A 71,647-nucleotide genomic window follows, 5' to 3' on the forward strand; every position below is an offset into this window, starting at 1 on the left:
CTTAGTCCAAAATACTTCTGTAGTATTTAGGGATATGAGACTATTTGAAAAGCTCCAAATAGTTTTTTATTCTTTTTTCCTTTGTGTAGTTGTTTAGTAACGTTGCAACAACCACTGCAGTTCTCAAGAATCTCTGCTCTTTGGCTCAAAGACCAGACACCTAAAGAGAAGTAAGGGAAAATTTAACTGTCAGCTGAGCAGGTGCAAAGCAGCCCTGGAGTAGATATTTGACAGATTAAAGAGCATAAACATGTCTTCCACTGAACCTGGGTGAAGTGAACCTAATATTTATTACTATGACAGGCTGCATTTGACTAACACTTGCAAGATCAGCAATGAAACATGTTCAATGGATTGGGGTTTTTTTGGTGGGTTTTATTTATTTATTTTGAGCAACTTAACACAAAAGCAACTACCAAAGTCAGCAACATTTTTGGAGAGATGTATTGACAGGTGGTGGTTTGTTTTCATTCTTTTTATGAAGATACTTCATGCATAGCAAGGTTGAAGGTTATGTTGAAAGGGAGAATTTGCATCTCTACTGTAGAAATGAAGCGTGGTTCCACAAACTACAACTTTCTCATGTAATTATTTACACAAATGAAAGATGCCTGCTGCTCTGACTTGTGTTTCCATTCATAATTTGCATAGAATTGGAGCTCCTGTTGTCCACAAATTGAGTAGAAAGGGCACAGTCACCAGGCACAGTGGGTGGCAGCATACACCTTCCTGTGCTTGGAAAAAGGAATTGGCTGAACAGCATAACAGCAGCTGAAACAAATGTGTTGCTTTGAATCCATGTTATTTAAAGTAACTAAGACAGTTGTCAGAGGAACAGCACCTGCAATATGCAATACGTATCTTTGTCTTTCTGCCTCTTCTTCACCAGATGCTCCCATTAATTCCAGGTCTCGACACTCAAATCTTCAGTAGTTCCAGGAACACATCTGTTTCTTCCCATTTCCTGATTAATCTTTTTTGGAGAGTTGAACAGAATGGCCTACAGGAACATCCAGCTGAAGTGTGGTAAATAACCAGACAGCCCTTCTCACCCATTTTTCAGTTTGCAGATATCAAAAGGGGCTTTCTCCAAGCCTATACAAAACCATACAGCGCAGTATCTACAGCTGCTCTAACTCTGGGCGTAAGAGCAAGGGTAAGAAGGTAGAGCTCAGATAAGGGTCCCAGATAAGATCAGTAAAAACTGCTGAATTTTCTTCTGTCAGAGATCACTGCAGTATTATGTATGTGGTCTTGAAGGCCAAGAGGAAACACCTGCTCAGCGAGGCTCAGGATTGCTCAGTTGTGTTGAAGATCCTCTTCATGGTGAATTGAAAGCTCATTGCACATTGTCTTGTTAAAAGTGGGAGAAATTCATGCTTTTTTTTCCAAAAAGTCACAAATTATTCAACCACTTGGCTGAATTTTTTTTTTTTTTTCTTGCAAAGCTGTGCCAGGCAACAGATGGATGAATAAACACAGACACTTACATGAACTTCCCAGCAAAACTAACAGCTTCAGCTGTGGAAGGAAGACTGCTCCCTGCAAGCCTGCCTTGGGAACCGCACTAGGCCAGACCAAGAGTCTTCAAACAATAATTTGCGATGGCTTTTAGAAATTAAACAGTTTGAAATCTCAGCAGCTGGCTTATTTTCTACTGATTTTTTTTTTTACATTGTTTTGCTTGACTTTTCAATGATTTTACACTTTTTTCCCATTTGTGAATGTACTGCATTAAAATGTTTCACTTCTACAGATTGCATTTGCATTCTTGCTGTATGTTTGTATCTCAAAGACTCCTGCTAACTATGTATTTGGAAATGGTGCTTTAGCTGTTTAATAATGCTTTTTGGGTGGAATGCCTACATACCTAGTTGCTCCTGGCTGAAATCAGTAGTATTTTGAGAAGAGGTAAGGGAGAATCGTGTTCACTTTCCATCAACTCATTGCTTTTTCCTCAAAGGTTGTACACAGGTGCTGTACTTTTCTCCTCAGAGATCTGTGTTGTAGGATGTCTCCAAAGTGCCTGCCTTTGGGTGGTAACCGTCAGGCTGGCTCTACGCTCCCTGAAACACTAAGATCTGAAAATAGTACAGTGTAAGGGATTTACCTTGTAAGTTCCTCCCTTTGCCTGGCCTTACCATAATCGTACAAACTCATGCATCTTCTGTGCGGCATTAGCATAAACATCCATGCTCCTGCAGGAACGTTTGCTATGCTAGCACCTCTCCCTTCCCACACACTGCTATGGAAAACAGAACTGCGTTCCTGAACCAAGGACATGTTTGAAATACATCATAGGTTCAAAACACGTACAAACAAACTCCATTTCCTCTAGCTTTGCTCTGAGATAAGATGACTTGAACAGCATGTTTAGCTGAATGCATCCAAGCAAGCCAGATAGAGGACAGCTCCAGCTGGGAAGCCACACGGTATGTTTAGCATAACACTACGTATGAGTTAAATTCAGTTTATCCAGCAGAACTATCTGCTGTAACACAGCTGAGGGATTATAGCTGCCTTGCATCTTTCTGTCCTTGTCAAAGAAAATCCTTCAGAAAAACACTTTTGCACCACAGTGGGAATTTTAAGGGGGGAAGGATATAGCCTCATCGCTGTGACCTCAAAGGAGCAGTTTAAAACCAAAACAAAGTACACATAACCGTGGCATTTCAGAACTGCTAGTGAAGGACTGTTTCTACAAGCACAGATAAGGTATCGTCTGTAAGGAGATTCTCCCAGTGGAAGCATGCCAACACAAGACAGATGTCACTTGGAAGAAATTTAAACCTGGCTGGTGAAGTTCAGAGTTCATTTTGGCTTTATTACAAACTGAGCACAGATTTATGCAAAGCAGATTTAGTTAAAATAGGTAAAATTAATAGAAGGCCATCAAATACAAACTGGGGGTGGAGTCCCAGACTTCAGCTTTGCTTACCTCAGTTGTAAGCTCTTATGTCAAATAGCCTTGGATAAACAAGTGAATGGACCGACTGCATTCCAGTTTCAACTGCTCTGTTTAGACTGGTGAGGTTACTGTTACTAATTAGAAGACCTTATGATAGTTCTACATCCAGTGGCAGCACTGCATAAAATGACCTTGGCAGGCCTCAAACTTCATCTGCTCAGTTTCACTCCTTTCCTCATGCTACCAGAGAGAACCTGCATTAGGGAATACATCTGCCCAAAACTTAACCGCCACAGTATGCTGGGTTTGAGTGACGAGGTTTTTGGTAGCAGGGGAGGGGGCTACAGTGGTGGCCCGCTGCGAGAAGCTTCTCAAAAGCTCCTATCTCCAAGTCGGACCTGCCTCTGGCCAAGGCCCAATTAGCAACGGTGGCCGTGCCTCTGTGATAACTTATTTAAGAAGAGGAACCTGAGAGGGGAAGGGGGGACCTTGAGGATGAGTTACAACTGAGGTCAGTGGAAGGAAGGTGGAGGAAAGGGGGAAGGCGTGCCGGTGCAGATCACTGGAGGAGCAGAGATCTGCCTGTGGCCTGTGGAGGACCCCACACCAGAGCAGGCAGCTGCACCCTAAGGCCAGGATTCTGTGGGAAGAAGCAGCCCCTGCTGCTGTAGTTTAGCACTGGGAGGACTGCAACACGTGGGGGTGACCCACACCGACGCATCTCGAGAAGAATGAACCCCATGGGGAGTGTGGAGGACTGTCTGCTGTGAGAGGGACGCCATGTGGAGCAGGAACACAGAAGAGGACTTCCTCCCCACCTTGGAGGACTGACTGCACCCCCCATCCCCTGCCCTGCTGGGGAGAGAGGTAGAGATATTGGGAACAAAACTGAGCCAGGAAGAAGGGAGGGCTGGGGGGAGGTGTTTTAAGATATGTTAACGCTTCTCACTGTCCCATTCTGTCTGTTAAGTGTCCGTTTTGTTAGTGTTTGAATTAAAGTGATCTTCTTGGGGTTTTTTTCTTCCCCTACCCATCTTGGTTTTGCCTGTGACTGTGTAAATGGTGAGGCACCTCTCCCTGTCCTTATCTCAATTCCTGAGCCTTGTTATTTCATTTTTCTCCTTCCCAACACTGGGGAGGGGGGTAGGGGGGGAAGGAGCGAGTGAATGGCTGCGTGGTGCTCAGTTGCCCTCTGGTCCTAAACTACAACACACAAGCAGACTGGTTATTCTGTTTCTAGTCTAAGTATCTTCAACTGAGAAAAAAAAGATCTTTTAAGGACTGCTGAATTACAAATCCTATGGATTTGCATCCATAAATCCACTGCAGGCCCTGTCCATCACAGGTAAAAGCTTAAGGGCTGCGACAGCTGAGCTTAAGTGTTTCATGACAGCCTACACCTAACAGCTCCATCCTCTCCAGGAGGACACCTTTCCACCTTTCTCATGGCAGAGTGGGTGCTGGGCCTTCAGCTGTCCCCTTCCACTAGGTTACAACACACTAAATACAAGCTCATGACAAGATGTCAGAATACAAACTGAGGGGTTGGACACAACCCAAGTTGTAAACTCCCTTCAAGAGTTTGATTTTATCTGTGAAGAGTCCTCCTTCCCCCTTTTAGCAAGGGTTAGAAAACCCCCAAAATATACAAAACAGCCTAAAACAAAGGACTACCAAACCCACATATTCCTTTTATAATGAGACTCTGACAACATAACAGCAAAATCAGACTAACAGGGATTTTTGAAGTCTTCAATTCTTCTGCATAAAGACAAAGTGCCAGGAATGTAACCCATTCCCTTATTTACAGTCATCATAAATAACATGAAAGCATGCACACTGGAACAAGAAGGTTCTAAACATTACTTCTTAAAAAAGTGCTGTACAGATGTGTTCCTTGAATACACACACTCCGTGCTCTGTGGTGTGTGACTGAGCCACCCTTGTGCTAGGACACTATTGAACCCCATGCCTGAGCGTGCCTGGAGATAATGTTTTGAAAGGGACTGGGAGTAGTTTCTGGGGAAGCAGCTTACTTCCACACCAGTAGCACAGTGGGCTTTTGGCCCTTGGGTACACTGTCAGCCCCACAGCAAGGCTGCTGTGTGTCATCCCTAGCACCGCCCACAGTTCTGCAGTGGCCTCGTGAAATGCCAAGTTGAACTCCTGCAAAGAGACAATTCCCAGCTCCAACAGACATTTGTATATCGGTACATGCTACATAAAATTCCACAAGGACTGTAAAAAATTCTGGTAACTGGCACATGAATCTGGGCTAAACACCATAGCCACAGCCCGCACTTTGAGCTGAGCATGGTGCTAGAAGAGTAGAACAAAGCAGAGCCTTTCCAACACCGTCACAACTCCTAGTCTGGACATGGCCAAGAGCAGCTCCAAACCTGCAAATACTGCTGCTCACCTCCAATTCCTGTAGGAACAGCAGGCACTGAACCCATCCTCTTATACTCTTAGCAGACTGGCTCTTTTGAGTCAAGCTGTAACACACATAAAAGCAAAATCCAGGTATTTGGGCTGTGTTGCTGTTCAGTCACTCATCCCCTTAAGGGGAGTGATCTGATTTTGATAAACCATCTACCTTTTCCTTCTCTTCTCTCACCAGGTTCAGGCCAATGCTAGCTTAATATATCTTATCTCAGAGAATGGTAAATAAGCCATGTGGATGATCACCCAATCCAAAAGTTAAGAACAGTTTGTCTTTAACAACTGGAGAAAGGTCGAAATTATCTACATTCTTTTGAAGCAGTTCTTCAGGTTGGATACACAATTCCGGTCCAGGAGAGGACACTGGGTTTAACTCCTTGGTTTAAGGGGTGGCACTCTTCAGTTTGCCTCAATATTGGACCAGTTCACCAGCATAACATTAACATACTCTACATAGCATGATCTCCAAATGGCAAAAGCAGGATCCATCAACTGAAGTAGCCTTTACCACGATGCACATGTTATCTGCCAACGCAGGTACAGCAGAAACAGTCTCACAAAAGCTTTAAGGAACATCCATCATCACTGTAGCACAGGCTTAATGAAATCTGAAGTTTTACACCTGAGGCAGAGCTTGTGGAAAACAATCTATCCTTAAAGATCTGGAGAAACCTAAACAAAAAGGTACATAACAGCTTTATAAATATGATATATCTAGTCATTAACAGCAAAACATTTATCTCTTAAGGTGTAGTGTTACGATAGCAGTAAACGGAATAGCACTGCACATGGTGAGCTTAAAGCACAGTATAAAAGACAAAGCCATACTACTGTCCATACTAAAGAAAGTGTTACAGACAGTATGAACACTTTGAGAACATAAGATACTGGAAAAACAAAGAGTACTACATACCCTATACTCCTAAAGTATTTGTCAAAGAAAATGAAGCAGTTGAGCCTCTTTTCTGTCACATCATTTTCACCTAAATGTCATTATTAATTCATAAAATACATTCTTCTCTCAATTGTCATTAAGTTATGGCAGGAATGTGTTAATTGCCCTACTGACTAAGGTTTTTTTCTTTAAAAACCAACCAGATACATTCAAACTTATGGACATTTAACTGGGTTCCAAAACAGCCACATTTTTCCTGTTCAAGACAGGAATTTTCTTTCAGGAAAAAGGCAGATGGTGTGGAATCCTGCCATGGAACCCACTACCTGGTTTTCAAGCAACATTCACCTTCCACAGATGAAGTCCCTACCCTTTGAGAGTTAGAGCTCATCACATCTAAAAGCCATTGTTAAAGGCAGTGCCTCTCTAATTATTGATCTTTGCATCCCAAGAAACCAATGCGTTGCTCCACAGAGAAGCTATTTAATTAACTTTCTGTATTTTATGTGTCACAAAGATATTTTTTCAGTTAGAACTCACTGAATATATACATTCCTTAATAGAGCCTTATTTACAACAAAGACAACTGCAAAGGAGCTAAACATCAACTAACTAGAAGATCAGAAAGGCTCTCTTAACTGTGATGTACAGAGGCACGCTTCTTTTACCTGCACATTTCACCTTAGGTTGACTGCACATACGCTGACTGTAAATCTCTTCCTCTTTCAGTGCAGATCTTACGCGACTGCACCAGTTTTCCAAGACTTGATCTGCTGATCTCAGACTACATCCCTATTCTTCAAATTGTTTTGTCACAGGAGAAAGTCCTTCTTCTTCGATACCTCTATATACAAAGAGAGACTAGATATTTTCAAATATTGAATTAGCACTTTGAAAAGTGAATTCATATTAAGTCTTTTTCATGCTCAAAGAATTAAGCAATAGAAAAATGCCATTAACAGTTTTTAGAAAGCTGCCTTTTCCTCATATTGCTAGAATTGAAAAATCTAAGTAGTGTAAAACTAATTGCGTGCCATATTCTTAATGAGTTTTATTACGCAAAATATTCCAAGATCACTGTTAAGCAGATGTTAATATCCCAGTCCATAAGGTTTCAGAGCCTGCATTAAATGTAGATCAAAGACAATCAAATTACACATAAGACTATCTGCTAATAAAAGCTGTTTGACTCAAGATAACTACCTATCCTACTAATGCTTCACAGGAATCTACAGTCCAAGAGAAAATTTCCATTGAAGTCTACTGCTGCAAATGCAAAGTTGTGACTTCATCATAAAAATATTAAGAGGCAGAAAAGCTGCTACTGAAGTAATTAGAAAACCTGGCACTTTTCATTTGGGTGATAAGATAAAACATGTTTTCTGGCTGAACAGGTAAATACTTCAGTTTACTAAGCATGAACTATTAGATCTTTTAATTAAGGTGCTGCATTAAATACAAGAGGATGGGATAAACTACTAATATAATAAAGGAGTAAAAAGAGAAACTGTTCTGCTTGAGCTGAACAGTTGGACTCTGTAGAATGATACTATATATGGGCTACGGAAACAGAATAGGTAAAATAAGTAGTCAGCATGAACTCACCTTGGTATTTAAATTTTTTTCCTCATTATTCTATCTTCAGTACTTGCACTTCCCCATCCCCTTTCAGCGTATTCTGACCGATGTCCTTCCAATAAACTGCTACAAAGTTTAAGCCTACAAATAAAAAAAAAACCACCAAAGACTAAGTGGCTTTATTATGGTAACCTTTTTATACTAAATACAGCTACAACCTGCTATTTACTGTAATACAAATGATAACAGAAGAACACAAGGACAGAATTTTATCACACAACATATAAATATTGACCAATGCATCCCTAAGAATAGTAAAAAAATAAAATAAAAATCTATGTTTATAATGAAAGCTTGGATTGAAATACAGCAATAAACCAATCATGCTTCTAACTTAACACGGAAAAAAAAAGCCCCTGATTGATGAGCTGCATTTTATACCTCTCCAGCCTGAAGTCTGTATCTTTGCAAGTTTTGCTGTCAGGCAGAAAGAAGTTGGGTTTTTTCTGTTTCTGATTGTTCCATCCTGAAGAACAACTGGCTGAAATTGGGTCACTGCATAAAAACAAGTAACTATCATTGTTGTCAGCTACAAAACAAATTAATCTCTAAGGAGACAGAGAGGAAGCTTTCAGCTCCTAGGCTGAGGAAGTGAGAGGCTAGTAACAACCACAGGGAACAATGTGGTAACATGCTATTGCTTTTCCCATAAGACAAAGACAGTGAAAGGGGCTCAATCATCTTCCAGCATCACGTAATGGCAGAAGCAGTAGAAAACAACAGATGGAGAGTCAGACTGGAAAAAGCCAAGGAAATTCAAAGAACAAAAATAACAACCACATGTTGGAGGAAATGTAAGGAGGGAAAAAAAAATAAAAATCAAACCAGTAGTATTAAACAGTGAAAGAAAAGAAAGATAAAAAAAGCAACAGACACATTCATGGCACAAGCAAAACAAAGAACATCATAATCATTATGGTATTTACCTTGTTATTTCTATACCATGTTGTACTGTCATTACTTCATCATTTTCACCAAAGGCTTCCCACGCTGAGCACTTTGAAAAAGCCTCCTGATGTCCTGATTCAGTAAGACTAGAAAGAAAGTGAAAAGGCCTGAAACCACAGACCTGTGTAACACAGTTCCTCTTAAGTCTTCTGAAGATAAGGGGGCTAAGTAGACAGAAAAAACCACACCTGTATAAATATTTTTACCTTGTTAGTGTGAAAAGTCTACTAAACACTGAAAAATTTAAATCAATGTTCCACTTTTGTTGTGGTTCTAACAAAACTTTGTACACAGTTAAACCATGCTCTTCACACAGCCTATCATTTCTCATTTATAGGAGAATTTCTTATGCGGCAGCTAGGAAAGGGGAAAAAGGGAAATATCATTAAGACCAATTGGTAGAGGTTTAATTCCTGAACAACTTAGAATAAAGTTGTTGGCCTGAAAAACTCTACCCTTCTGTTATCCATTTCTGAACATTAACCTCACTCTGTCCCAGTCCCAAGCCGGGTGACCAATTCCTTGTTGTTCCAACAAGCATCTTCTTCCATATCATCTTTCATAAGGCAGAAAAAAGCTTAATCAAAATACACAAAGCTTCTTTCTCATCCCTACGTGAATACATATTCTCTGTAATACCTGTAGCAAATCTAACATGGTCATAATTAAATCGGCAGCAAGTTTCAGTATTTGCTGGCAGACTTAATGAGTGCACGCTGGGCTCCATTCCCTTGCCACAACATTCATCAACTTGTACACACTCTGTACGCCAAAAAGCAGAATGCAATGCATGTAAGAGGTATGAGAAATAACCATGGCAGATGCCTAACAATTTCAGAATTACAACTTCTGAAGCAGAAACCAGGTTCCATGAGAAATCAAAACCACATTAGTGTTGCCTAAATCTACATACAAAAAAATAACCTCTGTTGTGTCTTCTGACACTGAAGTTTCTTCACCTTTGTAATGGACTACTGTAAATATCTGCTATCATACAACACAATTATTCTGACATGATCTCCCTTCGTCATTAAATTGCACAAGCATTTAGATAAAATTAAACCTATTAACAAATGGAGGGATAAATATCAGTCACATTCCAAAAGTCAATTTATAGCATCAATGAATCTCTGTAGGGAGAATCACTTCATACCTTTCCAGTGTATGGTACATATGCACATAATGGTTTTTGCTCTTTGAAACCACAGAGGAGTCAGAATTGTTTCTTTTTCTGCGTTTCCATACTGGAGAAGAATCAGGAGAACAGGGACTACAAAAATAAGACACAGATTTTACACGGACATTTCACTTGTGTTTAAATGCTTATCAGAGTTCTGCAAAATACTGGCACACGCTACACAGGAAGACTTCTTTTGAGGTATGATTCTTCAGTCACAACATAGGAACATAGAGAAAACGGCTCAAATTTTGGTATTGTGTTTTGGAGAGCAAACCCATAGTAGCAGAAGAAACTTGGAAGCAGAACCATTTTAAGCTCCACACGCATGTCCCCAGATCAAGATATCTCAGTAAACAAGGAGAGCATGAGGTGCTTCACTGTTAGTCTCCCTGCTGTTCTGCAGACAAGTGTAACACTGTTTATTAAAGATAGTCACTCTTGCTTCTGAAGAAGGTATCCTACTTTCAGCACCTGCCTACAGTGGTTAAAGAAACCTCTGTGCTCCACTGTATAAACACAGAAGCTGAAAAAACACTTTCTGCTGTTAATCATGCAATTCTGTAATGCTGGTAATTTTTCCACATTCAATGCTCTGTACAGTAATCCAGTGATGGATTACATTTAACAGCAAAAGTGCCAAACTCCAAAGCTGAGCATTAACTGCTCTCCCTCACTAAACATTTCCTACAAAATACTGACAGCATCAACATGTATTGAATTATTTCAGTAAGGTAACCACAGAAGTTTTATCTCATACCTCTCTGGTGTGTAGTCAGTCTGTCTGCAACAGTCTTCACACTCATTTATCTTCTGCTTTTCATCAAATACAAAGGAGCCAGAAACATCCTGATCTTTGCAGAACCATTCCTGGGAACTGCCTGACGGCTCTGTACTACTAAAAACAGAAGAGGAAAAAAAAAAAAAGAAAGGATTTAAAATACTACCATCTGGCTTACTGCTCCAAGCAGAAGACAGTTAAGCTGCAGTAACAATTAACAGTTAAATTCGTATGACATCCAAATGGTGCAAACAACTGCATCTTCCACTGTAGGTCATTTACAACACAGCTAAAACTATTTACACAATAAGGTTAGAGAGCTCATAGAATTCCCTTCACTCTTTTCCTCCCAGTTTACTAGTCCGAATCTTGTAAAGTATTAGGTGGAGTCCATTAGTAGAGCTAGCCTTGTTAAAATTCTGAAAGATAAAAAAAATTCTGTCTTGAGCACAGTTGCCACTCTCCTGCAGAGAGCACAAAAAAATCTCTCTCTAATGCTCGAACACTTCTCAAATCTTCGACAAGGATCCTATTGCACGAGAATGGTGGTTCCACTGACATCAGAAAAAGAAAAGATGGAAAGGTTATCAAGGTCAAGGAATAGTGATCACTGAATTTTTGCTTATGCTTACCCCTTTCTAGAAAAATAATTTTTACCTTGTGCTCACCAGTGTAAACACACAGTACTACTACTGTCTACAGTAGTACACTCCAAATGCCTTCCTACCCAAAGTGCCATGCTGGAAATGAATTTAGACTAAATAATGGAAATATCTTGAAGACTAGCAGAATTCAAAAGGAAAACAAGGCATTGGAGGAGATTCTCATTTCTGAGCCTGATCTACTCTCTTGCTGCATTAGGAATGCTCTAAAGAAATAGAGTCCTCCTGAGAAGCAAGAGACTTTGCTGACTTAATTCACCCACACACACACTGGCTGCAGATCCCAGGTTTCTTCAGTAGGAGGATCCCAGGCATGCAGTGCTATCTTCCACAGCCTGATCTGCTGGTCCCACGACCTACGGCTATACTTCTTAAATTTGTTGGGAGTTCTAGGATGGACTCCTGGTATTCGCTGATTCCTGTAAACAAACAGTAACATTTATTACTTCAGAACATGATTTACATTCATAAAAAAAATTCCTTAGTTCATCAGATCACACAGGCACCAGTGGCCTAATAAATAAAATTTTCGTATTTTTAAACACTTAACTGAAATGTGTATATTCTAAAACACTGTCAAAAACAGACCACACAAGCAACAACAATAACATGCCAAGTCAGACCAAAAGTTCATCCAGTCCAGCACTCTGACAGCTGCCAAAAGCAGATCCCTACTGACCGTGGACAAATATGAAACAGAAGAAGCGTAACTCATATCCCTTCAACACCATCCCAGCCTCCAGCTACTTTATTTCAGTTTTCCTGAGTCAGGTGCAGTTTCTTTGTGTTTAGTATTGTACTGAGTCTGGCTGGAATGGAGTTAACTTCCTTCATAGCAGTCCCTGTAGTGCTGTGTTTTTGCTTTATGGCTGAAATAGTGCTGATAAGACACTAATTTTTGGCTATTGCTGAACAGTGCTTACACAGCTTCAAGGCCTTCTCTTTGTCCCAGTCCACCCTGTCCCCTCCCACAGCCACTAAGTTGAGGCTGAACAAGAAGTTGAGAGGGGAAACCGCTGGGACAGGTGACTCGAATTACCCAAAGAGGTATTCCACCCCATATAATGTGATGGTCAGCAATAAAAACTGGGGCAGAGGAAGAAGGGGAGGTGTCTTCCAAAGTGACCACTGTTCAGAGACTGTCACAGCACCAGTCTACTTGGAAGAAGCAGCGTGTGATTGCATTTGCATCACGTGCTCTTTTCTCCCTTTCTTTCCTTCACCTATTAAAATACCCCTTACCTCAATCCATCACTTTCCTCTATTTTGCTCTTATTCTTTCCCCATACCATTGGAGAGGGAGGAAGCACATAGCTGTGTGGGTACTTGGGTGCTGGCAGGGGTGAACCCACAAGTTATCTTCAGCGAACATTTATTCCACCATTATCCATGCATTATTACAATGGGGATTGCTATAATTCTAAACAGCATTTGTCGTTTGGGAGTATAAAAAACAAAGTACCCCCACCCTCTGGGTAAAATGTAAGTGATATGCCTTTACACTGAATCTACACTGGGCAGACACTGTAACAACAGTGTCTAGGATCACCCCATGGCTGGAAGTGCTGTTTCTCAGATGGTAGACCACATCCAGATCCTGCCCACCACACATTACTGGAGAGGTCACTCAAACTGTATCTTCAGTACAAAATAACCCTGTTTATAGTCCTTCCATACTGGTGTCAGCTTTATGCCTGGGGGGAAGCATATTACAATAATGTTTTAAATCATACCAAGTACCCTGGTCTCAAGTGGTTCCCCCTACCAGCTTCACAGATCAATGTACATGGCCATAACACTTTTTGTAAGATAAAGAGATCCCTGCTAAGGAACAGTATTATAAACTATCCTGTTAAAATGCCACCCAGAACACTTCTTTTTTAAAAAAGTTTATCCCATGCTTTCTCTGAATGTTATTCCTATTCTCCACCTATGATTTAACTGATCACAGCACAGCTATGTAAGTGCCAGGCATCATCATAAGACTGGCCACAGTCCTACCACTGATGACAAAGCGACAGCAAAATTACAATTCACAAAGCAATCCAAGGCTCTTTGAAGAAAAAAAAGTATTACTGAAGATGCGACGATGATATTGTGTGATACCTGTGATCATTTACAGTATCTGTTGTTGATTTTCAGTCATCTAGTCTAATCTTTCAAGTTTTGCTCAACAAGCTTGCAGTGTCCACTGCACTTGGCTGGCAATTTTCACAACAGACTCTTACAGCTAGAATCCATAGAAAGCTGGCAACTGTAAGTGGCAAGCCATTTAGAAAAACATCTCTAAAAAATAACCCCCAAAACAAAAAACCAAGAACACAAATGCATATCCACACTTTAGTACAGACTAGCTTCTGAATCTTGACAGCTCTGCAGTAAGCAGATGGGGCTGACTAAGAAACCTTCATTTAAGTGTCACAATTCACAGACTCTGCAACCCAAAGTGGAATGACAGAGAAAGCAAGAAATACAGGTTTTGATTTGTTAGTTACTGATGAATCACTGAAGACTGGTTTCCCTTACCAACACTTAAATGCAAGGCTTTATTCAGTCCTCAATTCAAAGCTGCCATTTCCTAGTATCAATTAACTTCACACTGGGCTAGCAACACAGTCACCAGAAGCATCACAGGGAGATGATTAATACAGTATTTAAAGTTGCTACTAGCAACAGCAATACATAAAGGGAACATTCAGTTTTAAATTTTTCCTATCTACATTTGCTCGTATGCAGAAAATAGCTGGCTTCGCTTTAATAAAAATCAATTTAAGTTTTCTTCACTTACTGTTCATATAATTTTAAGAGAACGAAAGCTGTGTGCTGATCTACCCACACATCAGGAACAAATATGAATTTATTTGGAAATGTGCAACATAGTGCAACTTACTTCGGAACTTCTTTAATGTATCTGTCATACGCAAGGGTATTCTTTCCAAAATTGATCTGTTTTTGTCTTCTCCTCAGAACCACTTCGTCTGTCTCCCTTTCAGCTGGATTAGCAGAATCACTTGAAACAGAACTTAAAAATAAAAATTAGAATTAAGTTGAAAAGAACCTTAATAGCTTTACAACAAGTTATATAGACACATACTCTAGAACTGCATGTATTCTTACTCTGATAGGCAGCAAGCACAATTCTTACTTCACTAGTTTAAAGAAGTGAAAGTTGTGCTAATCAAATGAATCACTACAAGAGTAGGTTTTGCAAGTTCATGCAATCGCTCAGGTTTGTTAACAAGTAAATATACACCTGAGGGTAATGGCACTAGAGCTGCCTTACCAGAAGCTTACCTAGTTCTACAACAAGCAAATAAAATGCTACATGATTATTGCACATATGTGTAACAACCTCCTAAAATAAATATGAAAACAGCTTAAATTCAATAAAACAAAGATGGGTAATATAAAGGAGTCTAGCATGAATGATCTAATAGTCATTTCCCTCTCCAAGCCTGAAGGCTGATTTTCATTTTTCCTTTCACTATTGCAGTATTTTCTCTTACAGAAAGTTGTAATGAATATGCAATTTAAGCTGAAGAAGAGAATCTGAAATGATCATACAAGTAGCTTTTGAGATAAGACTTCTCAGTGCTACTCTCCCCTTAAGACTTCCTTCAGACTTGATTTGAAACAGCCTGGCCGCATTTCAAATCTTCATTAATGCATGTGAAGTAGTCGGAGATCAGATGGCTATTGCTAAAACCAACACAACAATAGTTAATAATTGTTCAATACCTACTTTGTCATTTTTTTATTTGATGTCCTCACTGCCTTGCCTTCTTCAATTCTACCTTCCCAGTCGGGGCAACTAGAAAGAGGCCTAGAATATTCTTGTGGTGTAGAGCTGGAAAATAATGAGATCTCAATATGAACATTTTTTGCTCATAACATATTTAATGAACAGAAACTTCAGTAGTGGACAAAAACAGCTCTGCCAACTGTAATACCATGGCCATGCCCCTACTCTCAAACAAACAAAAACACATCAGCTTAAGTCACCTTCAGCAGTGATGCAAGATCATGAGTTTTACTTTGCAGGGAAAGAAAAGAGTCGTGAAATGAATGTCATGTCAGAACACAGACCTGGCAACCTCTTAGAATACTCCCAGTTCAGCCACTGTGAACCGTTCCCACAGTCTACCTGAGGACCTTCTCAATACTGCAGTTCCATCAAAAAGCACAATTCATTAAATTACTTGAGGTCAAACTCAGTCTAACCACTACTCTCTGTCATCAGCTAAGGACTTTGCAAAGGACCAGGGAGATGCTTAAGAAATAGAAAAGTGCCCATCACATGAGCAAAACTAACATTTTGTCCGACACCATCATACCCCAACATAATCAACAATGTAAACTCTCCTGTGTAAAGCCTAAAAGGGTGTTGGGAAGCTTTTACTTAAATAATCAGTTGGATCACTGATGTTCTCTGAGTGGAGAAACACTTACCAGGCTCCTCATTAACTTAAAAAATATAATGAATGAAAACTGTATAATGTTGTAATATTCTGAAGTGCTGGAAACTTCTCCTTTCAGTCCATCTGCTTCTTTCAATGTTAATGCCTCAACATTTAACATAAGTAATTCAGAAGTAGATTTAGCTTATAGTCTTACTTCCCTAAATGGTTTCACATCAACAGATGAAATTACCATCCATGCCACCAATGTAATTTTAACACATAAAGATTCCACACTAAGAAGGAACATATCTGCTCAGCAAAAACCACAAAATGCTGCTAGCATATCCCGTTTGACTCAATCATAACATACTGTTCATATTTATGATAGCATCAGACATAGAAAACACTCATGAATACAAGGGCTTTCCTAAGCTCTTCAAAAGATTCATTTGTTAACTGAAGGATTATTAAACACACCATCAGAAATGACAATCACCTTCATACAATGTAATACTCAGAGAATGTATAAATTATATAAAAAGAAGTTTTCATGTGCCCTCAGTAAAATATTTCATCTCTTCTAACTTACATTCTACTCTGTTTTCTGCAATATCCAAGCACTCACCACTTTTCATACTTCCTGTCAGACATTAAGGTACCAATCTCAACCACTTCCTCCACCTTAAGTCTTTAGTCTAGAATATGCAAAAGCAAAGCAAAATACTCCCAGGACTACCTACCCATAAAATTTGATCTCATCCCAAATTGTCCTCAGTACTGGACTACCAAAAAAAAAAAAAGGTATTTACTAAAAACTGTAGTACAGCTGAATATACTGAGTGCCCTCTCAAGCGAAGAGAAAAACATCATGGTTTGCCCACACTTACACATAAAGATGCGTAAGCAAAGCATAAAAAGTAACAGCACATTGCTTCAATGGGAATTTTATACTTACATTGAAGACTTCAGCAACAGGGCTTAAAGCACTGCCTCAGTATAGACCACTTCTCTCTCATATGGAATACTTGCTAATATTGCGGCATGTATTTCAATTAGACAAACTGAATGGTCTGTTCCTGCATAATGTAGATATCATTTGCTAACTCTGTGCTACTGTATTACTAGAAAACATTTAATTTAATCACATCCAAGGTTTTGTTGTATTCCTAAAGAAAAGGGTGCAGCAAAGTGAAGATTTAAACAAACTTCACGTTTATTCCTTACCTCTCCAGCCCCTGGTCGAAATGTCCACACTGATACTCATCGAACACTAAAGAATCTGAATCATTCCAGCTTCTACATTCCTGTTGATGCCAGCAGTGTGGATGTTGCACAGAACTAGAAAACAAGAATCTTCATCAGCAATCAAGTCACTGAACATTGCATATATAAACCAAATATGGACATAATTTATAGTTACAAAAGGCTGATTTGGCATAGATAGGTGATTTGCATCAACTTATTCAGGCAACACTAATTTAACAAAAGTGTTAGACAACGCAATTGTTGAGAAAAGGTCTTTGACTAATGCAATTAAGACACGAGAATATTAAAATAAACCGTTAATATTTAGATGACCAAAAGTATACCCCTTCTCTATTTGCAAACAAAAAGGGGGAAAAAACCAACAACGGAGGACTATCATCAGCTTACGGAGCTGCTGACATGCCAACGTTCATAGACTTCCTGTCAGCAATACATTATTTGACATTTATATACCATTCTATCCAGTACTAAACTTGTGGAAGAGGCAAATACAGAAACATCACTTCAACACAACAAAACAGCACGTCTAAGGACAAGGAGGTCAAACATTTATGTAGAAACACTTTTACACAGGAAATTCTTTACCAGAGACTGCTGCAGAGCCCTCACAAGTAAGCATGGGGCGATGAGCTAGAGTGAGGTGTTTGCAACATGCTGGAAGGACAGCCAGAGATTGCTTAAGGATTAAGAATTATCTACATTTTCTGTCGGCTTTCACATCTTAAATGATAGGTTACTAAACAAAATACCATCACACCGTCTACTAACATCAGGCTTGGCTTCTGGGCTAAGGACCACACCCACAGATTCGCCACCACCTGCCTGAGAGAGTGATCCTATATTGCAGACTCCAGACAATAAATATACTGTTGTTCTGTATGTGATAGTAAACGTACTGTTCTGTATATGCTAGGTCTCTGCACATTTTAAGTCAACAAGTGAGAGGGAAGGTTTTTGTTAATTTAAACCTGGATTAGCAACCTGCGTTTCCTTTCCCTTCCTCCTCCACCCTGACTGCCTTTAGGAGCTTCCTGCTCCCAGAGGGCTCAAAGTTAGTAACACTCAACACAAATAGCTTACTCTGAATCACGGATCTAGGCAAAAGGACGCTTTCAACACATATAGTTTTTGCAAAGGCAGTGAACGAGTAAAACCTTTCTCTAACCACCCTCAACAACAATTACTCAATTTAAAGACTTGAAAGAAAAAAAAGGCACAACACCTAGCATGCCTTAGGTACAACACTATTTGAAAGTCTAGAGAAAAATGCTAACAGAAAATGATGCTTTTCAGAAATATTCCAGTATTTCTTAATCTCCAGTGATTTGCACTCCCCGCCCACTTCAGCGTCAACCTTAGGGCAAGCCCTCGTTATCCCCAGCCGGACTTCAGCCATTTCACCCGAGCCCACACGCTGTTGCCTGGGCTGTGGCGCATTTTTCACTCCCAGCCCAACTCTCTCCCCACATCCATAGGAGACCAAAGGAATTTCGGCAAGGAGACTCCCTCAGCCTGGGCACCAGACTGCGGGGCGCAGGAGACGTTTGGTGGAGGGCGGCAAGCGGGCGGCAAGCTACCAGCAGCTGCCTACCCCGCCATCGCTGGCGGGTACCGAGGAAGGCGAGGCTGAAGGGGGGGGAGGGTGGACGCAGCCCACCCTGCGACCTCCCCACCGCCAACCCCGCAACAGGCGTCCTGAGCCAGGCAGCGCCACACCCCCGCCCGCCCCCACACGCCCCGGGGGCTCTAAAGACGCCCTGAGGGAGCAATCCTGCCCCAGCCACCCCGGCCCTCCGCGGCAGCTCCCACCTGCGCAGCCCGCCCGTCTCCCCGCCGCCGGCCTGGCGCGGCAGGCCCCGCTGCCCGCGGAACATGGCTGAGGCGAGCGGCGCCGCCTCGGCCGGACGGAACATGGCTGCGGCCCCGGCGCGGCGAGAGGCGGCGCGCAGGCGCGGCCCTTCCCCCTGAGGGGAGGCCGCCGTGGGCAGCGCGCATGCGCAGCATTCCTGCCGGGCGGGAGCCGCCGCTGCGCATGCGCACAAGCGGCCGCTGGGTGGCCTTGCGATGAAGAGGGCCAGGGGGAGACGGCGGCACGTCTGTGCTGCTGAAAGGCTGAGCACGTTGTACGGAGGGAAGGCGTGAGGAAGGCGTCGCGTCCTGCAGCCCCCGCTCCTGTGAGGCGGCAGGGCGCAGCTTCCCTCACGCCAGGGGCACCACTCCCCTCAGCGCGGGGGCAGCTGGACCCTCCGGCCGGCTCTGCTCGCTAATCCGGCAGAAACCCAGACCCGACATCCGTGTGTTACCTCACTCGTTAGACACGGACTCGGTTTTGGCCGAGTTAGTTTTACACTAGATATCAGCTAAATCCGCTCAGCAGAAGGGTTGGTGGGTACCACAATGTACACTCCAGAGAAACATGTCCCGCATTTTACTGCTAAGGGATAGAATGCGCTGCCCCTTCTATTGCCTGTGCTTGTTAACATGTCTAAGCAATGCCACAATAAAACGGTTTTATACGGGACACATCATTGCGATATGGCAGTGCTCCCCTGGAAAGACAAATTTACAGTCATTACCCTGGCTTATTTTGTGACATCCAGTGTCACTCCTTCCCCCCCCTCCCCTCCTAATTATGGAAAGTATTTGGTTTTGTTCCCTGCGATACATACATAGATCTTACATACCTTCTTTCATTTATGGAACTCAGCATTCAGGTTATAGTAGGAAAATTCAAAAAAGTAATTACCATGTGCACCTTCAGGAGAATTTAAGCCCTCTTTGTATTCACATGTTCTCAGCTAAAACATTGTATACAGGTAAGTCACACTGACTTCCACTCATATAAAGTTTTAACTGATAAACATAACTTGAAAATGAAAACCAGAAGTCTTACATAAAATCAACTCTATTTTTATTCAGCTCTTCAGAGATTTTTAAGATTAACTACATGTATTCATTAAGCCTTTTCCTTAAAAGCTATCCAATACTGTCCATTTTAAAATAGGTAAACTATCCAGGTTAAAAAAAAACCCACACAAATAACAAACTGCAGTATATCTTTGGAAGAAGATGTCTTGTAATGCATGTAAGAGCTTGAATATTTAGATCTCCTTAAATATCTCAAAAGTCAAAATTCCTTAAGAAATGGCACTCAGAACTTTAGTCAGTTATATCTTACTGAGGTTTAGCTTGACTGGAATGATACATAGCTGCAGCCTACCGAGTTTCAACACAATGAAAATATGCATACTGAAGAGATCACATAATAACCTGGTATTTTGGTTTTGAGTTATGGCAAGCCTTATGGCAAACAACTGCACTCATATCATGAATTCAAAATATATCCTGCTTCGACAAAATGCCTTTTTTGGATTAGCAAACTATGTTAACCTAAAAAATGAACAGATAAGATATTTTGCCAGTATTTTCTGGAATGTTACAATAACAGAAATAACACAAATGTGGAAATAAATAATATAGCCACAGCCCATGTTTTCAAAACACCTGTTCAGCTGTTAGCTCATAGGGAAATTTGGGCTATACATGTATACACACATATGGGGTATTTATACTGACACTGTGCACCCACATATAGATTGTCATACTGACATTACATTTATATTAGGTACTTCAGACTACTAACATTGCCTAACCACAAGTCAGTGATGTGGAAGAACATACACAGAGCTAAAAAAGCAACACCTAATAATTCAAGAAAACTCTTTAAGTAAATATTTTAGCCCATCGCATTACTTGGTTCATTTTTTTCTTAGAAAAGTGCTGTAAAAAGACCGAATCTAAACCCTATCCTTATGTTTAAGAAACATATCAAGATTGGGTGGGAGGCAATGTATTTCGTTTTACCGCAAACAGAGAGAGATCTTCTCTAGAAACAGCCCTATATGCACACATGGTTCTTTGGATAATGACCTGAAGCTATCATGAAGACAAATGCCTATTTTTGTATTCTATTATTTTCATGTTCAGTGATTTATTCAAGACAAATAAGATATCACATGACTGTGCAATGAGAGGTCATGGTTTCTCCTTCTACTGTCTCTACAAAGAATACGTCTCACGGATTTTTAACAAGTTGGTTCTCTAACACAGCCTTTAAGATTACAAACTTTCGAGGCATGCCAGGTGACTTTGAGAATTTAAACTTGGAAAAAAATGCTTGTTTTAATGAATTTAAGCCAGGCACTATTATTAACAGAAATCGTAATTTTATTTTGGTAATTATTACTAAGTTTTCTAAGAGGCACTTCTGTGGATAGAGCACTACCATTAATAGATGCAAGATTATTACACATTTATGACTGTTATACTGACAAAAGAAGATGCATAAAAGCAAAGTTCCACTGAAATGAAAACTTCCTATCAATTCAAAGCAGATTTCTGTAAACTTCACTGCACAAGCAATTGGGAGACTAAAGCTCTTACTACATGAGATACTATTGTAACTGACCTGTTTTTCTCGTATAAAACCTTCTGCAACTACACGTATCTGTTTCTTAAGGCCTTTACAATTTTAACTTCACACATCTTTACAATAAATATTTTTATTCCAAACAGGAAAAGAGCTGTAGGAAATGAATGACTGTCAGTGGCAAAACCACAACTTCAGAATCCTACCCTCTCTTCTGCAACTATTTCAAGGACCACATACATCCCTTATATCTGTGCCACATCATGTAAACTTTACAGAAGCAAACGGTAGAAAAGCTTATTTGTAAAAGCTGCTGTGTTGTGAGGAGGTGAATGTCAGATGACACCACCTGGCTCCGTAACAATTAAAATAACCTGCAGAGACTATTTCAGACTTCCAAATAACTTTCCCACAGAAGTGGTGGAAAATATTTTAAATTCAATCACTGATCAGCTTGTCAACAAATCTGAATCTCAGGAACTCAATCCTATTCAGATGAAGAAGGACATGCCACTTAACACCTCTTTGGGAAAGACAGACAAATCCATACTACCAGTCTCAGTGTCAAATTTTCACTCTTTACAATCCAAAACACCAGGTAATGAAAAACAGAAAAATCACCATTATTAATAGGTAGTATAGATAATTGCATAGTAGATGTTGTGTATGTAACAACAGAGATATACTCAAGCATTAGTGTCCTTAAACCCAAACAGTTGGGACTTTTATAAGTGCATATTATTAAAACCCAAACAAAAACCCCAACAATATAACATATATGTTAGTTCTCAAATGATGCTGTCAAATCTGTTCTCAATTCCTTATCCTTCTCCAAAATACAGCTTGCAGCCACATTTGTAACCATTTCCTGGGTGGCTGGCTCCAAGTGCAGTTCGGTGCATTCACCACACAACCTGCAACTAGGCTGAGACTAATGAAATCTTTCGTGGTTGTGCTTTCAGTACTTGTATCGTTTTAAACATCCTGCCACCAATTCCTGCTCAAAGCAGTTGCTGGTCATGGTAATCAAGATGTTTTCCTGTAATCACTGGCATGTCATCTATGCGAGTCATTTACTGATAAGATCCTTCTGATTATACAGGTGGGAGGTATTAGGGCTTTTTTTCTGCTAGATCAAAGCATTAAAATATTCCTTTTTCTAACTATTTGACTCACCTGTCTGCCTGAGGTTACTACCCCTCTAAGATGGACAACCCGAGCAAGCAAATACCTGCATCTCAGCCCCTGCAGTGCACAGGTCAGTGTAAGAACTCACACATTCTCCAGCAGCTTGAGGCTCTCCACCAAGCAGTATGCCAAATAATTGTTCATTGAAGGGTGTGATGGACAGCTACAACACTATGCACTGCATTTAGGTCAAGGTGCAGCGCTCTTATGGAAAATGCTTTGATTTTAATTTACAAATTATTCTGATGCATATCAGATCAAGAAGCCTGCATCAGTATCCTATGAATATTAAAACAGTGACTACTGCTCATGATCAGTCGTCAAATTGCAAGCCTGAAAAACATTTGTTAATGATCGTCATTCTTTGGGCATCTAGCATGGAGACTTAAACCTCTGTGATCCTGGCATCTCTCTAAGGGGAAAGGTTACCCCTCAGAAAAAGCTTACATGCTCTGAAATAGCCGAGTATTCTTTCCGAGTATTTAGACAGATGTTCGCTGCACTCCCTTCAAATGTATAAAAAAGGTCCATTACCTCTTTAAAGAGCATTGAAACCCTAAGCAATGTAGCTCCTGGACACAAACAGATTTAACGAAGCATTAGCAGTGTAGGTAAATGGGTATGTTTCTGAATCCTTCTGTTGTTTGAAATAAATACATCCATCAAAAAATAAGGTAGAGGCAGATTAGTGGAATAAAAGGTCCCTATGGGAGCTGTACATCTTCAGGGATTAAATTCCTTAGCCTACAGAAACCAATCCCCTTCCTAAGTGGAGGAGACCAGCAGAAGGAACACAACTGGTATAACTGTTTGGTGAACACCTGCAAAGATCGATAAGAACTTTACAAATGGATTAAAGAAGAATAAAAGTATCAATGAAGTCTAACCAAAGTCATTTTCTCAGTTAGCCCTTTACTAAAGAATCAAAACCCAAGTTAAATTTAAAAAATGTAACCTACGTTAAAACTTGAAAAGAAAACAGTACCGCAAATATAGAGGGATACCCTTATTCCATCCAAGACATAAGAAAGCAAAATACAGGTTAAAAAAGGTAAATTCCGGAAACTGACATCCAGTGAATAAAAACCAAAGGTACAGGTAGAAGTGGAGAGAAACTGAAAAGATTTACATCTGTTTTCAACACTGTAAAAGAAAGCTTTGGAGTCTGCACCCGTGTAGAACATGAAGTCTCAGAAACAAACTGAACAGGCCTTTTAGCCAAACCCACTATGAAATACACTCAAATTAAAAAGTTAAAACATACCCAAGTATTACTCATCGTATTATGCAAACATCTAAAATGCAAAATTTGGCTCGGCAAGTCGGACAAGGCACTTGGCTTGACAGCCAGGTCTCGGGGTGCTGCTGATCCTGTCGGCTGGCAAACCATTTGCCCATGCAGGTGAGGCACCACATGGGACGACAGTAGCATTGCTGGCATTCCCCTTCGTTTGGATCCTGGCAGTTCTTGATGAGCTTGATGTTAGCAATGGTCTGCATACACCCTATGCATGGCTCCAGCTCCTAAAGGAGGAGAAAAACGTCAACTATGAACTGCACAGAATGGTTTCTGTTATTGCCCTTCAAACGCTTTTAGAAAATAATGTGCGCACAAGCATAGCAGGAACCTGAGTTGGGCAGAACTGCCCCACCAGAAGATACCAAACCGTTTCAATCTCCAGAGCTGTGTTTTATTATTTATTAGAATACTCTCTACTGAATGAGAACAAATTGTCTCTTTAAACAGAAAACCTAGAACTGCTTCATGAGACTGATTAAATGAAAATGACTATGAAAATAAACACTCTTTCTCTGAAGAGCTCCACCTGTTTCCAGAGCACAGCAGCCAAAGAAAGGTAAGCAAGCAGCCATCTTTATCATTCAGACATACTATTTTTCGAAAAACATACCAATATAAAGTAAGGAAAATAAACAAAGCAAACAGTTCTTACCACTTATTACAGCACATGGCTGTTCCTACCTTCCATCTTTGTAAGTAAGAGACATAAATAACAGAGGAAATCGGGGCTTTACTGAACACAGTGGGCACCCATCTTGAAGTACAAGAAATTTACTTAATTTTGCTTGGATAGTATTGGAATAACTGGTATTTCTCCACAGTTAATTATGCCACATGACCTTGCAGTTGGATATAGGAAGATCATCTTGCTATGAAGTGTTTTACAATTAATGAACAGTAACTAGCATTTCCCATGTGTCTTCCAGTCAAAGCTCTCCAAGAACTTCACAAAGTTCAAAGAAAACACACTGAACAAGCATGGAGACCTGAATCCTATTCATACAGCTCCACTTTGTGGTCTCTAGATCACACCTCTAGTGCATCTTCCCTTGTCAGCAAAGGTGTCTGTTCAGCTACACTGGCAGCTTGACTGTGGAGGGGATCCAGATGAAAACTAGTCATCTTTCTTTGCCTCTTTTTACCTCAATCACCTCTCCCAGCCACAAAGTCTTTGTCAACATGGGGACAAGGAGTGTGCAGGAAGAGGACTACTTCTTTCAGCTCTATCAGCTTTAACTTGTGAAATTAGGGCTTATCTTAGTTTTTAAACAGGAAAAGCTCTAACATAGAAAGGTTAACTAACTTTTTCAACTTATTCATGGAGCTTCAGAATAGGGAAGAATACCATGTTGCATTTTTAATGTCCGTATCATAATTTCTGAGGTTATTTATCACTCAATGTCAAACCAAAGCTCGGTAGCTCAGCTGACACTTAAACGTGTCACAAATGAAAAGCTGTGCAAGAAGGCAACTCTCTCAAATGAACAGTATCTTCTCTTTATTTTCAGCATCTCTCTTCGCTGTGTGCTGGCACCGCAATCAGAACACACAACTGCATTATGTGCAGACATATCTGATCCAGTTTTATTTTAGCTAGTTCATGGAACCATACAGTAAAGACACCATATAAGCTGCATGACACTACCAAAGATAAGTACTCACTGCATTAGCTGGAACATCTCACACAGACTCACTGTAAGGTCATCAGAACTACTTTCATTAGTTACCTCTGTTACCCTGAACAGTACTCTAGTCACACTGCTGATTGCTGCACAAGTATAATAACTACCAGGTCTCTGCGAGTATTACTGAAGGTAGGACTCTATGTCATTATTTATAATTAAAGCAAGCCCCAATTAAGAATAATTAATTTGAAATAAATTAATGGGGGATTGAGGGACTGGCTGGGCATCAGTGGTGAACAACTGCATTGTGCATCACTTGTTTTGTATATTCTTTTAACATTATTATTATTTTTCCTTTCCTTTTCTGTCCTATTAAACTGTCTTTATCTCAACCCACAACTTTTACCTTTTTTCTGATTCTGTCCCCCATCCCACTGTCAAGTGACCCAGAAGAACAATTTCAAATGGGGCCCTGAGCAACAAGTCTTTGAACAAATTAAACGGGACATTGTTCATGCAGTAGTCCTTGGGCCAGTCCGGGCAGGACAAGATGTAAAAAACGTTCCATACACCACATCTGAGAATGGCCCTACCTGACGCCTCTGGCAGAAAGCACCAGGGGAGACTTGAGGTCAGCTCCTAGGGTTTTGGAGTCGGGGATAAAGAGGATCCAAGGCCCATTATACTCCAAAAAAAAAAAGATACTGGCAGCATATGAAGGGGTCTGAGCTGCTCAGAAGTGGTTGGTACTGCAGCACAGCTCCTCTTGGCACCCCAACTGCCAGTGCTGGGATGGATGTTCGAAGGGAGGGTCCCCTCTACACATCATGCAACTGATGCTATGTGGAGTAAGCAGGTTGCACTGATCACACAACGGGCTCAAATTGGAAACCCCAGTCACTCAGGAGTCTTAGAACTGATCATGGACTGGCCAGAAGGCAAAGATTTCAGGATATCGCCAGAGGAGGTGACACATGCCAAAACTACCAGAAAATGAGAAGCAATATGCGCTGTTCACTGATGGGTCCTGTCATATTGTAGGAAAGCATCCATCGGTGGTGGAAGGCTGCTGTACGGAGTCCTATACAACAAGTCGCAGAAATTGCTGAAGGAGAAGGTAAATCGAGCCAATTTGTAGAAGTGAAGACCATCCAGCTAGCTTTAGACATTGCTGACCAAGAGAAGGGGCCAGTGCTCCTTCTCTATACTGACCCATGGATGGTGGCAAATGCCCTGTGGGGGTGGTTACAGCAATGGAAGCAGAGCAGCTGGCAGCACAGGGGTAAACCCATCTGGGCTGCTGCACTGTGGCAAGATATTGCTGCCCAACTAGAGAACCTCACTGTAAAAGTACGTCACATAGATGCCCATGTACCCAAGAGTCGGACCACTGAAGAACATCAAAATAACCAGCAGGTGGATCAGGCTGCTAAGATTGAAGTGGCTCAGGTGGATCTGGATGGGCAACATAAGGCTGAATTATTTATAGTTCGCTGGGTCCATGACACCTCAGGCCATCACGGAAGAGATGTAACATATAGATGGGCTTGTGACCAAAGGGTGGACTTGACCATGGACACTACCACACAGGTTATCCATGAATGAAAAACATGCACTGCAATCAAGCAAGCCAAGCAGTTAAAAGCCTCTGTGGTATGGAGGATGATGGCTGAAATATAAATATGGGGAGGGGAGGTCTGGCAGACTGATTATATCACAATCCACAAACCCGCCAAGGCAAGCACCATGTGCTCACAATGGTGGAGGCAACCACTGGCTGGCTGGAAACATATCCTGTGCCCCGTGCTACCGCTCGAATACTGTCCTGGGCCTTGAAAAGCAAGTCCTATGGCACCCCAGAAAGAACTGAGTCAGACAACAGGACTCATTTCCAAAACAACCTCAGACACCTGGGCCAAAAAGAATGGCATTGGGTGGGTATCACATCCCCTATCATGCACCAGCCTCCGGGAAAACAAAACAGTACAATGGACTGTTAAAGAAAATGCTGAGAGCAGTGGGTGGTGGGACATTCAAACACTGCGATACACATTTAGCAAAAGCCACCTGGTTAGTCAACACTAGGGATCTGCCAATCGAGCTGGCCCTGCCCAATCAAAACATTTACACACTGCAGAAGGGGATAAAGCCCCTGTAGTGCACATAAAAAATATGCTGGGGAAGACAGTCTGGGTTATTCCTGACTTGGGCAAAGGCAAACTCATCCATGGGATTACTTTTGCTCAAGAACCTGGGTGCACTTGGCGGGAAGGATGGGTAAGTCCAATGTGTACCTCAAGGGGATTTGATTTTGTGTGAGAAGAGCCACTGAATTAAATTGTATGATGCTAATTGCTATATAATACTGTATGTCATCTATGGTTGCTAGATGACATATCAATGGTATTACAGTAGAATTACTCAGATTAATGAAGAATGAATTCTGATGAAACTGAACAAAGTACAGAAGTGATAGAACTGGGCAAGCCCAGCAGTGACGGAACCAGAACTGGCTGCATCATGGAACAATCCAACACCACACACCATCTCTCTTGCCCTCAAGGACTGTTATGACAGATGGAGTCCAAAGTCATGAACTAACTGAACCCAGTGGACATTTTAGAGGGATGGCTCACAGACTAAGGGAATAGTATCTGTGTGTATATATCAAAAGACAGGAAAGGTGGTGGTGATTAATTGAGATGTATTGCAAAGTGTGTGCTACAAGTGGTGTATTGGACAGGGGGCGTAGATCCCCAGGATAGAGGAGAGCCTACCAGTAAGATCATTAAGTGAACTTAAGATCATTAAGTGAACTTTCTACTGCTGTTACAAAAGCAGCCTGCCTTCAGGCTGTGAACTACAGGGATGCATGTGGTAATTACCCTATCACTGCCCCTGTAGACCCTCAGGCTATGAAACCACAGATAAGGGAAGCCCCTGCTATCTTAAAACCATACCTGATTGCAAAAAGGGATGAAATAATACAGAACATAGAGCATAACAGGACAGCCAACTCTGCCTCTGATCCACCCTGCCCTGGGCAGAACTGTTGCATGGCATTGTCAATCATGGTAGAGAGATGGGGTGGGACGAACTGACACCAACTGGGCAATGTCAATCTGAAGCAGACAGAAGACATATCTGGCAAGTAAAACAGACTCCCCAGAACCCCCAACACCTTCCCCGGCCTCATAAACCCCGCAGTGAGGTAGTGGACCCCCGGAAAAGGTGTAACAAAGTATGGAGAAAAGCCTTAGTGCTAGGCACCTCAAGCAGCCATACAGAGCCAGCCGATGGGGACTATACTTAGTCTGACCAAGGCTTTCTGAAAACAAGGGCTATCAGGGAATCCAGAACAAACCAAACAACCGTCCGCCCCCAAAGACTCTGCAAATAACCCTTTTAGATTTCTTAGAAATTGCAAACCTTGAAGCCAAAAAAAAAGAATGAGTCCTGGATAGCAACTTCGGCTGCCTGTCCAGAGGATTAAACTTATCAATGGGATCACCCAGACAGCCCTCACATTTATGTCCCAATCAGCTCCCAAAGACAGCTAGTGAATTTTTTAATTGTCACAGAAGCTTAAATGTCAATAATCTCAAGTTTGGATGCCCAAAGAACTTACATTAAGGCTGGTCCTGGTCAATGGAGGGTTAAAATAACAAGATTTACCAACAAAAGTAAAACAGGCCCCATAGCTAAAGTAAACTTGTTATTGCCAGGGCAGAAAAGGATATCAAGGCACCAATTAGCAGTAGTTTCAGGGAAAGAAAACGTGTTAGGCTTTGATGTATTACAAGGACCAGTTTGGAAATTGCCAATGGGAGTGTTTGGTCTTTTGGCTGCCTGGAGTGTCCTTGGTTAGCTGAATGAAAATTAGCAGCTACCCGTGGGCGTCAGTGAACTGGCGTAGTTTGCTTACTGTGAGCTGCAGCACCCGTGCTGCCTGACTCAAAAATAACTAACTTCCCTCAGCATCCTAGCTCTGCCGATGCTCGGACGGGTATTGTACAAGTCATAGGTGACCTGGAAAAAAGACACATTATCTCCTGAACACACTCCCCATGTAATTCCCCAGTGTGACGAGTTAAAAAAAAACAGATGGGACGTGGTGCCTAACCACAGACTACAGAAAATTAAATGCAAACACCACCCCCTCTCGCAGCCACCATCCTGAACATTGCTACCTTAACTGCCACCCTCCAGGCTGCTGCTCATCCCTGGACGGTGGTACCAGATGGAAAAGATATGTTTTGTTATGATGCTGTTGCAGGAGGAGGATAGAAGAAAATCTGTTTATACCTATGATGGGACAGAATTTAGTTTTAATAGACTTCCTCGGGGCTATAAGCATGCATCCACTATAGCTTGGTGGAGCTAAACATCGTACTAGTGCTAGGTGGATATATTCTAGCCATTTATCAAACATACATAGTTTATACGTGTTCCTTTTCCAAGTTAAGTAAAGGTGGCCTGTCCTAAAACATCATAAAATGCTAACCATTGTATTAGCACTAGGTAGATATATCCTAGCCGTTTATCAAACATATATAGTTTATATGTGTTTCTTTTCCAGGTTAAGTAAAGGTGGCCTGTCCACCTAGGTAAGGCCGGTAATTGGTGTCTGTGGGAAAGATGATGCGTCATGATACTGAGTCCCTTTTCATCCCTATATAGTATCAGGTCTCTACCACCTCCCTCCTTCACTACTCATTGAGGTCCAGCTTCTGCCTTAGAAAAAAAGAAAAACCAGTTTATTTACAGTCAATTAAGATTTAACAATAGTTCTTGCTTGGCTTGCAAATATACGTACAGTGCCCACAGATGTAAATAAAACCTGATTTGAAAGACGACAGGCAACCTTCTCTTGCCAGGAACGTGAGAGTCCTAATTCTACCAGCAGTCCATAATTGCCCTCATTCCACTTCCTTCGTGCACCTACAGGAATCATAGAATGGTCTGGCTTGGAAGGGACCTTTAAAGGTCATCTAGTCCAACCCCCCTGCAATGAGCAGGGACACCTTCCACTAGATCAGGTTGCTCAAAGCCCCGTGCAACCTGACCTTGAATGTTTCCAGGGATGGGGCATCTACCACCTCTCTGGGCAACGTGTTCCAGTGTTTCACCACCATCATTGTAAACCAACTTCTTCCATATATCTAGTCTAAATCTATGCTCTTTTAGTTTAAAACTATTGCCCATTCTCCTATTGCTACAGGCCTTGCTAAGAAGTCTGTCCCCATCTTTCTTTTAAGCCCCCTTTAAGTATTGAAAGGCCGCAGTAAGGTCTCCCTGGAGCCTTCTCTTCTCCAGGCTGAAGAATCCCAGCTCTCTCAGCCTTTCCTCATAGCAGAGGTGTTCCATCCCTCTGATCATTTTTGTGGCCTCCTCTGGACCTGCTCCAACAGGTCCATGTGTCTCCTGTGCTGAGGATCCCACCGCTGAACACAGTGCAGAGTAGAGGGGGAGATGCCCCTCCCTTGACCTGCTGGTCACACTTCTCTTGATGCAGCCCAGGATATGGTTGGCATTCTGGGCTGTGAGCACACATTGCTACTCATGTCCAGCTTTTCATCCACCAGCACCCCCAAGACCTTCTCAATCCTTGCACCCCTCATCCTGTATTGATACCAGGGGTTGCCCTCGCTCAGGTGCAGGACCTTGCACTTGGCCTTGCTGAACTTCATGAGGTTCACGTGGGCCCACTTCTTGAGCTTTTCCAAGTCCCTCTGGATGGCATCCCATCCCTCTGGTGTGTCAACTGCACCACTCTGCTTGGTGTCATCTGCAAATTTGCTGAGGGTACACTTGATCCCACTGTCCATGTGATTGATGAAGATATTAAACAGTACTGGTCCCAATATGGACCCCTGAGGAACACCACTTGTCACTGATCTCCATCCAGATGGCCACTAAGCCACTTACTACTCTCTGGATGCGACTATCCAGGAAATCCAACAGATCTTATATAACTGGCATATGTCACCCTCTGGACTTGCTCCTTAAGATGTTGGTATTTCCTAACTTTCTCAGCTGCTGCATCAGCAAGCGATGATGGTTTACTCTCATATCTAACAGTTAAGTTCACCACAAAAGCCTGACCTCCATTGAAAAATATCAGGTCAGGTTTATATAATTCATTTTGATGATCTTTTAAAAGTGGCTCCTGAAATATTACCCATTCTTTCTTTTTAGCTTCCTCTGCCAACAGTTCACATAGTTGGTTGTGTCTCTTTATTCCAGCATCTTGAACTGCAGGGCAATATCCAATATGTGAGCAAATCTCACTCTGCTGTACAATCCCAACAGTTCTTCATTTGAGTGTCCTGCCTACCTCTTGCCAAAAACTCTCTCTCTCTTGCCAAAATAACTTCTGGTAGTTTGTATTGCTATTATTGTCTTTTTATATATTTGAGTCTGTTTTTTGGCCCAATCAGTATATCTCACTGTAAACCATACCAAATATCTTGCTACTGATTGCATGGACTTACCTTATAATTAACCTTAATTAATTTTGTATTTATCGCTTAATCCTCCAGTAGACAACATGATGCTATTAGCGCCTTGTATTTATAGCACAGAGGCAAGAGGTGACTGTACCACCACCCTGTGAAGTAAAGTGAATTGACTGTAGTTATGGGTGGAGCGTGACGGATACACCCACCCTGACTGAGTGAACAGCACTTTGGTTCAGGCTTCACCAACAAGGAGGCCTGACTGGAGTCAGCCCTGCTGTGCAGACCTTGAGAAATTGTGCTAGGCCAGATCTTCTCACGACGTTAAGGAATCGAGGCCATGTCTTATCAGGAGCTAATGGTGCCAGCCTGAGCTGGAACTAGAGGAAACTAAAACTGCTACTGCTGCACACCTGCACATACACCAAGGGGAGTTTGACTACGAGTCAATCACTTTACGCTATAAATATCCGTAGCCCCCTGAGCTCTCCTGGACAGCAGCAGACTGCACAGTGGTGATGTCCCCTTGGGTAAGATGCCTCTCAAGGTTACTCCTCAAGGTTGAGAGATCCCTTACCCAGCATCTGTTATCTACAGCGAGGTAAGTGACATTTATATTAGATCTAAAGCATATTGTATGCAAGCTAGCTGAATTATTAGAAGTGTAGTAAGTGGTAGAGTGTCTGACTGCTGTTCAATTACCATTTAATTACCATTTGATTACTGTTTAATTACCATTTAATAATTATCATTTAATCATCATTCAACCATCATTTAATCAGTGTTTAATAAAACCTTTTGGTTAACCCCACAACAATGACTTCTCTTAGTAATTCACCAGCGACAGTCCTAAACAAACAGTTATCAATTACACAGTAATCACAGGCTCACCTATAATATTGAAAAGTGTAATTATCACAGTCTCACATGGATAGAAAGTCTCACCTGAGTGCTTGGAACAGAATACGTCTGATTAATTTCCACCAGAGATGTAAAGGTTTCTAGAAATAAATCACTAAGGCTTTGATGGATCACAACATTAGCTGCATTGCTGATGGGAGCACGGAGCTTTTCTCGGAGCTCCCCATACTCCGTGGAGTTCAACCTGAAGAAGAAAAGATGGAACAAAACGTTACAGTGATTATCCATTCAAATACCTTGGTAGTACATCGCAGAGGTTAACATCAGAGAAGTGAATCCACAGAAAAGCTACTTAAGTTGGTACACGCTAGTCAGAATAAATACACAGTGAGCATTCTGTTTTCCAGTTGTTGTTTTTGACACAACTTCTGTCCTTAGGAGGATAGAACATGCTGTCCTCCTTCATACCTGTGTCAGATTGCTGACAGGATATGCCAGAGATTAGCTAAAACTTCATACAAAAGTAAAGGCTTTTGAAATAATCAGCATGAAGAAAAGCAATACAGGTACATAAACCATGCCTTAACTGTAAAGTACTGCATGCACAATTCCTGTCCACCTTTTTATTGCCTATTTACTTAGGCTGTATCTAAATTGTAGTTTATAAACTCTTGAGGACAGAAATTAAGAGTTATATCACGTGGCATGTATCACAAGGTGATATAGTACATAAAAGTATCAGAAGAATGTCAATCAGCATCAGTTTCTGTGATTTTATGTGACAATTTTAGATAAAACCTGAAATTTCACAAGGGTTACAGCTGCTGAATGTGACTTTCACTTTGATTTAAGACTGTAACAACCTGCGTTAGACCTCAAGCGGCAGGAGACCTTGTGCAGATCCTGTAGTGACACATGACCTTTGTTCCCCCTTTTTAATGTCACAGTTTTGAACTGCAGATTCAGAACCTTCCAGCTCACTGTTTCCACTCATTAAACATCTTTCATGCGGAAGCCCTGGGAACATCGCCCTGAAATTCCTCGTCCTTCCTACCACTCGCTAAGTTCCCGGAGCCCAGTACAATGCTATGCTGGCTTAGCTTTAGCTGCTGGTGGTCTCCATTGTTTTAACTACTATAGGATAATGTTGTTTGTTAACAGATGCTATCTGTGCAAATAACAGAGACCTTTCTATCCAGAGGAAAATTCACATTGAACACGCCGGGAAACGTGGCCTGCCTGCACAAAAGCATTTTTCTTCCAGAAATATCTCACCGTATCTAATTCTGATTCTGGATATATACAACGATCCTATATCCTTAACAGGGGAATTTTGCACTCTATCACTTTTCTTAAATCCTGTACGACTGCATCCTAGCAGAGACTTGCTATTTCTGACACATCTTATTATAAGAACTTTTAAACACTGTTCTCAGTGCTGTTCTGTTTAGCCCCAAAATAAAGTTTTGGGGGTTGGATTTTTTTTCCCTAAAAGGAATTGTCAAAGAAGCCATGATTTTCTCAGCTGGGGATGTAGTTTTATCACTGGCATTGAAGCATGCACAGAAGAACATCATTAGTTGTCTAATACTTATTTGGTCACCATTCTCGCAGGTCTATATAATTCTCCTCTTTTCTTCGGATTGTCACGCTTACCTTAACTAACCTCTTGTACTGACCTCTGTTCATCTGGATATCTAACACAATCACCTCTATGCCTTCCTCATGCTTGCCAGGACCCCTCTGCTCACCTACAAGTCTGGTGATCTGCCTACTTTTAATTACATAGTAAATAAATGCTGCTGACCTACAAATTTACAGCAAACATACATTCAAATGGCTTTTCAAATATATTGTTTTAGGAGCACTAACATGGCTTTGTGCACTCCTTTTTAATGACACAATGACAACAAAGACTTTAGCACCCTTCTACTCAGTGTTACAGGTTTCTGCAGAACTTGTACTTTTGCCTAGCTACACAGAGAGACTGCTGAGAAAAATAGCACGGGCCCTTGGAAAGCAAGCCCTAACAGTTCACAGCATGTTTGCTATGATTTACTGCTATGAGAACACATAAATCAGAAATGGACCAAAATTACTTCCTTGCTTTAAGGGCAGTTGGCTTGCAGTAGCTCAGCAAGAACTCTTCTGAGCTGTGACAAAATTATGAGCCTTAAGCAGAATTAAAAAAAAAAAGTCATGGGTGAACAACAGCCAGTTACAGTTTGGAAGACCAAAGATTCTCCTTCATTCTTGTTCTCCATCTTCCACCCAAGTTTTTCAAGTTACTTCTTTCTGCACCCAGCACAATCCTCTTCCTAACAATGGATCAAACAGGGCAGTCCCTCTGTTTAACCATTGTGCATCCAATACTGCGGGTGTATGAATCTTTCTAAACAACCTTTCTCCATTGCACTGCGTGGCAGAACTGCACATACAGCATCTCTGAACACCAAGCAGGGAGCAAAAAGGAAGGGACAAGGCCCAAGGAGTCTTCAGATCTGCCGCAAAAGCACTCCATTAGCATCACCAAATAGCATATATATAACATAACAGGGTAGTTGTTTTACCGGATATCAAACGCCTTCACATAGGGATTAATACTGGCAACACGGATGGTGAGGAACTGCACAGGCACGTTGGAGTCCGGGGTGAGTTCATGCTGTCTGGAGTCTGTCACCGTCAAATGAATGTCCTGCTGCTGGGCAACATGTAAACAGTAGGTGGTCACTTTAATCACCCATGTGTCCGTAACAATCACCCTCGCTCCTGGGGCTCCCGTAGCAAATTTGTCGATTCTCCTAAATTCTGTATTGATGGAAGAAGCTACTGCCCTCCAGCCTGACTGTGGGAGAGCATGAACAGCGAGTGTTCGGGCTAATGGATGATTATTCCAACCTTTCCGTGACCAGTAATATGCCAGGGCACTGGTGACTGCTGGAAAGAGAACAGCGAAGAAAAAGAAAGTTTTCCATCCTTTTGAAGCCAGGTAGAAAAAACAAAGATGTTTTTCAGGTGCAGCAAAGCACATTCCAAGGTAATAACCTGCAGGGAAGAAGACTTACTTTAAGAAAGCAATTAAGTACACGCATAAACACATACCCCTGAATCTTATAGTTATCTAAGCAGTGAGCTCACCTCCAGGAGAGCTACTGTACTTCTGGATGACAACTCAAATTCCAGTCTCTCATCCTAAGCAACCTCAGCTAAATTCTTACCTGTCACTGATTTTTACCAGAATTACACAGCTAAATGAAGCTGACTTGAATTTGTAGGTTGAATAAAACTACCTGTAAGGTGCCACGTTTACCAGAATGATATACCTTAAAGGAAGCTGATTGGAATTTGCTGGTTGAATAAAATTACCTGTAAGATGCCACTTTTACCAGAATTATGTACCTAAAGGAAGCTGATCGGAATTTACTGGTTGAATAAAATTACCGGGAAGATGCCACTTAAGTTTCAACAGAATTACATGGCTAAAGGAGGCTGATGTTAATTCGCTGGTTAAATAAAATGCTATTCCTTTGTAATGCCATGTACTCCGATGCAGCCAACCAGTCACCAAGCTTCGGGTGTCCCTTACGCAGGAGCTCGAGCGATACTAAAACACTCCTATTTCCAAGCCGCCTACTGTGACCTGAACCACCCGCACCTGCCTGCGCCGACACGCAGACACCGGCGGGAACCCCCTTGCCCCGCCGGGCACATCAGGCTGCCGAGCCCAGGCTCGCCGGGGCCGCGGGTTCGCCTCCCCCCCCCCGCCCGGTGCATCCCGCCCGCCGCCGGCCGGGGCTCACCCAGGGGCAGGAGGGAGTGGGCCAGCAGCGTGCCGGTGCTGCGCCGCAGGTGGTACTGCACGAAGGCCGCGTCCTCGCTGCCCAGCCAGGCGGCCAGCAGGCTCTGCACCGTCAGCCCCGCCGAGCGCACCTCGTCGGGCGGGAAGACGAAGCAGACGGCGAACACCAGGTAGGCCAGCGTGAAGGTCACCGCCGGGCTCTCCATGCTGCGCCCCGCCGGGCACGGCCCGCTCCCGCCGCCGCCCCGCGGCTCCCTGGGAGCGGTAGTTCCCGCCGCAGCCCCGGATGGGCGGTGCGGCCGCGGACGGGGCCGGCCCGGCGCTTGCCCGGCTGGCGGTTCCGCTGGGGCGGAGCCGGCCGCGGGAGCACAGCGGGTTGTCGGGGGGCGGCGGGCCCGGCCCCCCAGGCCAGGGCCCCGCTCCAGCGCGGTACCGGCCCCCTCACTCGCCCCGGAGCTGGCCAGGACTCGAATCTCCCAGTAGCGCACCCCCTCTGTGGCCTCACGCTTTATAAACTTCCACAGGCCTGGCCAAAGCATCCGATTCCTGTTCTAGACTTCAAAGAGCTCGGCTGGGTGAGCGCAGCATCCTTCTGAAGTTGACAAACGGCCCGTTTTACGAACAGTCTGGGAAAACTCTGCTTTGTTTTTCCTGGTGTGCTTTATGTAATAATTTCTTCAGGGAATGATAGGACAGGGATGTAAGATCTTAAAAGGCCTTAAAGGGAGATGGTACTCGGCACTGGTGAGGCTGCACCTCGATTACTGTGTTCAGTTTTGGGCCCCTCACTACAAAAAGGACATTGAATTACTCGAGCGTGTCCAGAGAAGGGCAACGAAGCTGGTGCAGGGTCTGGAGCACATGTTGTACGAGGAGCGGCTGAGGGAACTGGGGGGGTTTAGTCTGGAGAAGAGGAGGCTGAGGGGAGACCTCATCGCCCTCTACAACTACCTGAAAGGAGGGTGCAGAGAGAGGGGGATGAGTGTCTTTAACCGAGTAATAAGCAATAGAGCAAGAGGTAATGGCCTCAAGTTGCACCAGGGAAGGTTTAGACTGGATATTAGGAAGCATTTCTTTACAGAACGGGTCGTTAGGCGTTGGAATGGGCTGCCCAGGGAGGTGGTGGAGTCCCCATCCCTGGAGGTGTTTAAGAGTAGGGTCGACATAGCACTGAGGGATATGGTGTAGTTGGGAACTGTTAATGTTGGTTGATGGTTGGACTAGATGATCTTCAAGGTCCCTTCCAACCTAGATGATTCTGTGATTCTGTGATTGGATTTCAAGATACCTTTGTAACGCTCCCAAACACAGTAAAGGGAGAGGCCTGACAGGGATCTCTGGTTACTATCAAAGTACAAATAATAACTAATAGCTACAAGAATTGCTGTTTCTCTTAGAATACAACAAACCCCCTGCTTACACTCTGTAATAACCATAAACTGCCGTGTTTATCTCTTTTAGAGAAAGGGGAAATTGCATAACTGGGAAAGCACAGCGGAGAAAGCAGCACGCAATGTTATACACTACTACTGATGGGGAACTAAGTCAATAGGAAATGCCGCCCCCGGAATGTGAAATCTTAGCTGGCAGATGGCTGATGTGTTACTGTTGTTGCTGGAGATGGGGATTCGTGGTGGTTTACTGACTCTTGAATAACAGTTGCATCAGTAAAATTATGCTTGGATTATGGGCATTTTATTTCCTTCTAAAAGACATTGTTGTTAGCAAGTTTATGGTTTTTCAGTCATTTCATTTTTGCTAATGACTCGGTTTTAATTTGCAGAATGGACTATGTCGTTCAATAATAAAAATTAGGTTGTGAAGCATTAAGTGTTCTTTCTTTGGTTTTACTCAGAAGATTGTTGAGGCAGATTACTGAGATGTGGATGTTCTCAGGGCTACAGGGGACTGATGGGTTTATGTTGTGAGGGGGGAAGAGAGGCAAAATGGGACAGCTACATGGGACAGTTGTGCAAAAGTCCTGAAGATGGTGGAAATTCACATGATTTATCAACATGGATCTCTGAATGGAACCAAAATTTAAATGTGGACCTTCTTCTTCCAAAAGCTTTCCAGCTTCTGAGCTGATCCTGCATTAACTCCCACATCAGCATGTTTCATTTCCTTTGAAGAGTCCTAATGGTATCAACACTGTTTCATGAACTTGCCACAGGACCAAGTCTCAGGGAACACTCCAGAGCTCTTTTACAAAGCCTGGGCCCAGACCCAATTCATCTGTAGCAGGCACCTACAAGAATATTGGAGTCCACATCTCAAATTCTGGCCCGATTTTGCTTTGTGTGGAAGTCAGTGTGTGTGTGGCACAAAGCAGTGAGAAAGGGCAAGTGCCTGCCTGGCCTTCCCCTGGCCATAAAGCAAGGCAGTGGGGATGCGATGGGGAAGCTGATGCCCTGGAGTACACTGGTGTCCGTAAAAATCCGTATGGGGCTTCAACACTTTGTCCCAGACCTCTTATTTCACTCCTTCCACTGCAAAAAGGTTTTCAACTTTGCTTTTCTAAAATTTCATGCTAAAGGGTGGCATCGGAGAAGGCTGAGGGGAGACCTCATCACTCTCTACAGCTCCCTGAAAGGACACTGTAGAGAGGTTGGTGCCGGTCTCTTCTCACAGGTGATTAGTGACAGAACAAGAGGGAACGGCTTTAAACTGCAACAGGGGAGGTTCAGACTGGACATTAGGAAAAAAATTTTCACAGAAAGAGTGGTCAGACAGTGGAATAGGCTGCCCAGGGAGGGGGTGGAGTCACCATCCCTGGATGTGTTTAAGGGTCGTTTAGGTGAGATGTTGGGGGATATGGAGTAGGGCTGATGGTTGGACTCGATGATCCCAAGGGTCTTTTCCAACCTGAATGATTCCGTGATTATTTACCTCAGGATTCACAGACACAAGTTTTCTGTCCCCAGAAACAATTTTAAGTCCTGTGGGGCCTGATATTGGACTAGTAGTAACACCACTGATACTTCCCGTGGCTCTTCCCGAAAAAAACACCAAACACGGAATTTTTCCCCAAAAGCCAGTTAGCGCTTCCCCAAGCGCGTGTCCGCAGCGGGACTTCGCTGCCGGCTGCCCCCGGGCTGAACCGTTCCACCGCCGTTGGCGCCAGCGCGGCGCCATGGCGGACCGCTGCGCACTACCCTTCCCGATAGGCCCCGCGAGAGAGCGGCTGTCCCCGCCCCCCTGCAGAGCGCCTCTGATTGGCTGACGTTCCGAATGCCGCTTCCTCATTCGCGGGCCCGGGCTGCCGTTGAAATTTGAAATTCTGTGGCGGCGGAGGGGGCGCTGCTCGCGGTGGCTGTAGCGGCGGGGAGCTTGCTCCGGCCGGGTCCCGAGCACCGCCTCAGCCGAGCGTTCTGTGGGCTCCCACCCGGGCTCCGCCGGCAGGTAGGGGCCCTTTGGGGGGGTGCTGGGGAGCGGGCAGCTTCGATTGTCTACGGAGCTGCGGGCTACTTCACTGAGTTAGGGGGGTGGGGGGAGCTCCGGGGCCCCCTCTGTGAATTTGGGGGTGGTGTGGATCTGGAGGGGGGGACATAAGCTCGGGGACCCCTTCTGTGAGCTTGGGGGTGGTGTGGGGCTGAAGGGGAAGGGAACACAGGCTCGGGGGCCCCCTCTGTGGATGTGGGGGTGGCGTGGGGCTGAGGGGGGGAAACGAGCTCGGGGGCTCCCTCTGTGAGCTTGGGGGTGGTGTAGGGCTGGGGGGAGACACAGTGTCGGGGACCCCTCTCTGAGCTTGGGTGTGGTGTGGGGCTGGAAAGGGGTGGACATAGGCTCGGGGACCCCCTCTGTGAACTTGGGGGTGGTGTAGGTCTGGGGGAGGGACATATAGGTTCGGGGACCCCTTTCGTGAACTGGAGGGTGGTGTGAGGGTGGGAGGACCCCCTGTTGAGGTGTCTCGGAGCACTTTTGTGAGTTTAGGACTAAGAGACTTGGGGGGAACTTCTGTGAGTTTGGGGATCAAGCGGAGCTAGGAGCTTGGAGTAATGAGAGGGGTTGGGGGTGATGGGTGTGGGGCTCAGGGGCTCCCCCATGAATTCGGGGACAGGGTGGGGCTCTTGACGATTTTGGGAGCATCTCAGTGTGTTCTGAGGGTGATAAGGGGCTGATGGGGTCTCAGGATCGCCTCCGAGTATGGGGGGGTGGCGAAATATACGTGGGCACTTCTGTGAGCCTGGGGGCTGTATGGGGCAGCGGGAGGCTCAGGCAGCCTAGGTGGCCGGGGGGTGTTGAGGACACCCCGCTGCCTTCCGAGGTGGGTGATGTGGGGCTCCTGTGGCCTGGGGTGACTCGGGAGTGTTGGGGGCACCCCGATGAATTGGAGGGCAGGGGAAGGTGGGGTTTTTTGTTTGTGTTTCTTTTTTTACTTAAAGCATGGCTAGGTGCGATAATGGGCAGGGACAGTGCTTCCTCGGAGAGCCTGCGAAGCCTTCCCCGCCCTTGCTGCCCCTCCTCTCCCCTACCCGGCGCGGAGGAGCCCCCCCACCGCCGGCTGCCGCCCTGAGTGGCTGCCTCTGACTCAGCCGCTGAAGGCCAAGGCCATCTTTTGTTCCCCTGCAACGAGCTGCGGGCCCCGAGTGCCTGCTCCTGGGGTTAACGAGGCCGGCTGGGCTGGGGCTCGGCATCTGCTGCCTCCCAAGCTTGGTTTTGGCTAAAACTGCTGCGAACCCGCTTTTCTCAAATGGTCTGTTGAGAGTCGAGTGACTTAAGTAGTCAGGGGAAGGTCGTGATTATGAAGGAGCTGGATAACTAAAAGAGTGTTTGTTTGTTCTGAATTGAGATCTTTGCCCTAAAAAAAAATAATACAGAGAAGTCAGCTCTGTATCAGTTTGTATGGAAACATTCACAGCACATACGGAGTTACTCTGAGCATCTTAGCTGCTGGAGGAGGTCAGAAGGATAATCAAGTAGAAAAATTGCATCTTTGTCCTGCATGTTCAGTGGCTTTTGAGACTACATGGGTGTTCTGGATATTGTACCCCAGTGATCATTAAACAACAGGTAATTGCAGTGAAGCCCTCAATTTACAAATGCTAGGTACCAGAGGTTTAGTTCTCTGATGTCATTGAATTTATGTTCATTCTCAAATACAGAATGACCAACTGCTGCTTGTGACTGGATAAATATTATTCTAAAATGTAGAGCAACTTTGGCCATAGTGGAAAAACTTGCTGCCTCTCACAATGCTTTCATGCATTGGACACTGACCACTTTAAAAAAACCCCATGTATCTAATAAAGCCTCCCTTCCCCTTTCACTTTATCACAGCAAGTAGCTAATGAACTTGTAAAATAGAATTTAGATCAAATCTTGGTTGCAAATGTTTTAAATAAATGCTTTATTACTTCTAATGATTTAATCCTAGAAAGAAGTTTGATTTTTAGATTTAATATCTAAAATGCTAGACAAATGTGCTGTATGTATATGCCAATTTATTGGGTATTTTAATGATCTGAATTTGGTTTAGCAATGATGCACAGGTAGCTCAAAGACAAACCTGAAAAAGTCTCCAAATGAACCTCCCCTGCTTATGGAGCTTGTTTTAGAAGGTGTTGACAACTTTTCCATGTCCTAGGCTTTGTTTCTAAAGCAATTATAGTAAACAACTACAGTTTGTAAAGATTCACCTGACCTGTTGGTCCCAAGTTTAGTTTGGAATGAAGGAAAGCCATGAAGTTCACTTCCAGTTATACAAGCTGTTCATGTAAAAATACTTTATGTATAAAATAACTTGGGCTAAGGCATTGAATATGAAGAATAAAGGAGGAGTGAAAAGATAGCTAATACAGGCATGCTTTGCTTACCATTGCTTCTGCAGCCATTGTTTGCATTCCATTGCTGATTAAAAGTGCTGTTGTCAGGCTTGCAGACAAAGCAGCTGACTTCGGTGGAGAGTATGAAGCAAATTTTCCCATAGGATTAAAATAAGAGTGGGGAAATCTGTACAGAGGCAGTACAGGAATTTGAATATGTAAGGGCAATGAGATTGAACATATGACTTAAAATTTTCAGTGGGAGTGTTCTTGTTATCTCTTTATGACAATGAAGACAATAATTTGGAATCTTCCTCATCTGATTTTCTGGATTAATCTTGACTGCATGATGGAGGATGGACAGACAAGCTAAGGATTAGCTGTTCGGTCAAATCAAGCATTTGAGATCACTTGGAATGGTTATCCATTGCAGAAAGCCAGCATCTCTTCCACTTGATGATACTGATTATCTTGCATAGGGGGTACATGATAATGCCTCAGTTCTTATGAAAGAAATTGCTTTGTTAGTGGTTTGTCTAACTGCTTCTCGGGTCATCCTTCATAGACAGGGATTATACCTGATCTTGCTTAACATGCCTTTTGTGCTCTGGTATTTTTTGGGGTTTTTTTCTGTTTCTGTTTTAAAGAAACAGTAGTAGCATCACTGAGAACTAGTGTTAAACTAAGAATTTAAGAACAGGGGAGGCTCCAGTGGGAATAAAAGGTAGACGGGGCTGAAGTACCTGTAATGCGCTGGCTTGCCTGACATACTTGAAATGTGTTCTTTCTCTGTTTCTAACTTATTTTCATTCTTAATCTTAGATGTGATGCAAGCTTTAGTTTCAAGTCTTTCACACTTGAGATACTACTAAGATTAGATCAGTCTGTATGGTCTACTAAAGCTTATGCATGTCCAGTGTAAGAACGATATTTAAGAAATACCTTTTTAATTCAATTTTTTTCAGATTCGTATACCAATAATGTCTATGCTGCAAAGGATTAAGTACTGTGTGTCTTACAGAAGCAGCATGTGCTCAGTGCAGGAAAAAGCTAAATAATTTTATTCAGGACTCTGATCCTAAACACACTCTAATTAACCAAATTTGGTTTTGCTGTTTGCTGATGTACAATGTAGTAATGAGACTATGTGAATAAAATGGAGAAATGATTGTCATCTGTCCCTTGCAAAAGCTGTAATTTTGCTTAGCTAGGTGCCCTATTACAAGACACATGACTGTATTTCACTACTCACTTTAAGGGGTTGGGAATGAAGAAAATTGCAAATGACAGACCTTCCTTTAAAGGATGGGCAGCTTAATTAGGATATAATGTTAATGGGAAGGTGTAATATCAACAGTTAACTTCAGATTCCTAACAAAAGCAGAGGGGCCGTGCAGTGCTGCATTTAGATGCTTTCAGTCTTCTGAGATCGAACTTTTCATATGAAGGTTTTCAGTACTTGTAAAACTTCTTTTGAAGCTGTTAATCTTTGCTAGCCAGTGCCAGGCTTCCAACTTTTTCGATTATCTGAAAGTGCATCTGGCTGACCACACCCTCTCATTCATGCTGCGATATTCTATGTGTTGATGTTCTAGAATGAGTCTGCAGATTTTAAATGCAGAAAATGAAGAAAATGGAGGAAACATCAACGACAACCTAACAGTGGAAGACTGTGACTTTTTCTTTGCACCACCAGAACCTACAGGGAGACCTTCGATTCTACGCCTGTCCCAGAAAGAAAACTTGCCACCAAAAAGTGTGGCAAAGGCTATGAAGGTAAACTTTTACTTTCGTATTGATTATAGTCTTTCGCCTTCTATGATCTCTGCTGCTGAATGCGTGTGCGACTTGGAGCTTGAAAATATTGTGGTGTTCATGTTGTTCCTTTTTCCTCCCCCCTGCCCCTTTCTTAAAGGTAACCTTTCAAACTCCTCTAAGAGATCCTCAGACTCGAAAAATCCTAAGTCCTACTATGATGGACAAACTTGAGTCTACTTTCATACTTGATGATTGCAGTGAAGCCTTGGCTGATGATCTTCTGTCTCCACCCATCAATGTCGAGTAAGTAATGTATTCACTGCTGTCAGTAGTATTAGCAGTGTGGGACATACTCAAGTTAATTTTTCCCCTATATAACCTGTATAGTTAAAATGTAATTTTGTATTTTATAACAAGATGTGAACAGCACAAAAGGGCCAAAATTAATGCTGACTTTGATGCATGAACTCTTTCAAAGATAAAATTTTCTTAAAAGTAGTGACAATTATCTTGGTTGTAATATTGAATGCTGAACTCCATTTCAAACTTCTCTAACTGATTTCATAGAGATAACTTATGATATGGATGAAAGAGACACATTAGGCAGAGAATACAAAACTGTTTCCTACATTAAGGTTTTCATGTGAGACTGCAACTATTCTAAAGCTAATCCTTAAAGCTAAGCCTTAAAATTTCTTCTCTTGTATGTTTAGTTCTCTTTAGATTTTCTCCTTAAGATACATCTTCTGAAGGATTAGCTTGAATTGACACCCTGAGTCAATGAGTACTAAGATCAAAGAAAATCTAGCAACATAAAATGAGTATAACATCAATCCTGAGTACAAACAAGTCTGTGTGCCTTTTATAGTCTAGCAGCCTGGGTCTCAGAGTGGCTCACAGTAACTGTCTAGAGAAGACCATAAAGTCTGCAGTGTTTTAGTTTGAGGTTTTGCAACTCTCCTTTACTAGGAATATTGTTATAATGGTATACTAATGCAATGTTATGACAGTGTTTAATAGGCCTCAATGCATATTTTCTGTTACAGACTTTAGCTCCTTTTTAAACTTTTCTAAAGATCTGACATCTGTAATTCCTAGTGACAAGAAATCTCGGATTGTCCTCTGCAAGGATATACATCCTTTTGCTTGTTTAACTACCCAGTACTTTCATTTGACCCTTATTCTTGTTTTAGGAAGGGGTGAAGGAAGAAAGAAGGGAACACTTAAATGTTCTTGAAATGTATAGATTTGCTTCAACTGCAGACTTGCATGTATGCTCTAGTTTAGAAAAGTATTTCTGAGCTAGCTGCCACGTTTCAATGACTTAGTTGCATTTATGCCCCAAGCTTGTTGCTCACATGAATAAATGAAGATTTAGTGCATATAAGGTTCAAGGGAGTTAAAAGGGCTAGCACTGAATTGGTTTTAGTTAGGGCATAATTATTTGTCAAGACATTGCTTTTACTGTACATGTCTTTTCTACCTTAAAAATGTAAGGATTTGTTTGTATCAAATAAGCTAATGGACTAGGTGTTGCTGAAGGGTGATGCTTTTGATTAGCATCAAGTAATTCAAGTTTTAAGCAGGTGTCTCGCTCTTGACTGGCATTTATTAGGTTAAACACTGAAGGAGAATGGGCGGGGCCTGAGTAGTTGAACAAGCCTGGGGCTGAACTGTTGCAGGGAAGAGGCACTCAAACCGGGTGAGAAGGACTTCCTGAACTCTTATCTCCCGCCTTTGCTTTCGGATTTATCGAAGTGGTGTTTTTAGTGAGTGGATTTTAATCATGTTCTGTTCTACAGCAGATACGGAGGGCACATAGAAATAATAACTTTACGAAGGGACAAAACAATGGGAGGAAATCCTGTTTCAGGAAGTAATGGCTTAACTCTCTGTAGTCTGAGGCTAAGCCTTAAAGGTTGGGTAGAGTTTGGGGAAATAAAGTGGAGAGCAATAACCAGTAGAATGCTCAGCAGTAGTGAGTACACAAACTCTTTCTTTAACCTGTTTCTTCTGCTAGAGACTCTTATGTTTCTCTTACTGGAGAAGTATTTTCTTGTATATGACTTTACTCTTCAAATCTGCTGTTGTACAGAGTTTAGAGTGTCCGAAGTCCCGGTTCTGTTTTGGTGTGTAGGCCCTTGTAGATGAAATGCTGGTGCATACTCTCAGGGGAAAAATATCTGCCAAAATAACCAGACAAAGTAATGACTAGAATGGGAGAGCCTGAATCAGGACTCAGTTGGTCCTAGGCTTGTGAGTCTGTCGTGACTCATGGATGAATACATGAAGACGTACAACTAGTTGTGCCTGTGTTTGAGCTCCTTACTGTTAATAACTCTTCCTAAGCAATATGTATTTCACTGTCTAGTGAAGTGGAAATGTCCATATGCTGTAGTGAGTAGAGCAGTAGTCTCCAGTGATGAGTGGCATAGGGTAATGTAGCTGTGTAAAACAGTTCAAGAATGCTGATGAGCTTCAAGGGTTGATCTATATAGTTCATGTGTACCAGAGCTCATAACTTCTGACTGTTTAGGTGGCAACTGAATTCTTGCTGTTATGATATTCTTTTGCTGCCTCAGGTCAAAAAAAAAATCACATTTCTCTGAGCATGCTGAGCTACTTGTACAAATATCTTTCTAAAGATGACTTCAGATGATGTCTAAAAAATAGCTACAGCATATATGATCTCTTTTTTTTAATGCAGCACATATCAACAAAAGACTGAAGCTGAAGCAAACAACACAGTGATAAATACACAAATGCCAGAGAAGGTCAGCGCGGCTCCTTACCCAGATGATGAAATGCCAGTGAAGAGTCGAGGTTCCTACAATCTGGATTTTGATAACTTAAATGACATCAGTCCTTTTCAAAGTTCAGTGCAGTTGCAGCATTCTCCTGGAAATCTGCAAAATTCTCCTGTAAGAGTATCTAGCAGCCTTGAGAAATCTTCTGAAAAAAGTAATGATTCTTTTCTGCTGGATGATACAGCTCCTTTTGCTTCAACCACAGCAAGTACAGAGCACTCAAGCGAAGAGGAGAAGGCTCTCTTTGGAAAAAAAACTGTATTGAGAGAGCTAGAGTCTAACAAATCCAAGCTGTCCCCTAAGCAAGCAATCAGTGACTCTGTGCAGGATGTGAAGTCTTCTTCCACAGATGTGAGCCAAATTGATAATTCAGTGGGATTAGCAGAAGCACCTACACCTGTGCAATTATCTGGCAATTTAGGTCCCAGTAGTTCTGATGTAACTAATTCTTCTAAAACTGAGGAATCAAAGCTTCAGAATGCTTCAGTAGCAGAAAAAACCTCCACAGAAAAGACAGCGCCTGCAGAAGAGCTGGCTGTCTCCAAAGGAGAACCTGCAGAAAAGCCTGGTGTCACCAAGGCTGGACCAGTGAAACTGGAATTTGACTTTGATAATACTAGTGCTAGAAAGCCACCTCCTAAGAAACTAGGTAAAAGACCTGGAATTAAGCCACCTTGCAAGAAAATTCCTATTACCAAAACAAAACCAGAGAATACTGAAGTGCAAAATAAAAGTAATGTGGAGGATGAAATCCCTGTTCCCAAAGCATCCTATAAATTTGACTGGGACAAACTTGATGATCCAAACTTTAATCCCTTTGGAGGAGGCTCTAAAATTTCCAGCTCACCCAAGGATTCAAAACCTAGCCCTCAGAAAGTTCACCTGCAGGAGGAGCAGGATAGTACCTCATCAGGAAGGGATCCTCTTTCAGTGGAGCAGGATAATAGACCAAGTACCTGTGAAACTCTTGAGAAAAGAGAACCCAAAACTCTGTAAGTAAATCTGTAGCTGAATGTAGAAGCACCTTGAACTTCTCATGTGAGGGGAAAATGGGTGTTTTCTCTAACTAGTTGTTTCCTACCTCTTTGACTTCCTCCCTCTGAGGTTGGCTGAGTCTGCACATGTAACCTTTAACGTAGTACCTTGCAACAGAAAGATCTCATTGGGGAAACTGTCTTGAAATAGCTAGTTCTGGGCAAAAGGTTTTATTAAATCTGGAAGAATGGGAGGAAACAGGCTTATATGGGAAGAACATTAGTACCTTGGTCGAGCGGCTCTTTACACACTCCTCCAAGATTAGAGTAAAATGTGGAGAAACAGTGACTGCTGCTGTCTTTCAAAAAACATGTAAGTAGGCAGCATCATTGCACACTATGCAGCATGTGGAGGGACTAGGCAATTCTGTTCTTAGTGTCCTGGCTGAACTCTGAGGTGCTGTTGCTTGTTTTTATGTTCTTGGTATCTGAATGCTATTGCCAATAAAAAGGCATGTCACTAAAGTTGTATTTTTTGGCGCCACGTAAAACTTTTTATTGAGAATGGGAGATACTGTCTTTCCTAGAAAGTCTTAACTATTAAAATGTCAGCATTACTATAGATAGGCAGGTGCTTACCAGAACTAGACTGGCACAAGAAGTTAATTTGACAGAAATGTTTACTCTCTTGCTTCCTGTGTAACATGGTCAGCTACTGTTTACCAAGGTGAAAAGGTAACTTTGTGCTGTCAGCAGTAAGTAAAGTATTGGACTTCTATAATGAAGTTCTGTGCTTTACACCAGTAATCACTGCATGACTGGAAAGAGTAGCAGGCTGCTTGTTGCTCTGTTCTTAATTAAACAAAAAGCCTATCTTTAGTTTAAAAAATGAGTTTAACATATGGAAATAAGAGAATGGTGTTAAATGAGTAAGAATAAGTGATACTGCTGTGACTTTCTGCTTCTCAGTCCTGCTTCTGATGGAGGGAGAGCTTTCTGTCATTTAAGTTGTCACCAGGCAAGACAGTGAATTTACATCCCCACCCTCCATAAAGCTTCCTGTACTGTGGCAGTATAAACTCTCAAGCTTACTCTGTTCAGTGGTTCAGTATATCTGAACTGTCTGTGTGACTTGGATTTTGATATTTTTTTCTTTTAGGGAAGTCAGCAAACAGAATGTGGTAGAAGACAAGTCAAGAACTCAAGAAAACAAGCCAGGCGTTCAAGCAGGAGAGACAGCCATGGTAAGGTATAGGAAAGATAGCCAGTGATAGCCAGCCACAACTTCTTACCAAGTTATTCCATGAAACAGAGTTCTTTGACTTAAGCTTGTCAAACACATTTTTGATATTTTGTCTAAGAATTAGTGTTTTTATGTATCTTCAGCAGCTCTAGAATGAGTATCAACTGTGCAGACTTGTCTTTTGAAGGTAACATCAGAGACAGCCAAATTGGTACCTTGCTATTTAGTATCTTTTTTGATCAGCAGTTGCATATAAGGACAAACATAAGGGTGTGGACTCATAAAAAATAAAGTGACTCCCATATAATGTGAGCTGTACTCAGTGTTGGTAGTTTAGTTTCTATACCTGTGAACTCTTGGTTTATTATGCTGGCCAAACCAATGCGATCATTATTGTGATTTTCATTGCATTTAAATCATTATTTTAGCAGTAAAAAGGATTGTGTTTTTTCTCATCAGGAGAAGCAAATGAGCCCATCTAAAATGTCTCCGGCTAATGTACCCTCTCAAGATAATTTGGTTTCTGCTGACAGTGGAAAAAAGTCAGTGTCTGCAGAAGAAATTAAACTTAGTTCCCACAGAACTGAAATAACAGATGAGCAGACAGCTAACACTGAACCTGAAGAGTTCTTCAGACCATCATCAGAAGGTGAGGGCACTTCTTCAGAATAGACTGAAAAGATAGTGTTATAATAACCTCTGTATGTATTCCTCTATTTCAATTTTGGCATTGATTTAGTTTTTATCTCTGCTCTTCTGAAAGGACTGTAAAACCTACAATGACTAGCAGTGGTGGGAAATGTACTTAAGTGTATTTCTAACTTTCTCTGGATTAAGCTAAATTCAGAAGGCTGACTAGTAGGCTTCAGCTGCCCCGGAAGGATGAAATTTAGGCTGGTACAGAAACAATCTTTTTAGAGTTTCAGTGGCAGCTTTCTGTACTGAAAAAATGCTCCCTTAAAATCACTTCTGGTATTGACTTCCTAACTTGGGAGCACTAGAGCTATGCAACTGCCTGTATTTGAGTCTTGTAGATTACTGTAGGCCTTAGCACTACTTTAATACTGATTTCATACTGCAGTGTGGATGGTCTTCCTGAATTTACATGCCTGTCTTAAAAGCTTACTACATAGCTGTGACTTAAACCACCTGGAAGGGTTGTTATTTGTAGGAGCATTGTGTGGAGCATTGTGGGCAAATGATTGCACTGCAGTGCTGTCTGTCACTTATCTTCATACTTGAGTGGAATCAGTATATTGAGAAATTGCTGTAACTTCATTGTTCAAATCTGAGCTGTGTGCTAATTTCAATGGTGAGATTGCCAACTTACTCTTTTATGGGGCATTGTATAAAAGAGTAGAATATCTGAGTGTGCTTACCGCTTTAACCATAGAGTATCAGAAGTTCTTCAACTGTGTGTTAAATTCTACATATTCTTACAATTATTTGAGGACAAATGGAAACTGTAAATTTGCTTAGCTTAGAAATCTTTGCCTGATTTTTTTAATTTTATTTTTTTCAGGTCCAGATTGAAATACAATATTTTTAGCAAATGAAAAACTAGAGCTCATGAAATGGGAGCAGGGATTTATTTACTTTATATATGTACCTATTTGTTTCTGTCTGTGAGTGTTTCACTGTGGGACAGTATTGCATCTTCATTGTATAATTTCCTTCTTTTCCAGTTCTAGGAATGGGCATAGAAATAGACTATCTGGAACAGTTTGGGACTTCATCAGTAAGTATGACATTGAAATGTTTTGTTTTCCTCCCTGGCAGAGAGGAGAAGAAAGGTGGATGAAACTGTCAAGCCTTAAATGCTTTCATGAAATAACTTCACTTTGAATTTGCCCACAGAAGTATAGGTTCTGTTCCAAAGGAATGTGTTGTCAAGGCTGGGTAGGGAGTGGTGGTGGAAGGAAATGTAGTTATAAGTAATTCTGCTAAGGATCAGAGGTCTTCTGCTTTCAGTTTGCAAAGGTGCTATTTTTCTTTAAAATGGCAGTGAAATGGAGATGGATGACGTTTCACCTCCCTGGTTGCCAAAACTGCAGGAACATAATGCTTTGAAAGTGCAAGATCATTGTTTAGAAAATACTTTCTTCTAAGCTTTTTTGTTTTCTGGGCAGTTTCAGGAAATCTGCTCTAAATTGGGCATGTCATGTTTTAATCCGTTCAGCTTAGTTATTCTTTTTCTTGCTTTGTTCCAGAGTAGGAGTGACTGAATACATAGTGAATACACTGAATTGAAATTGTTTTTTGATTGTGCTGTGTTTGTCCTTATTGTTGTATGAGCAAAGACAGAGAATGACATACACTGCTCATTCAGCTTACAATACTATCCCTTTCAGCGTCTTCTGCTGGTTTTGCATAGTTCATAAATGTTTGCCCTTTTGAGCAGATTGAGTCCACTTGATATTACATAAGGACTTAAGCGTGTGGGCACTGGGTTCTTTTACATAATTTTTCTCCTGAGAACAATGCTCTGGCCGCTGGAGAATAGGCTCACCCTCTCTCCAGAGGATTACTTGTGTGTGTTATGCTATGAAGCAGCATATCTGCCAGTTTATGTCTGTTTCCCCTCAGTTCAAAGAGTCTGCCTTGAGGAAACAGTCACTGTATTTGAAGTTTGACCCTCTTTTGAGAGACAGTCCAAGAAAACAAATTTCTGGTACTCTTGAAACAAATATGAATATGACAGCTCCGCTTCAGTGTGGGTAGGTATTGACTTAGTCTAGGCTGTAGTATATAGCTTTACAAAGAAATTGTATTGAATATAATGGTGTATGTTCGTTTTTAGTCCTGTTGCTGATTTAAGTAAATTGCCTGAGGAAGCTGAAAAGCCTGCAGTGAGTCTTCAAAATGAAGAAAAACCAAAAGGACTAGATCTTCTGGGAACATTCACAACTTCTGTAAGGGTGTCTGGAATGGTGTCGGGTTTCATGTTGATATTTTGGGGAAGGGATAGGCTAGGTTCTGAACTTAAGACTTATGAAGATATTTTAAAGATCGTAGAATACTTAATGCTTGTTTAAACTGTTATCTTAAAAATCAGGTTGGATACAGCAGTGTTGCACTTTTCTAATACTGAAGAAAATGAAATCCACTAAAATCTTTTTTGTGGAAACTGGTGGTGTTGCACATGGTCTAGGAGAATTTGAGCTGTTTTTAAGAATGCTTTAATCAAGCAGTCTCTTTCATGCAGCTGAAGCAACAAAATTTTAGTTGAACTGCTGGAATGAAAAGCACTTTGATTAAACTTGATGCTCTACAGTCTAAGGCTTATAGTTTGAACAGCCTTTTATGAACAGATCTGCACACAGTGGTTTGTCCTGAAATGGTGTGTCTTTTTACTGGTGGGGAACAGTGTGGTATCATCTGCTTTATTTCTGATAGCTATAATTGGTGAATAGCAGATTCTGTTATACCTTAAAGATAACTACATAGTTCTAAAAGATATCTATAAAGTAAGAAAGCTATGGTAACAAAGTTATGGAGGCAGTTTGGGTGTTTAAGTAAAATATGTTGATTTAACATCAAATAATCTGCATACAGCTAATCAGTGGCATGAAAATAGGAACCTGTTGAAACTCTAGGGTTTTTTTTCTCCTCACAGGACACAGGTTCCCTAATTCCAGACTCCCTGACTAATGATGTTCCTCCACTCCCTTTTGCTGCTTCCACAAACACTGCAGTGGATGCTATTATAGATGTGCTAAAATATAGCCAAAAAGACATGGATGCAGCTGTTGAGCGGGTTAAAATAGAGGTATGATGATCCTTCCAAAGCAGAAATTTGCAAAGCCTTGAAAGTTCCCTGTGTTTAGATTATCTGGTGTAAATCTCTATACTTGATAACTCTTTCCATTGTACTTAACATAAGCATCTCATTCTGAAAAGCTTGCTGTGACCTTGATAGGAGCAGTAGGTATAGAACTTTTCAGACTTGGTATCTAAGGAAATATGGTAAACTTTACTATTAGTCAAGTTCTACCTTAAAACTGGTCAGTAGTAAAAAGCATTCATTATCAGAAGGAATGGTTAGGCTTAATATCAGTGATCTGAATACCCTTTATTAAACTAGGCAGGAAATACCTGTTCTTGCCAGTGGGAGTGGTTGCTTCTGTTTCCTTAAAACAAGATAAAACTGTAATGCCAATTCAGTGCAGTGATCAATCTCTTTTGTGTGATGGGGGAGCACAACAGCATGTCCAGTTAATAAAATAAGAGAGATCTGGAGCTCAGTCTGGAGGAGAAAAACTTTAGTGGAGGAGGGAAGTAGTAGTTGGTGGCATTTCAAGCATATTCTGTAGCTAAATCATTACAGAAATTGCTTTTGAACCCCAGTTTTACTACTGAGGCAAGAAGAGTTATGTATCCACTCACTTCAAAAATGTGAGTACTTGATTCATGATGGCTTCTGCATTATGTAACCTTACAAATACTGGATAACGTAAGAGGAATACTTAAGCATAAATGTCCTTAAAGCTAATCGTGTCACTTCAAAATTAACTTCAGAAGAAAATGGAGCACTCAGAATTCCTTACTAGCTGTGCTGCAGGCAGTGACACTAAGGACACAAAGCAAAGATGACCTGGGATTATTTACTGCTTAAGTTATTCTTTCCCTTTAGAGTACAAAGATACCAGCTTTTCTAGGAGTAACTTTTGCTGTCATTTAGGAGGACATTTTTACCCAGCATATTGTCTAGTACAGGAAAACAAGTGCAGCTTTTTGACAGGGGACAACTCCTAGGGCATTGATTTAAAATGAAGAATTTATATAATAATAGGGGGTAAAGCTTGTAATATCTTAAAATTGGTGCTCTAATCTCTTGTTTCAAAGAACTATTTTAAACATGCAAACAGCTGTAGCGAGACAGGTGGGACTGGATGACTCCATCTTTGTGTCACTTAAATAAAAATTCATGGAATCACTATATTAACTTGAAAGGAAGACATACTAAATTTTAAGATTACTTTTTTTGGTGAAGCAACTCAAGAGTGGGAGGAAAAAAAAAAACCCTGTTCTCCTTCTGGACAAATACAGCACTTCATGGAAGCATGCTTTTTTGGGTCTACTGAACCATTTCTATTGAGTTTGCAAATGAAAATTTCTAACCTGTTTCCATCTTCACACATTTTTGCTTTCGTAGCCTAAAAATTCTTAATTCTTTCTCTTATTTTGCTACATTCTTTTTTCACTTCTGTCCCGCTTCCTGTTATCTGAAACATTGCAATACATTCAACATGAGTTTATTCTAAAATACTGAAAATTAATGTGCTACAGTATGCTGTGTAACTTTGGGGGGAAATCATCAGTAATCATGTGCTCTCACCTTCTCTTGTTAAAAATTCCAGGTTGTTCTATGTATTTTGGGTCTCTGTCATTGAAGGTCTGCCACACTGCAGTCAACTGTGAGGCTTACAGTTCTTAATAGAAAACCCAGGACAAAATAAAGTTTATGGAGTCTGCACAAAGCACTTAGCAAAGAGTGCTTATACTGTTTAATACTGTTACTGTGAGCTCTGCTTCAATTCAGCTGATGTGAAATAGGCATGGTTATTCTTAAATGACCTGAAGTGTCTTTAAATTTGGAAACATGGTAGGGGGAAGACTGAGTGTTGAATATAAATTACTCCAAACAGTAATTTGATCTTTACTAGACTAGACTTCTGGTATTTGCTCTTTCCTGTGCTAAGATTAGCAGATTTGTGTGGTGCTCTTTTTGTGTGTCTTGTAAATAAAAGGGAAATATATGTCACCTGAGAGGATATTACTTCTTAAGAGAACATAACTGGCCAAGGAACAATGATCTACATATATGATGGGTAAGAGTAACCAAGAAGTCACCTGAGTTGGCTCTGATCTTGCCATTTGAAGAGATATTGGTAACATTGAGTGGGAATCATGTATGCGAAATCTACAGCTTATTTGACTCAAATTTGTAATTAAACACTTTATTTTGATTTTGTTAAGCAGTTAGAACTTATATTTCTCCATATCAAATGATGTGTTCCTAAGCTGCTCTTCAGACTCTTCTGAGTATCAAATCTTGTATCTCTTCCTGTGCAAGAAATAAAGGTTTTCGTTTTGCCCCCTCAAAGGTTCAAGAGAAACAGTTGGAGACTCAGGAATGGAAAAAGAAGTATGAAAAGCTTCATATGGAATACAGGGAAATGGGGTATGAATCTGTTCTGATTTTTTTATATCTACTTATTTACTCCAGCTGCTTTTTCTAACTTCTGTTCAACATTTTTTCGTGTTTTTTAGAAAAATAGTTGCCGAGTTTGAAGGTACAATAACACAAATGATGGGTAAGTTCCATGTTTACACTTTGGCTTGTGGGTGGGGTGTGCTTAGCCCAAGGTTACTAACTGAAGTCAGTACAACTTCAGTGCTGATGGCATTAATATTTCAAGTGCTTCCAGGGTGAGTGCAAGGCTTCAGACAAGGTAGTTAGAGTAACACTTTTATGCATATTCATACAGACATGATAGCACGTGGTAGGTAATGATGACTTCCTGGATCAGGCATGAACGCATCTAACTTTTTTGTTATTCTCTAGTGGTGTAAGCTGTTGGTTTATTAAAACTGGTAGACCCAGTTGTCTGCACCTTGTGTTTAACTGTTTATTACCTGACCTTAAGTGATAAAATGTCAATAGAAGTTCTTGCTGGAGGTATCTGGCCTTTGCTTCGGTCAAGTTTGTGGCTTCAAAGCTAGGAAGACATTGAATGAAACTCTTGTTTATAGGTACATTCTCCTGGTTCAAAGCTGAATAGCCAAATCTGTGTCATCCTTAAATTTAGTTCTTTAAGGAGACTGAATATTAGGTCAGCTTTCTTGGGCTTCTTTAAGCCTGTAGGAAGCATAGCTCAGGTGTGCTAACAAAAACTTGTCCTGAGAGAGTTTGCTGTGCTAGTTTGGCTTGTTATCCCAGTCTCTTCCAGGTCTTCCAGCTATTGTGTATATTTAATGAAAACAAATATTTTTTTGGATTCCTTGCTTCTATTACAACGTTTGAGGCTCCTGTTATGGTAAACTCAGGTGTAGTATTTGACTACATTGCAGGAGAAACGATGCTTTGGGCAAGCACCTTATAACTGGTCTTTAATGGCCTTAGGGTTGATGTGAGGTAGTTTGTAGCAAATAAAGAGAATATGACTGCTTCTTCAAAAGCAAAGATATAGTGTCCTTTCAGAGGAAAGGCTGCATTATGACACCCATTTTTGCTTAAGAGGAAGAATTGAAGGTGTGGGGATTGTATGTCTACTATGGAACTAATTTTATGCTAATACAATAACTATCATGAGTGTAACCCTGTTAACTCAAATTTCTTTAGAGGATGCTCAGAAGCAGAAGGAATTTTCAAAGAAAGAAATGCAGAGGATGATGGAAGAGAAGCAACAAGTTATTTCAGATCTGAACTCTATGGAGAAATCTTTCTCTGAACTCTTCAAACGATTTGAAAAACAGAAAGAAGTGCTAGAGGGTTACCGCAAAGTAAGATGCTATAATGCAAATAACATCTTTCCAAGATAAATGAGACTTAGTGGAGAGGAAATGATGACTTTCTAGAGCAGCTATTAATTAGCTAGTTTAGGCACTACCTGTAAAACCAGGTGCTAAGTTGTTTACTTAAAAGATTTTAAAAATTACTGGCTTGTTGTATTTAGTGGCTGGCTTAAAGTATGTTAATGATCTCTCTATTAGAAGCCAAAGTTTCTTCAAACAGAATGAGCTGTTTCTTGCTCCAAGCATATCATTTTTCTGTTCATCATAGACACTCCTATGTAGCAACTGCTGCACAAGGGCAGCTTGTTTCCCCTACATCATGCTGAATGGATGCTGAAGAGGATTTGCTATCACAAGTCAAAATTATAAGTTTATTGGGTATTCTTTAGCTTAAAAAACCCCCAACTTGGTAAAGTCATGTCTTCATTCTTTAGCATCTTCAGAGACTGGGGGAATGAAGCTAATGAGGAGCATAAGCTATGGTTTCTTACTGCATGAAATGCATAAAAATTGATTCAGTTGGTGTTTAAAAAAAGTGCCTTCAGGTTTTTCCCTTCAGTTATTCTTTAACATCCCCTATTTACTCAGGCTTAGGACTAGCCTGTTTATAAATTCTGTGGTGGTCTAGGTTGTAGAAACAGGCATAATGTTTGTGTTACAGCTTAAGTTTCTGCTTCACTAATACATGTCAGGCTTCCTTTGTATTGTGTCCCTCCCATCTCTCCACCTTAAATTCAGAAGGCCTTTCCTTAGCACAGAGTTAAAGCATCACTTGGAAACAGAGTTGCTAAATTGAAGAGCTGGAATTAGTCTTAGCACTTGTTTCCAATAGTTTGACTTGCTATGATAGCTAATAAAATAAGGTGTCAGTGTACGTGCCTACCAAGGTAACTTTCTCGCTGTTAATGTTAGATTCATTTATGTCAGGGCCCAAAGCCTGAATCTTTCTATGGATTCTCTGAGGTAGTTGGTTTGCTAGCTATTCTTGGGACAATTGCAAGCTAAGGCAAAGCTGATTTAAAAGAACCAGCAAAACACACAGAACTAATAAGTGGCCTTAGTTTCAGAGACCTTTACCCTTTACTAAAAGTTTGCTACCAAATAAGCGGTATATTGGGAGGAAAATGGGGTGAATAAATCTTGGTTTGCAAAGTTGAGTTGAATGCAGGAGCTTTAGTCCCTGTGTAGGTCTGTGGGACTTAACAGTTGTTCCTGTTACTGTGATGAGCAAATATGGCCACTTCGTGTAGTCAAATAGCCCATTTGTGGAGAGACTCTTCCATCTCCTAGTCTATAAAAAGCTAACTAAGCTTCTTGGTTTTGGGACAGAATGAAGAAGCTCTGAAAAAATGTGCTGAGGAATACTTGGCTAGAATTAAAAAAGAGGAGCAGAGATACCGGGCACTAAAGGCACATGCTGAGGAAAAGCTGCATCAGTAAGTACCATGTCAAGAGACCAAGTACTGGGAGTGAAATACATATTTTTCACAGGTGCTGCAATATGTAGTTCATTAATATCAAAACTTGGCTTAAAACGCTTTCAGTTTGGGGATTAATCCAAGCTGCAAGCATCTAGTGTGATTCTATGAACACTTTTGCTGTGCTGTCTGAAGGGGATGTGAACACCATCCTGTTTCCATTTCAGAGCAAATGAGGAAATTGCTCAGGTACGAAGCAAAGCTAAATCAGAGTCTGCAGCACTACAAGCCAGTCTCCGCAAAGAGCAAATGAGGATCCAGTCTTTAGAGAGAAGCCTTGAACAAAAGGTTAGTCTCTTCAAGGTATTGCCTTAGACTAGGCCAAGAACTACCTTGTGCTAGTGCTAGAAATAGCCATGCTAACTGCTGGTTTTGATGGCTGCTGTCCTGGCAGGCTTTGGGAAATAGGCATTGAAACTCAGAGCAAAGCTCTGTCAAGACTCATCTGTACATTTAGATTTTTTTGGAGCAAAAGGTTTGTTCCCATAGGTGGGTCGCAGAAGTGATCATTGCAGGCTACTGTGTCAGGAGGTTATCTGAACTACAGAAGGAGATGGTGATCTAAAACTTAAACATGTCCCAAAGCAGAATCTGGGAATGAATCTTGAATAGCTGGTTCAGCTGGTTCATAAATGTGATTTGTAAGCTATTAGCACTAATACAGACTCTCTTGTATTGACTAAACTTTCACTATTGTTCAGGCCACTAATCCTTGTATTTGATATTGTTTCATATTGCATAGATAAAGACTTAAAATGTTTTGTCAAGGCACATCAGTTTCCTTTTAGAACCCTTCAGAGGAAAAAAGCTTTTTGACGGTTAAAAGTCATTGCTGGAAATGCATGCTATTAGTCTTACAGCAACATGGTTGTATTTTTGCCAGCACTGAAGATTCAAAAATAGGTAATGCTGACACCTTTCTGTTAGGGGAAAGTCCTGTATTTGTTAGTTTTCAGGCTTATGGCTAAGGCTTGCATAGCTGAGGAAACAGTAGGCCTGTAAGTGGAGAGATGAAACAAGCCATTTAACACAGAACTAGTTTTGTTCCTGTTATAAGTACAGTAGCATTTTGTATTAAGAACTCTTATTAAAATGGTTTGACCATATGAGGAATTATACAAACTAGAAGTTATTGCCACATGTCAGTAAAAGTGTCATCCTACAGAGTTGTCCGTCTTGTGACGATTAAAATCTAAACTGTCAATATCTTTAATTTCAGTGTATCTAACAAAGACTGAGTCTGAAAAGCCTTATTTCCCTAGATCAGTTGGTCCCCAGGTATAGGAAAGTTTGTGGAAGATGTAGAGGCAGTATAGTGGATTCTGGCTCATTTCCTGAGGCTCTTAACAGTACCACGTGACCTTCTGCAAAGTAGTCTGTTCTTTAGAGTAAATTTGCATTGAGTCACTAGCGTGTAAACGGCCTTTCAATTCCATGTGTTGGCAAACGTGACTTGTGACTTGGCTCGCTACATGGATGTAGCATAGTTTAGGCATACCTGAAACTCACTTCTTTCTGTTTTCAACAGACTAAAGAAAATGATGAACTAACGAAAATCTGTGATGACTTGATCTTGAAGATGGAGAAAATTTGATAGCTTAAGTGTCTTGTAAATATGTCTAGTCTCTGAGTTCCTGTCTTGTGTGTTCACTTACTTTTTAATTATGTATGTGGGGAAAAAATAAAACTCCTGGTTTGCACTTGTCTTGCATATTATTTACTGTATCGTTTGTAGGAAATGTCAATAAACTTATGTTCAGTTGCTGCTTCCAGTAGGTAACAATGTCTTACATTTCCCTGTGTAAGAACACCAAGGTTCTGTACTCATGACCTGGCTTTGCTGGTAAGGGGCAGCATGGGCCATGTCTCTATTTTACACTTCCTGCTGCTTCACTTAAAACACTCCAGAGTTACAGGATTGTAATAAAGCTTGACCTGTCACAAATGCTGTATTCAGTGATGTAAAATAAAGTTCAAATTCAGGTTTGTTTTTTTTTTAAAGAGGAGCTGGAATGATTCTTTTCTTGCAGACGAGCTAAGCAGAGTACTGAATAGCAGGGCTGATCCCTTGCTACTTTCTGTGCATGGGCTTTTTGTGTGTCATTAGTCTGTCTAACGCTATTGACTTTCCAGTTACCCTGCTGCTTGCATATACTGGAAAGTGTTGAGAGATGTAGGCTGCAGGTCACAGGTTATGATGAGGTCAGCTTTAATTAGGGCAATAGCAGACATCTCACATAAGCTGTTACTACCTAACAGACATTAACAGGATTGTCTCAGTGTAAGCTACAAGTTTTTGTTTCTAATACTACTGGGGGGTTATTCCTAGTAGTTGCATATTCCTCTCTGCAAGGCTGTTGCTGTTGGGTGTGCCCTTAGCTGTACTTGGGGCCCTTCCCTTGTATGTAAGGGTAGTTTGCCAGGGCAGGTGGAAAAATGAGTAGCAGTACTTAGAGGAGTCTGAGGTCTACTCCTTGGTAGGTAGCTACTGAGCTGACATTGTTATGTGCATTGGCATCTGTATGTAGCAGGAGCACCCTATAGAGCAGGTCAGGTCTACAGTTAACATGCTTCAACTTCATGGTATGTGAATTTTTCTTTCATTTCTGCACTAACCTGAGAGTGTCAGTATGACATTAGTAGCAACAATATTGAATGCCTAGCTCCTGCAGAAGTTGCACTGCTGTATATTTTCTTTAATTTACAGCTTGTAGCTACCAGATGGTAGCAGAGAAAAAATTAGTCATGGAACAGAGTGTTCAAAACCAAAGTTTACTCCCTGCTTCAACTTCAGATAGCAGGGATTACTCCAGGCTGTGTCTTGAGATGCTCCCTTGTATATAGATGTAACCATGCAGATGAGAAATCTTGTACTTGGTCTAATTTGTGAACTGTCTTGCCTATGTGTGTTTAATCATGGAAACTGTTTTCTATTAAAGTCCTCAAAAAGTATTGAGGTTGCAGGCTGATGTTAGCCTGCAATTAGATAAGGTTCAGCATACAGTCACAAAGGTTAGACCTCTTTCCTCCCTGGTGTTGGATCATCTCTGGTACGATGAGCCAAACTGGTCTAGGGGAAAGGGTGGTGACTGGACAAAAGTGCTGTTTTGCAGTGGATCAGTGTGCTGTGCAGGTTCACTTTGTACATCTTTCCCAAAAAGGTGGGTAGAAAAGGACGGAGCATTTCGGCAGAATCCCTGGCTAGGTTGATGCAAAACTGAACTCCTGTTATTAACGTCATAAACTCGCATTATCAGGGGTAGGCCTGCAATGCTAAATCCTTCCACAAGATGTAGCTGCTGCTCTTTGATATATTTGCTGTACTGGACAGGGCTATGCTTCAGCACAGTGCAGAGCTGGAGATTGTCCTTCTCTAGTCGTGCTTAATGTGGGTAAGACAATTGTTTTCATAGATTCCTGTTGGAAAGGATAAAGAGCTGCGAAGTGATGTGTGCCAACGGACTGCACGTAAATACTGACAACTGCTGTCAGGAGTTTTTGTGCTACAGCTGCCAAAGTATGTGTGTGCCTTTAGGCAACTGCTGTGTAAGGGAGCACTGAAATCTTCCTTATCTATCTTTATTCTTTCAGGGTAAAATGGCTTTCCACTATTCCCTCTGACTTCCTACTATTTATGCAGAAGATCTCTGGTCCAGTAATTTGCTGGGTGAAGGGAAGGGACACTTTCAGCCTATTTTGTTCTGTTGCTTGAATATAGAGGCCTTACAGACATCACTGTCCCCAGTCTGCTGATGGAGGTGGATACAGAAGTCTTCCCGTAGAGACCAGCATACCAAATACAGGCGCTATGTGGGTAGGGTTTGTGCCTGACAATTCTCATTGGGTCTGATATCACACACGTTACCAAGAATTACAATTATGTTATTAAGAATAACGAAGTAACAAGTGATAGGACAAGAGGGAATGGCCTCAAGTAGCGCCAGGCCAGGGTTAGACTGGATATTAGGAAGCATTTCTTTACAGAACAGGTTGTTAGGCGTTGGAATGGGCTGCCCAGGGAGTGGTGGAGTGCCCATCCCTGGAGGTGTTTAAGAGTAGTGTTGACATAGTGCTGAGGGATATGGTGTAGTTGGAAACTGTCAGTGTTAGGTTAATGGTTGGACTGGGTGATCTTCAAGGTCTTTTCTAACCTTGATGATTCTGTGAATTACACCTTGTGTGGCCAGTTATTGCCTGTTGATGTTAGATAATGGAAACTGCACTTCAGTGTAATGTGGGAAGACAGCACACTGCACTCCTCCTGTAATCTGTGACCACTGCCTGTGAAATCTGCTTGGGGCTCCTGTCTGCTGGCTGTGTCAGTGCTTACAATAAAACTGACAGTATGTGAAAGCCAATGCTTGAATGGAGATTGCTATAGATGCCTGGGCACTGAAGAGGATGAGTGAGCAGTTTTTGAATGTGGAAGTCCCCAAGGCTTAACTTCAAGGCGTTGCTTTGCTTTCAGCTTGGATAACTATATTGTGCTTGCCAAAGGTTGGGGGGCCGGGGGACGTCTGCATTTTTAAGCTGCTCAGAAGGGATGGCTTATTTTTCTCTGTAGGTGCAATATATACCTCTAACTTAACGCTCACACCTGTCAGAATTTAGCATTTTGTCATTCCCAGCTGAAAAGTATTGTTTAAATGTTACCTTAAATTAAAGAATTGTTCTTGTAACTATTCTTCTAATGCCGGACAGTCCCCTTTAGACGAATTCACCTTTATGGCATACAATATGGGTGGCCAGATGCACATTAATGAACTTCTGTGAGCTGCTGTATGCAAAATAGATGTGTGTTTCAGTGGGAATAGCGTACACTTACTGTGATAAGAATCAAGCTGCCTGGTTTGTTACCTTATTGCTGTTTACTTACTGAGCCTCATCTGATGTCAATTGGCCTCTCTGCAAGCAGATAACAGGAGGGAAAACTGATAGTGCTTGGTGCTTCTGCTCCCTTGGTTTTATTTATTATTTATATGAACAATTGCTAGGTGCTGTACAAACAGAGGATGACAGCTCTTGCTCCAGACTGCCTGTTACCAGTTCAAGTATATGGGAGGATGTATTTTTATTTCAGAGCTGATCGGGCTGGAGCAAAGGTACTGAACCTGCTTGCGTGATCTAATAGTATTGGTGTGTATATCAAGGGCTTCCACAGGTCTGTGCTTTTAACACCTTTTCATGACACTTCTGGGTTCTCCAGGAAGTCTTGAGGATACACATCTACCCTTGGACTCTTCTTAACCATACTACTATGCAGGCAATCTGTGCCATAGACCAACATTGGTGCAGGTATATCTCTTCTGTGATGGGATTTTTTTTTTCTTTTAGGCTTCTAAAGCAAACAGAACTGTGTTGCCCTGCCTACATGATCCAAAGTCACCTTCTTTCTAGCCATTTCACTCCCATTCCACCAAAACCAATTTTCAGCAGAACACTCATCATGGTCCAAGCACAGACATTAGTTTTTTGCATGGTTAAAGATTTTGGTTCAGAAGCCATAGCTTAAATCCTGCTGGAGTAAGGGAATGTCTCCAGATCGATCCTCGAGTTAGTGGGTTGGATTCTGACCAACTTTCTAGTCCTTTTGTGCTGCTCTGACAGCACAGAGTAATTAAAGAAATGTCATAGTTTGACATGAGGGAATTTCAACAGAGTCATCTCAGTGTGAAACTGGAACTAGGCAAGGGCTGAATCAAACTCTCTGACCTCAGCTGGACATCTAAACATATAGCTTGTAATTATAGGTTGTAATTTATACTTCCAAAGCAGGTATAACTCATCTTTTTTCCCCTCCCTGTTGTAAAAATTTAAATTGCACAGAAGAAAACCAGAGAAATAATGGACTATCTCTTATTTTTTATCAGTTTGGAGGACGCATTTATTACCTGAACCAGAAAACAACAGAGCATTTTAAAGCATAAAAGGGAAATTAATGTATTTTTCCATTAGAAAACAAACTTATAAAGCATTTAACTTAAGTATGCTGTCTTTGGTGGGATGAGGAGCTCTTTGTCTTTTCAGAAGTAATTAGATCATGACATGATTAATCTCTTTAAGGTTTTGAAAGACCTGTGTGGTTTTTGACTTTGTCAAATGGATCAGTCAGCATCTACTTTCATACAGATTTCTTTTCCTTTCCAGTATGCCTAATGCAGACAAACTAAATCCTCTGCAGGAGTGAAGGGGAAGGAAGTTCCTTGCGAGTTTTGTACTATATTTTATGATAGTGCCAGTAAAATTAACTGCAGTTTACATCAGATATTTGCTTTTCAGCACTTGCTGCCAGGTTTTTGCCAATGACGTCTTGCTTTTTGAAAGTCTCTCTAGTAGTCTGCAGACTCAAAACCTGTGTCAGACCCTGATTTTTCTCTCTGTTGGGAGACAGTTTCCCAGTGTTGAAGTTCTGCTGTGCTTAAGAGGGTTATGGTGTAACTTTATCCATCTCCACAGAGTCTCTCCTGGCTCTTGGTGTGCGAGAGGACAGTCCCTTGACTAGTGTCACCTGTCAGAGCACTACAGGAGTTGGAGCTGGGGACCAGCTTGTCTATGTTTGTAGGTCTCAGTGGCCCAGAGCAGCTGTGACCGTTTAATGGGGCTAACACATGTTATGGATTGCAGCAGAGCACCAAGTGCGCTCATGTGTCATATGGCTTGTTAGGCTTGAGGAAAGAGCCACTGGGGACACAAACATGTGGTGAATCTTCCTCCTTGCATCTCTTTAAATACACATAGACTTGCAGTACAAGATTTGGGGGGAAGGTCTTCAAACCCTTCCAAAATTCACTTCTATATTGCCTTAGTCCCAAACCTGGTGTCTAGCCCTTTTGTACAATGCCACGGTCAACTTCAGACTCTTCTGGAGGAAATGGTGCAGGATGGCATGGAGCTGTCATTTAAATGAATCATTCAAACCTTTCTGTTTTCCAAGCTTGCTGAGCAATATAGCATCCTGGATCCCAGTTAACTGCTTTACCTTTTGTTTTTTCATTTCTTCCAGTGTCTTAAAAATAAGATTGCTTTATATTGTCTGATTTAACTTGACCCTCAAAGAAATAGTTTCCCTGCAGTGCCATGTCATTTTTATTTTTTTCCAAATCAAGAGCCTATATGAATCCCAACACAAGTAAATGTTGTGCTTGTCAAATTCAATCAACCCATTTCCTTTCGTACAAGTTCTTCAAGCCGGTTCTCCGTTATTTCCTCTGGGGAATGCACCAGCCAAAAAGAGAACAAAGCTAAACAGAAAGGTGATGCTGGCTTTGGAGACCAAGCAGCACATATTAATCAGTGTGAATGGGCTGTGCATCGTGGAGTGCAGGAGGGTGCCAGTCAGGTGCAGGTGGTGAGGGAATCCAAATGTTTTCCATTAATTTCTTGTCTGGAATTTGTCCCCAGTGCAAGTGAACAAGTACCATTAAGGAAAAAAAAAATCCAGCAATGGATGGTAGACCCAGGAATTGAACATTTTTGGGGCAGTTAGTTATGCAATGTTTCATCATGCAGAAAGTTTCACTGCTTGTTTGTCTTTTAGCATTTAAAACAACATCCCCTGCCTTTCTTTCCATTAGCAAAGCCAACTCGCGTGTGTTTGGGAGGCAAGTGACAAGTGTTTCCCCAGCTTGTACTGAGGAGTTGTGTGGAAGCCTGTGCCTGACAGCTGGTAATTTTATTTATAATCGTGGCACCACAATTTGCTGTTCCATTTGAAAGCATCGTTGGTGTTACAAAGGAGAACTGTTTGGGTTGGAAGAGAGTTAAATGCTGGTCTAAAAATAGATACTCAGCCTAGCTCCTAAACTGTACATAACAAAGCTGAGGAGACAGGGATGCAATGGCTGCTTTGGTTTCCTAATCACAGTATCATCTGCTGCTACCCTTATTTTATTGCTGCTATTCACTATGGCCCCGAGAGCCTAGATGCAGCAAGTCATTCGATATAATCCATGATATCAATCAATAATGGTTTTGTTGGATCTTGGAGTAAAGATGGGGTTTAGTCCATTGCAGGGTATAATGGTCTAGGTGATGGGATCTGAATTTGAGTGGTGGGACCTGAGTGCTGAGTAGTAGCGTGCTCTTGGAGAAACAACTTTGGTACTCTGTGCCTCTGTTTCCATGGTGGTGGCTAGAGATTAATAACGTCTGCTGCTTTTACACAATGCATGTGGAGGTTTTCAGTTCCAAAAGCTGACTGTGTTACTAATATTTTCCATCTGATGGGCAGCCCAGAGCTAGAACTTCAAATTTTAGCTGCCCAGATCTCATGATAGGAAAGCTGTTGTTCCGATAGATGAACTAATTAACAATGAAGTGTCACATCTGGTCGAAAAATTTCTGTTGTAGTTTCTACGGAGATTTCTGTAAATAAATAAAATCCTTTCCAAAACAGTGTTTTGATCAGCATTGTTTCCAAACAACGGAACTTGTATCTGGGTCCCAAATCTGAAGTCTCCAGCTGAGATCTAGTCCCACTGGAATCGGGGATATCAGGGCTGAAGGATTTGCTGTGGATTTAACTCTCTAATGTAGGTGATGTACAAGAAGTCCCCCTTCCAAATAGAAACCTGATTTAAACACATCTGGTGCTTTTTGCATTACCTGTGACAAGCAATGTAGGAGCTGTTTCTGTTCATAGCACAATGGTACCTCTAAACCAGACAGCGCAGTCAACATCACCCATTTATAATGAGAAAAACGTGCTGCTTCTAAATAAAAATGGAAACACCCCCATGTTTCCTGTAAAACGAGGGCTTTTAAGGAGTCTACAAGTGGTAGCCACTGTTAGGACCCCAAGCGGTCAGTGCTGGGAGCGAGGCAGAAGCACCTCGTGGGCATCCCGGAGGACTGGCCACTGCAGAGCTCACAGCAGCTGGTGTGTTATCATGCACTGTTTATTTAGCTGGCCCAGACAAAGCCATTGCTCAAACTTGTGACATTTCAGTGCTTGGAGTGATTCAACACAAGCACTGAGTGAGTGTTATTCTCTTTCTGGTGCCCAAGGTCCTTCCAGTGACAGTTATGCAAGGTGGAGCCTGGAGTCAGTTTGTCTGCCAGGGATCCATAATTCATTTCTCTGCACACTGCTTTCATCTTTTACCATAAAACCCATCTGAGGAGCCCTGGGAAAGCACTTGTGCTTTCGGCTTAGATAACAACAGAGTGCAGAGGCCAAAGAAGGATACTGGTGGTGACACTAGTTGCTGATGTGGAACAAGGTGACAGAGAAATGTGTGTGACTGATCAGTAGCTGGACCAGGTGTGAATGTACCATGAAAAATCCTTGGTACGGACTGAGAATATTATGTCCATTCAGACTGCATGAAAAAATTAGAAAGTATCTGTATACTTGAGAGTACATTGATTGTGTTTGGCTGGCTCCTGAAAAGGAAAGAGTCTCATCTGGAAGCAAATGAGCTTTCTTTGGAGTTAGGGGTACCTAATCCTAAATTCCAGGATTAGATTTAATCTGAGCATCCATAGTAGCCTGAGCAAGAAAAGAACTGCAATTGGAAATGTTGGCAGCATATTTGTCGTCTTCTGTTTACATCTATACCTATATAGAGAGAGAGAAAGAGAGGTATATGTGTGTCTATGTATATGCACTTCTCTGTAAGTGTCACTTCTTGCTTTCTGATCAAAGCTTCCTAGGACATCAGCAGCAGTATAGATGATGCCTGCATATATTTGTTGGGAAGCACAGCTAAGGATGATTTTTAATATCCACCTATTGATTTTTTTATCCCAGCAGTCATTGGGCAAGCTACTGCCTGTTGCAGAAAGTGTTATGCAGAGCTGGAGCTGGTGGTGGTCTCTGGTGGTCGTCTTCTATAGGGAATCTATGAGGATGAGGCTGGCTGCAGAGAATTGACAATTCACCCTTGCACAAGAAGCATAACTCCCTCAAAAGAGAGATCTTTGAAGCCATATATGAGAAACAGACATGAAACATTTATTGCTGTGCAATTAGAGTCAAGGTCCAACTGTTTTCTGAGTGCAGGTGGCAAAGCTTTTTGGCCCTACAGGCAGTATCCCAAAATTTTCATGTGCTGAAAGCCACCAGCCTTGAGCTGCATGCCATGGAGGAGAGGAGAGTAGTTCACAGGCAGGTGATGATAAGTTTATCTCAGAGGTCCCATTAGAACACAGGAGTGGTCCTGTCATGCAGCCTGGTCTCAGCTACCCACGCCCTGCACTGCTGGGGATGCGGAGCACCTCTCGCAGCCCCCCATGGGGCTTACCAGCTCAGAGAAGTCCTGCCATAGCTAAACAAGAATCCCCATCCACTGAGAGGAAAGCACTTTGCATGGCTGCCAGGTGTTTTTCAGCTGATTTGCTTGGATGGACAGGGAGCAAAGCGATTTGATTGCTATAGATGAGAAATTAAGCTACCTGTACTGCCTGTCCAGGCGTGAAACTGCTGTGCACTTAATTACTTGCTTTGCTCACAGGGATTTTCATTTTCTCAGCATTGTAAGGAATATTATTTACGGGAACTTCATCCTCCTGGCAACCAACAAAGTAATTACTTCAGACTACATCTTTCAGTTGGATTTTGCTGTGATTTGTGGCTGTGAAATCCAGAGGATGTTAAAGAAATGGATAAAAGGGATTCACATTTACATTTTTGCAAGTAATATGAACTTCATCTTGGGTTTTAGTTTGATTAACAATGAGTAAAATATAAAGGAAAGAGCTGTAACCCAGAGATTGCAGGAGAAATTAACTGGATGGGCCAATTAGAGTCTCAGGTCTTCTGGTCTGGCTCAGGCAGGGTTGTGAGTCACTGTGTTAGCAGCGAGCCTGTCTCCAGATCCATACAAGCGTGCTGAGAGGGATCTGAGCCGTGAATTCATGGTAGACGGTGGTGATAAACCCCACAGAGCTCAGGGAAGGCCACTGGCAGCATGCTGTCTGTTGGACACAGGGCAGAATGAGCCAACATGAATTCCAGCCTGTGGTTTGCAAAAGGTTGGTGGTCCATGAGAGGTAAGTACATGCTGCAAGTGGGTTTGGATTCTCCAGTTAGTAGTTCATGCCCGTTTTGGTATGCTGGTGGAGGTCTGCAAATAAGAAAAGGTGAAACCAAGATTGCTGCTTCCTCCTTCCTTGGAACAATCAAGACAAGACAGACCAAACTGCAAGGTAGTGTATCCACACCATCTGCAGCAAGGTGCAGGAAGGAGTTAGGTTTTTGCCTTGACTGTAAAACTGTATGCTCTCAACTTGCTTTATTCCCACTGCAAAATTTATAGGACTGGGTTAGCACCAACAGAAACCAGCATCATCTCAATAATAATGACAACTAGATCCAAGGCATGTTTCAGCACGACTCACGCATGGGAAGTTAGAAATATCCTGATGCTCTAAGCTCAGATCCTCAGAGGGGTTTAGACATGTTATTCTCATGGATTTCAATGGGAATGAGGCACCTACTTTTGATGAAGACTTGAGCTCTATTCCTCCTTTACACACTGTGCTTTGCCTGTGGGGAGATGGCAGAGTTGAGATGACCCCCTACCATTAAGCTACACTCTGCTGCAATTTCTGTCTGCTGAAATATGTTTTAATATAACTTATGATTCTAAAAGTATCTTTAAAAATATATGACTGAAGCAAGCTGGTGTCACTCCAGTGGGATCAAATGTTTCCTCTGACTGAGAGCTAACCTGTGTCCCAGCCATCTCCTCCAGCACAAAATGCACTTCTCCAGTGCGGGAGGCTGGTGTCACAGCAAATTGTCTTTCATTTTCATCTCCCCCATCACAGCTCTGCAGATGGATCAATAGACCACGTCCAACTCTCAGCTTTCTTTTTGGGCCAGTGGAGAGATGATCTCTCCTTTACAAAGAGAACTAAGGAGGCAACACTAGAAATCCTCCTGGATTAGAGCCACTGATGGGTCACAGCAGGAGTGGAGAATGAATTGCAGGAAGGAATTGGTAGGTTTTAAGGACTGTGATTTTAAAGACTGGCAGGTTGGGGCCATGTTAGAGGTCTGCAGAACACACCCAGGACTTTTCACTCCGAACGGTCTTACCTGACTGAGGGCCCAACACATGAGCCATGAGCTCCATGGGGGGAAGTCTCAAATCTTTCCCTCCATCCTACTCCAAGTCACACCCATCCTGACAAGAGCAACAAAGACTCAACACCTTGCACAGAAATAAATGAAGTTAAGAAACCTGCCTTGCTACAAAAAGATAACAGCATCTTTATGAGCCACAGGATGACTCCACAGAGCCACGTGTGTCCTGGGGCATGTCCCTTGCAGAGACACCACAGGTGCTGGGGTATCTTTGTCTCCAAGGGTAGAGAAGGCCGAATTGCAGCAGTGAGAGTCTGAGGCACTGTGGTCTCCAGCCCTTGTCCCCATGTCCCTGTGGCTGCCCATGGCGCATGGTGTGTCCCCTGGCAAAGGCAGTTTCTGGCAGGAGGCTCCCACCCCGGGCAGTCTGGCTGTGTCTGCCATCCACAGGTAACAGGCACAAGTCCTGATGCAGCTGGACTTGCTGAGCCAGGGTGGAGTAAAGGTGGGGAAGTTGGTCTAGCAAGGAAGGCAGACATCTCAGCTCCTGCTTTCTGTTGGAGGTGGGAATTCGGACATTTTCCGAGCCCAAGAAATTCTTGCAAATGAGCTGAATTTTACTTAGACTTGGAATTTTCAAACTTCTTAAACAAGTTCTAAGAGTCGCTCTCAGACGGAAACTTGCTGAGTGAGAGGGAGAAGCAAAACTGGGATTTTATTTCCTCCCTAATCTCCTTTTTGCAGCCACTGATGAGGAAACAAGAAGCTTTTTTTTTTTTAGCCCTTTTTTGCTGTCAGACTTTTCTGATGGGAGAGAGGGTGGGTTTTTTTCTTATGCTCATTGTGACTTGGGACTGTGCACACCAGCAAGTGACTGACTCTGCATAATAAATTGGAGGTGACCTGAAAAAAAAACAGATAAACTGCAGTTTCTTGGGAGTTCAAAAAACATATGCTCCAAAACCTGTTTTTCTGTATATTGACTGTTATTTCCAATTGCCAAGGAACTGCATGTACGCTTCTGCTTTTTCAAAAGCACATTGTGTGTGTTGTTGACAGGAGGCACTTTGGCTCCAAAATACTGCCAAATAGCCTTGTCAAACAGGGAGAGATTTTCCTCTCCCTTTCCCTTCTCTCTGTCCCTCTCTTCTGTCCTCTCTGCACCTCTCTCCCTCTGATATAGGATATGGGGCGAGAGGCTGCTCTGTGCAAAGGGATGAATTTCAGACTGTGCATTCATCAGTGCCATTTGTGTTTCTGACTTTTTAATTGTTGAAGGACCCAGTGCAATGGCAG

At 42.0% G+C, this 71,647-nt stretch overlaps 2 protein-coding genes across 9 annotated transcripts; one reads left to right on the forward strand and one right to left on the reverse strand.

Moving 5' to 3' along the window:
* Positions 1-354: 354 nt before the first annotated feature.
* On the reverse strand, positions 355-37,021 carry TMEM129 (transmembrane protein 129, E3 ubiquitin ligase). Of its 8 annotated transcripts, none has more exons than XM_074865566.1 (13): positions 18,927-19,044; positions 17,076-17,189; positions 16,592-16,633; positions 15,194-15,298; positions 14,342-14,473; positions 11,721-11,870; positions 10,769-10,906; positions 9,985-10,101; positions 8,810-8,917; positions 8,265-8,378; positions 7,851-7,964; positions 6,914-7,106; positions 355-6,022 (listed from the first exon to the last, which is right to left on the reverse strand). In XM_074865566.1, the coding sequence occupies exons 1-11, from the start codon at positions 19,028-19,030 to the stop codon at positions 7,859-7,861; spliced, it is 1,230 nt and encodes a 409-aa protein (XP_074721667.1). In that variant the 5' UTR covers positions 19,031-19,044; the 3' UTR covers positions 355-6,022; positions 6,914-7,106; positions 7,851-7,858. The 8 variants fall into 8 exon arrangements, with proteins under 8 accessions (XP_074721667.1, XP_074721666.1, XP_074721665.1 ...); XM_074865565.1 differs by having other exon boundaries at positions 10,769-10,903; positions 11,715-11,870; XM_074865564.1 differs by having other exon boundaries at positions 6,914-7,089; positions 11,715-11,870.
* A 7,083-nt stretch (positions 37,022-44,104) lies between these two features.
* Positions 44,105-60,020, forward strand: TACC3 (transforming acidic coiled-coil containing protein 3). The gene is made up of 15 exons (XM_074865561.1): positions 44,105-44,318; positions 44,458-44,603; positions 47,008-48,099; positions 49,241-49,325; positions 49,784-49,973; positions 51,010-51,062; positions 51,911-52,041; positions 52,125-52,236; positions 52,941-53,093; positions 55,432-55,508; positions 55,598-55,641; positions 56,670-56,830; positions 58,172-58,278; positions 58,488-58,608; positions 59,849-60,020. Exons 1-15 carry the CDS (start codon positions 44,139-44,141, stop codon positions 59,912-59,914), a joined length of 2,718 nt encoding a protein of 905 aa, XP_074721662.1. The 5' UTR covers positions 44,105-44,138; the 3' UTR covers positions 59,915-60,020.
* Positions 60,021-71,647: the final 11,627 nt, after the last annotated feature.

Source organism: Strix uralensis, chromosome 4, assembly GCF_047716275.1.
Source record: "Strix uralensis isolate ZFMK-TIS-50842 chromosome 4, bStrUra1, whole genome shotgun sequence".
Classification (NCBI taxonomy): domain Eukaryota; kingdom Metazoa; phylum Chordata; class Aves; order Strigiformes; family Strigidae; genus Strix; species Strix uralensis.

Excerpts from the sequence above, each read along its gene's own strand:
- TMEM129 (XM_074865564.1), bottom strand. The coding sequence starts at position 19,030 with ATGTTCCGTCCGGCCGAGGCGGCGCCGCTCGCCTCAGCCATGTTCCGC. Across the intron at positions 14,474-15,193 it reads TCAAATAAAAAAATGACAAA|TTCTGTTTCAAGTGATTCTG; the intron begins GTAGGTATTGAA and ends TTTATTTTTAAG. Across the intron at positions 7,965-8,264 it reads ACAGACTTCAGGCTGGAGAG|GCTTAAACTTTGTAGCAGTT; the intron begins GTATAAAATGCA and ends TTTTATTTGTAG.
- TACC3 (XM_074865561.1), top strand. The coding sequence starts at position 44,139 with ATGAGTCTGCAGATTTTAAATGCAGAAAATGAAGAAAATGGAGGAAAC. Across the intron at positions 55,642-56,669 it reads TACAATAACACAAATGATGG|AGGATGCTCAGAAGCAGAAG; the intron begins GTAAGTTCCATG and ends AAATTTCTTTAG. Across the intron at positions 58,609-59,848 it reads AGAGAAGCCTTGAACAAAAG|ACTAAAGAAAATGATGAACT; the intron begins GTTAGTCTCTTC and ends TGTTTTCAACAG.